The sequence below is a fragment of the Aegilops tauschii genome, chromosome 1 (genome assembly GCF_002575655.3).
Source record: "Aegilops tauschii subsp. strangulata cultivar AL8/78 chromosome 1, Aet v6.0, whole genome shotgun sequence".
In the NCBI taxonomy this organism is placed as follows: Eukaryota; Viridiplantae; Streptophyta; class Magnoliopsida; order Poales; family Poaceae; genus Aegilops; species Aegilops tauschii.
The window spans coordinates 113,632,802-113,704,890 of NC_053035.3; positions in this window are offsets into that span (position 1 = coordinate 113,632,802).

Sequence of the window (72,089 nt, forward strand, 5' to 3'; positions counted from 1 at the left end):
GCACCTAGGAGGAGGCGCCCAAACCCATGTAGGGTTTCCCCTTGGTGGCCGCCACCCCTAGACGGGATCTAGGGGGCCCCTCCCCCACCCTCCCCCCTATATATAGAGGAGGGGAGAGAGGGCAGCCACACCCATACGCATCTATACGTGCCACGGCGCTGCTCCTCCGCTTCCTCATAGCCATCTTCTTCTCCGTAGTGCTTAGCGAAGCTCTGCTAAGATTTCTTCACCACCACCGCCACCACGCCATCGTGCTGTCGGAGGACTCAAGCTACTACTTCACCATCGCCCGCTGGATCAAGGAGGTGAAGGCGTCATCAAGCCGTACGTGTGTTGAACGCGGAGGTGCCGTCCGTTCGGTACTAGGTTGGGAGTTCGCGGGACAGATCGTGATTGAATCGCGAAGACGTTCGACTACATCAATCGTGTTTCTTAACGCCTCCACTTAGCTATCTACAAGGGTATGTAGATCCAATCTCTCCTCTCGTAGATGGTCATCTTCTAGATTGGATCTTGGTGAGCGTACGGAATTTTTTGTTTCCCATACAACGTTCCCCAACAGTGGTATCAGAGCTAGGTCTATGTGTAGATGACATCACACTACTGCAGGATGGTCCAAACGCGACACTACGATCAGAGACCCTTCGACGAAACTGTGTGCGATGCCATAATCGCAAACGGTGGTGTAAAAAACAGTCAAAAAAGGTGCAAAACGTTTGCGATGATAGATGCATCAAACACGGTTCAGAATTTAGTTGCGTGTGCGATGCAGAGCATACGTTTCAGCTCAATTAACTGTTTGGGATGAGGAGGAACAAAAGAAACGGGCAGCCAAATGAAGGCGTGTGCGATATACAGCATACGGTTCACTGGGATGAACTGTGTGTGATTAGGCAACACAATGGAAACAGTTCAACTGAACAAGATGTGTGTGATACGCGGCAAACATGTCCGTAACCAGAAATGTGTGCGAAGACCAATAATAACACAGACGATTGCTGCTAATAAGCCGTGTGAATTGCTATGTCTACAGTAGAATAACATGTATATATATAACTGAAATAAACATCCAATTACATAAGTGACTATACAGCTCATTCGCACACACCTCAATAAACAGTTGCATGCATTCTAAAGTAGGAGAAACGATCGTCTAGTCGTCTACTTCTTGTGATGCTCCCGCCACTGCTATGTGGCTCGATCCCTCGTCTGAGTTAGGAAGAAGACAGTTCCTCATGTCAACTATCCGCCTGTACATCTCGTAGCTTGTGTACGCGTCCATGGCCGCGTACTTGAAATGTTGTTCATCCAGTCTCTCATGCCACACACTGTGCCAGGCGTTCTTGTCCTTATTCCTCTCTTCCTTCATCTTCGCGTAGTAGGGGTCGATGATGGCCGATGCGAGGTCAACCAGGGAGTTCAGTTTGTTTCGTCGCTGCCCCAGACCTTGTAGTGGTGTTGGATGTTGACAAGATTCGGGCATTTCAAGTCCGAAACCTTGAGCGCTTTTAGATCGTTGGTGGTGTCCACCATAGCAAAACTGTAGTCGGAGCTGTTGATAAACCTGGAGAAACGCTCGCAAGGCCTTGTGGCAAGGTGGTAGTGGTAGACGAGGACGTCATGTCGCACACACAACTGGCTGACGGCAACCTTCTGATCGTGCTCGGCACGATCGATGGTGTACTCGAGGTCGAAGCCGACCACTCGGTACTTGTCACCGGCAATGAACTACTCCATAGTTTGGATGGAGCTCTCCATCGAGACCGGATCGTTCGTGTACACAACTGAGAGGGCCTTTCCCCTCACGTGGGTGTCCACTATGTGATGCGTGGTGAACTGCCTGCCGTTGTCGTCGTCGGCCGCTTGGAGCGCCATTGGAACCGCTAGATGTCCTCTCTGTACGTGTCCTCGTGGGTGTGCTTATTGTGTCATGTGAGATGAGAGATGAAGGTAAGTGGCCGAAGGAATAAAAGGGGGCCGGGCGGCGTGGATTCTCGGCACGTCCGCATGGTAGTTTTTGCAGCGGGTAACTGCATCGTCGCGCCGCGTCCGGCGCAACCGCTTGCACACAAACGTGCGTGATCGTGCGCCGGCCCCAAACACTGGCAGCGCGGGTGGAGGGATGAGGGTAGAGCACCCGGAGGGATGCGAGAGAAGAGCGCGCGCGATGGGACGCGAGCAGAGCGCGCCGCGGCCGCCTGAACCGCAAGCAACCACACACATAGAACAGTGGAACACGCAGGAAATGGTCGCCTACAAGCCGGCCGACAGTTGCGTCGCTGCGTAGAGAGCGGCCGTGTGCTACCACCTCCGTCTAGTCTATAGTCTCCTTTATATTCTGTGCCATACTTTGCCCTCAAATTTAACCAACAAAATGTTAATGCATGTTTTAAAAATTATATAATTGGAAACTATGTTCAAATACAAATCCAACTATATAATCTTTGGCGACATGCATTCATATTTTATTAGTTAAATCATACTTATAAACCAGGACGGTGGTATAGTAGGTAATTAAATTGCAAACGTTTTTTTATTAACCGTATGTGTACATGGCCTTTCATCCTCCTCTCGCACGTCTTGTCACCCCGCTGCCGCACACGGCTTACAGCGCAAGCTTGCGCAGCGCGCAGGGGCGTTCTTTTGGCCAAACGGTGGTGCCAATGAATCGTCGGTGAGCCCGTTCCCGCGCAAGCTTCCCGCCCGACTCTGTGAAATCCCCCAAAATCCCAATGCTTACCGGCCTACTATAAAAACCCTCACGTTCGGCGAGTCCTGCGTCGCATTTCCCCTCCCTCCCTGTAGCTTATCTCGTCTGCTTCTCCCACAATCGCCAATGGCACTGGTCCGTCGTCATCGATCAGCCACTCCGCCGTCATCAGAGGACAGCTCCAGCTGGGAGGCTACATCGCGGCGGCGGCGCAGTCCCCGGCGTAGTGTAGTGTGCGTAGCGTCCCTGTTGGGTGTGTGCGGAACACCCACCACACGCTCTGCCGCCGGTGCCCGTCGGCAGCTGTTTCCAGCCGTCGTTGCTGCCACACCACCGTCGAAAGCCAGGGCCATCGCCCGCTCCACCGCCGCGGCCCGAAGGCGGGAGGTGGCCGTCGTGGCCGCCACCCCACTGCCGGCCACTGTGGCCATCACCCGCTCCGCCACCGCGGCCCGAAGGTGGGAGGTGGTGGTCATGGCCGCCACCCCGTCGTCGGCCGCCGTGGCTGCCAGCACACCGTCGACCGCCGGGGTCATCACGGGCTCTGCCACCGCCGCCCGAAGGCGGGAGGTGGAGGTGGATGCCCGCACGTGTGTCAGCGACCTTGTGTGCTACGCCGAGTTCCTGCGGGAGGAGGAGGAGCGCCTCGTCGAGCATGCAAAGAGCCTTACCGCCGCCGTGGCCGCGGCACACACCGCCTCAGAGGCGAGAAATCAAGAGATCTACGAGGAGAACCACCGCTTCGAGAGGGGTCGTCTGGAGCGGCAGAGGGCGTTCGAGGTGAGCGTCGCTAAAGCTGCAACAGTGGCAGGCACCGCATTGCGGTTGCCCAGCTCGTCGGTAGGCTCCTCCTCCTCCGCCTCTTACTGACCGTGCTCGGTAGAGGAGAGGCAGCCGGAAGTAGTACAAAGCCCCTCTGCAGCAGTAGTAGTATTTAGGGGCTATTTTGTTTAGTTCATCTGACTATAGATGTGGTGGAACTGTACAACGCACTTAAAATTAGCTAGTATATATAGTTGAACTAGCTATTTTAGTACGTGGTTGGCAACAATTGGGGAAAAGTTTGGTCGGTTCAGCTGTCGAGTTGAATTGTTTGTATAAATTAAGAATGACTGCTTAATCTATGAATGAAATCTATGCTTAATTACTGAATTTTAGTTACAAAAATTAGATACTGCTAGTGATTTTTAGCTTCATATTTTGACAAATTGCACTGTTACAAGGATTGACAAATCTTACCAAATTGTTTGTACGTGGTTGCACACGGGTCATCCAAAACAACCGTTTGCGTTGAAGGGACGCACAAATCCTGCGCTGCTCTCACTTTGCATACGGGTGTTCTATCTAAAACGTTTGCGATCAAGAGCTGCAGAAATGCTGCTCGGCACATTTTCTCTTGGCTTCCTGGGGAAGCTGTCAGTTTGCATACGGGTGTTCTAACTAAAATGTTTGCGATGTGTTTTATATTTAAAAAGTGAATTAAACTGCAGCTTGGGCGCCATTAATGGAGAGGATGCAAGCAAGGCGGGCAGCCATGGAAGTCAAAGGGCTCGCTTCCCAGAGAGCCTGCACAGCGTACAGCTCGCACGCTTCCCGGTGAGCCTACGCATTCGAGGACAGCTTGCACGCCTTTCGGTCAGCGTGCGCACCGGTCGGCGCTCGCACGCCTCCCGTTCAGTCAAGGTCAAGCAGCTGTCTGCACAACTCCTCCTACAACCATTAAAACCAAGACACATGGCGTCATGTGAATGGTAACAGAATACACACGGTTTTAATTCTACAAATGTTTGAGATATTAAAGTGGCAGCTATTTTTTAAAAATGCCTTTGTTGGCTGTCATTATTCGAGTGCGCCTTCTCTCAAAATGGACACAAAAATGCCACAGCATGTCGGGTGCCATTCCATGATAGCATAACAAGTTTCATGACTTTCAGACGAGTTTTGGATTTACTAGAATTTAAAAACCATGCATCTCAATGTTTTGCCAGCAATCAACGGTGCCCTGGTGTTTGAAATTCATTCCCATTTGTTGCATGGGACCTAAGAATGCACCCAAGGACACAGATTTCATTTTTCAACCAATTTATATGCACTGGAGCATGTGCATGTAGTTCAAATTTGAATTATGCACATAAATGCATTGAAAACTCAGTTAATGCATAAAAATGTCCAAGACCCCGAAAAATCACAAAAATTCACACAACACTCCTGTTGTTCTATGTTGACACGAGAAATTTTTTTGAAAGCAATAAAAGGCAATGGATATCGTTTCGTCCTCAAAGGTGGGCGTTCCCTACCGAAAACCATCATGCTTGTTGTGAGAAGCTTCGGTTTGTGAGAAGCAGAGACCCAAACCTGCCCCAAATGGGACAAATTTTTTGCCATGGTATGTTGATGCCGCTCCATGATAGCATGCCAAGTTTCATGAATTTCAGACGAGTTTTGGATTTACTAGAATTTGAAAACCAGGCATCTCAATGTTTTGTCGGCAATCAACGGTGCCCTGGTGTTTGAAATTCATTCCCATTTCTTGCATGGGACCTAAGCATGCACCCAAGGACATAGATTTCATTTTTCAACCAATTTATATGCACCGGAGCATGTGCATGTAGTTCAAATTTGAATTATGCACATAAATGCATTGAAAACTCAGTCAATGCATAAAAATGTCCAAACGAACCCCAAAAAATCACAAAAATCCAAACAACACTCCTGTTGTTCCATGTTGACACGAGAAAAAATTTGAAAGCAATGGATATCGTTACGTCCCCAAAGGTGGGACGTTCCCTACCGAAAACCATCATACATGTTGTGAGATGCTCCGGTTTGTGAGAAGCATATACCCAAACCTGCCCCAAATGGGACAAAAAATTTACCACGGCATGTTGATGCCGCTCCATGATAGCATGCCAAGTTTCATGAATTTCAGACGAGTTTTGGATTTACTAGAATTTAAAAACCAGGCATCTCAATGTTTCGCCGGCAATCAACGGTGCCCTGGTGTTTGAAATTCATTCCCATTTCTTGCATGGGACCTAAGCATGCACCCAAGGGCACAGATTTGATTTTTCAACCAATTTATATGCACCGGAGCATGTGCATGTAGTTCAAATTTGAATTATGCACATAAATGCATTGAAAACTCAGTTAATGCATAAAAATGTCCAAACGAACCCCGAAAAATCACAAAAATTCACACAACACTCCTGTTGTTCTATTTTGACATGAGAAAAAAAATTGAAAGCAATAAGAGGTAATGGATATCGTTTCGTCCCCAAAGGTGGGACGTTCCCTGCCGAAAACCATCATGCTTGTTGTGAGAAGCTCCGGTTTGTGAGAAGCATATACCCAAACCTACCCCAAACGGGACAAATTTTTTACCATGGCATGTTGATGCCGCTCCATGATAGCATGCCAAGTTTCATGAATTTCAGAGGAGTTTTGGATTTACTAGAATTTAAAAACCAGACATCTCAATGTTTTGCCGGCAATCAACGGTGCCCTGGTGTTTGAAATTCATTCCCATTTCTTGCATGGGACCTAAGCATGCACCCCAAGGGCACATATTTGATTTTTCAACCAATTTATATGCACTGGAGCATGTGCATGTAGTTCAAATTTGAATTATGCACATAAATACATTGAAAACTCAGTTAATGCATAAAAATGTCCAAACGAACCCCGAAAAATCACAAAAAATCATGCAACACTCCTGTTGTTCTATGTTGACACGAGAAAAAATTTGAAAGCAATAAGAGGCAATGCATATCGTTTCGTCCCCAATGGTGGGATATGCAGCTGTCTATATATCGTTTCGTCCCCAATAGTGTTCTATGTTAACCATCAACACTCAATATTCGCCTTCCGCTTCAGTAGTTTTCCAGAGGAGATGCAGCTGTCTATATACCGTCTATGATGCTAATTCTGAAAGGTTCTACATGTTGCATGTGAAACTTGCTGCTGGTGCAGTTGTGTAATGGGGTAGCTGAGTGCTGAAACTATATCATGTTGTACTCTGATGTATTTCAATTATGAAATTCTGCTTCCTTAATATGGAAATGAAATATATTGTGTGCTTAATATGAAATGTCAATTAGATAAATAAATGGATTATGAATAATCGGATAATTAGCCTGCTAATGGATAATTAGCCTGCTAATTGGGTTTTGCTATTGCAAACGGTTGTTGAAAAAATACCGTGGGCGATGACCTCAGGCAACATACACAGTTTCTAGGAATAAACTGTGTTGGATCAATGAACAATCACACACGAATTTCTCTTGAAAATTGTTTGCGTTAGGCCACTTTGCGCAAACGTTTACCACATAAAACATGTGTGTGATGGACAGCCTTTGCCACACAGTTTCTTCTACGGACCGTGTGTGATACATTCAATAACGCAAATGATTTGACGGGAAAAATTGTGTGTGATGTACTTGTGAATGGAAACATTTTCCTTGGAGCGACTGTGTGGGATGTACATACAAACGGAAACGTTTAGCGGGGACTGATTGTGTGGGATGTACTTGCGACCGGAAAAAATTTCTCTGTATAATTTTATTTTTTAGCTCTACTGTACGTATTTCCATATTTGAGTGCTCGCCGGTCGCACACGACCTCATTTTGCCGAATGTGTGTGCCAGGAGGGCATATCCCCGACGGTTTCTAGGTCATGTGGGAAGGAACCCCCTATCGCCCACACTCACTTGGCGACGGTTCCAAATGCAGTCGCGGAAAGGGGTTAAAAACCGTTTGTTTAGGACCGACGCGCATCAGTGTCACGAGTAGAACACAAAGGAGTTTGCGGGGGTTGATATTCAGATTGCTTCCTTCCTTGGTCTTTTCTTGATTCAGCGGTATTGTGGGATGAAGCGGCCCGGACCAACTTTACATGTCGACGTACATCAGACCGGTTCCATCGACTGACATGTGACTTTGTTGCATAAAGATGGCTGGCGGGTGTTTGTCTCTCCCACCTTAGTTGAATCGGATTCGACAAAGGCGGTCCTTGTAGAAGGTTAAATAGCAACTTGCATATCACCGTTGTGGCTTTGCGTAGGTAAGAATCTTTCTTGCTAGATACCCATAGCAGCCATGTAAAACATGCAACAACAAATTAGAGGACGTCTAACTTGTTTTTGCAGGGTATGTTGTGATATGATATGGCCAAGGACATGATGAAATATATTTGATGTATGAGATGATCGTGTTTGTAATAGTTTATATCGACTTGCATGTCGATGCATACGGCAACCGGCAGGAGCCATAGGGTTGTCTTTAATTATTGTATGACCCTCGTGTCAATCATTAAACGCTATGTAATGCTTTACTTTATCACTAAACGGTAGCAATAGTAGTAGAAGCATGGTTGACATGACAACCCCGATGGAAACACGATGATGGAGATCATGGTGTCATGCCGATGATGATGGAGATCATGCTGGTGCTTTGGAGATGGAGATCAAAAGCACAAGTTGATGGCCATATCATGTCACTTATGATTTGCATGTGATGTCAATCCTTTTATGCATCTTATTTTGCTTAGGACGGCGGTAGCATTACAAGGTGATCCCTCACTAAATTTCAAGATAAAATTGTGTTCTCCCCAAGTGTGCACCGTTGGGAATGTTCGTTGTTTCGAAGCACCACGTGACGATCGGGTGTGATAGACTCTACGTTCACGTACAACGGGTGCAAGCCAGTTTTGCACATGCAGAACACTTGGGTTAAACTTGATGAGCCTAGCATGTACAGACATGGCCTCGGAACACAAGAGACCGAAAGGTCAAACACGAGTCATATAGTAGATATGATCAACATGGAGATGTTCACCATTGAAACAACCTCATCTCACATGATGATCAGACTTGGGTTGGTGAATTTGGATCATGTTACACTCGAACGACCAGAGGGATGTCGATTTGAGTGGGAGTTCTTAAGTAATATGATTAGTTGAACTCATTGTCTTGAACATAGTATAAATTGTCTTTGCAAATTATGTTGTAGATCAATAGCTCGCGCTACAGCTCCCTATTTTAATACGTTCCTAGAGAAAGACTAAGTTGAAAGATATTGTAAGAATTTATGCAGACTAGGTCTGTAGTCTGAGGATTGTCCTCACTGCTACACAGAAGGTTTATGTCCTTGATGCACCGCTCGGTGTACCAACCCCTCTAGTGTCATCTATGGATGTTGTGAACATCTAGCAGGCATGTTCGGATGACTACTTTATAGTTTAGTGCGCCATGCTTTACGGCTCAGAATCGGGGCTTCAGAGACGTTTTGAACGCCATGGAACATATGAGATGTTCCAAGAGCTGAAATTGTAATTTCAGGCTCATGCCCATGTTGAGAGGTATGATACCTCTGACAAGTTCTTTGCCTACAAGATGGAGGGGAATAGCACATCTAGTGAGCATGTGCTCAGAATGTTTGGGTGCTACAATCGCTTGAATCAAGTGGGAGTTAATCTTCTAGATAAGATAGTGATTGACAGAGTTCTCCAGTCACTATCACCAAGCTACTAGAGCCTCGTGATGAACTATGACATGCAAGGGATGGATATGATCCCGGAGATGTTTGCGGGGCTTAAGGCCGCGAAGGTAGAAATCAAGAAAGAGCATCAAGTGTTGATGGTTAAAAAGACCACTAGTTTCAAGAAGGGCAAGGGAAATAAGGGAAACTTCATGAATGGCAAGCCAGTTGCCGCTCCAGTGAAGAAACCCAAGGTTGAACCTGAACCCGAGACTAAGTGCTTCTATTGTAAGGGAAACGGTCATTGGTAGCGGAACTACCCCAAATACTTGGTAGATGAGAAGGCTGTCAACTTCAACAAAAGTATATTTGATATACGTGTTATTGATGTGTACCTTACTAGTACTCCTAGTAGCACCTGGGTACTAGATACCGGTTCAGTTGCTAATATTGGTAACTCGAAACAAAAGCTACAGAATAAACGGAGACTGGCTAAGGGTGAGGTGACGATAAGTGTTGGAAGTGTTTCCAAGGTTGATGTGATCACCATCGCACGCTCCGTCTACCTTCGGGATTAGTGTTGAACCTAGATAAAGGTTATTTGGTGTTCGCGTTGAGCATGAACGTGATTAGATCATGCTTATTGCAATACAGTTATTCATTTAAATCAGAGAATAATGGTTATTCTGTTTACATGAATAATACCTTCTATGGGCATGCACCCAATGTGAATCATTTATTATATCTCGATCGTAGTGATACACATGTTCATAACATTGAGGCCAAAAGATGTAGAGTTGATAATGATAATACCACTTTATTGTGGCCCTGACGCTTAGGTCATATTGGTGTAAAGTGCATGAAGAAACTCCATGCGGATGGACTTTTGGAGTCACTTGATTTTGGATCACTTGACACATGCGAACCATGCCTTATGGGCAAGATGACTAAAACCCCGTTTTCCGGTACAATGGACCGGGCAAGTGACTTGTTGGAAATCATACATACTGATGTGTGTGGTCTGATGAGTGTTGATGCGCGCGGTGGATACCATTATTTACTCACCTTCCCCAACATTTTGAGTAGATATGAGTATATTTACTTAATAAAGCATAAGTCTGAAATGCTTGAATAGTTCAAGCAATTTCAGAGTGAAGTTGATAATCATTGTAACAAGAAGATTAAATTCCTATGATCCAATCGAGGGGGAGAATATCCGAGTTATGAGTTTGGCAATCACTTAAGACAATGTGGAATTATTTCACATTTGATGCCACCTGGAACACCACAGCGTAATGGTGCGTCCGAACGTCATAATCTTACCTTATTAGATATAGTGTGTTCTGTGATGTCACTTGCCGATCTACCACTATCGTTTTGGGGTTATGCATTAGAGACAACTACATTCACTTTAAATAGGGCACCATCTAAGTCCGTGGAGACGACACCATATGAACTGTGGTTTGGCCAGAAACCTAAGTTGTTGTTGTTTTAGGTTTGGGGCTGTGATGCTTATGTCAAAAGTCTTCAGCCCAAAAACCTCGAACCCAAAGCGGACAAATGCGTCTTCATAGGATACCCAAAATATACGGTTGGGTATACTTTCTACCTCAGATCTGAGGGCAAAGTGTTTGTCGCTAAGAACGGGTCCTTTCTCGAGAAATAGTTTCTCTCGAAAGAATTGAGTGGGAGGAAGATAGAACTCGATGAGGTTGTTGAACCTTTACTTCAACTAGAGATTAGTGCAGCACAGAAAGATGTTTCTGTGGCACCTACGTCAGTTGAAGAGGAAGCTAATGATGATGATCATGAAGCTTCGGATCAAGTTACTATCGAACCTCGTAGGTCGACAAGGGTACGTACAGCTCTTGAGTGGTATGGTAACCCTGTCTTTGAGGTCATGTTGTTGGACAACGGTGAACCTACGAGCTATGGAGAAGCGATGGTGGGCCCGAATTCCAACAAATGGTTAGAGGCCATGAAATTTGAGATGGGATCCATGTATGAAACCAAAGTATGGACTTTAGAAATATTACCTGAAGGGCAAAAGGTCATTCATAATAAATGGATCTTTAAGAAGACAGACATTGATGGTAATGTCACCATTTATGAAGCTCGACTTGTCGCAAAGAAGTTTCCGACAAGTTCAAGTAGTTGACTATGATGAGACTTTCTCACTCGTAGCGATGCTAAAGTCTGTTGGGATTATGTTAGCAGTTGCTGCATTTTTCGATAACAAAATCTGGCGGATGGATGTCAAAACAGAGTTTCCTTAACGATTTCTGTGCGGTAAGGTTGTGTGTGATACAACCAGAAGGTTTTGTCGATCTTAAGGATGCTAAAAGGCATGCAAGCTCCAGCAATCCTTCTATGGACTGGAGCAAGCATCTCAGAGTTGGAATATACGCTTTGATGAGATGGTCAAAGTGTTTGGGTTTATACAAAGTTTGCAAGAAACTTGTATTACAAGAAAGTGAGTGGGAGCACTACAACATTTCTGATAAGTATATGTGGATGACATATTGTTGATCGGAAATGATGTAGAATTTCTGGAAAGCATAACAGGTTATTTGAAAGGAGTTTTTCAAAGGAAGACCTGGGTAAAGCTGCTTACATATTGGGCAACAAGATCAATAGAGATAGATCAAGACGCCTGATAAGACTTTGATAGAGCACATACCTTGACATGATTTTGAAGGAGTTCAAAATGGACCAGTCAAAGAAGGAATTCTTGCCTGAGTTGTAAGGTGTGAAGTTGAGTGAGACTCAAAGCTCGACCACGGCAGAAGAAGAGAAAGGGCGAAGGTCATCCCCTATGCCTTAGCCATTGGCTCCTACGGTATGCCATGCTGTGTACCGCACCTGATGTGTGCCTTGCCACATGTCTGGCAAGGGGGTACAAGAGTGATCCATGAGTGGATCACTGGACAGCGGTCAAAATTATCCTTATTTCTCGGTTATGGAGGTGATAAAGAGTTCGGCGTAACGGGTTGCGTCGATGCAAGCTTTAACACCAATCTGGATGACCTCTGAGTAGCAAACTGGATACATATAGTGGAGCAGCCATTTGGAATAGCTCCAAGTGGAGTGTGCTAGCAGCATCTACAATATGACATAAAGATTGGCGAAGTACACACAGATCTGAATGTTGTAGACCCGTTGACTAAAACCTCTCTCACAAGCATAACATGATCAAACCCTAGAACTCATTGAGTGTTAATCACATGGTGATGTGAACTAGATTATTGAATCTAGTAAACTCTTTGGGTGTTAGTCACATGGCGATGTGAACTATGAGTGTTAATCACATGGCGATGTGAACTAGATTATTGACTCTAGTACAAGTGGGAGACTATTGGAAATATTCCCTAGAGGCAATAATAAATTGGTTATTATCATATTTCCTTGTTCATGATAATCATTTATTATCCATGCTAGAATTGTATTGATCGGAAACTCAAATACATGTGTGGATACATAGACAACAACATGTCCCTAGTGAGCCTCTACCGGACTAGCTCATTGACCAAAGATGGCTATGGTTTCCTAGTCATGAACATAAGTTGTTATTTGGTAATGGGATCACATCATTAGGAGAATGATGTGATGGACAAGACCCAAACTATGAACATAGCATATGATTTTGTCAAGTTTATTGCTATAATTTTCTACATGTCAAATATATGTTCCTATGACCATGAGATCATGCAATTCACTGACACCGAAGGAGTACCTTGTGTGTACCAGACATCACAACGTAACTGGGTGACTACAAAGGTGCTCTACAGGTATCTCCGAGGGTGTCTGTTGACTTGGCATGCATCAAGACTGGGATTTGTCACTCCGTATGATGGAGAGGTATCTCAGGGCCCACTCGGTAATACAATATCACAATGAGCTTGCAAGCAATATAACTAATGAGTTAGCCACTGGATCTTGAATTACGGAACGAGTAAAGAGACTTGCCGGTAATGAGATTGAACTAGGTATGGACATACGGACGATCGAATCTCGGACAAGTAACATGCTGATAGACAAAAGGAATTGCATACGGGATTAACAGAATCCTTGACATCGAGGTTCGACCGATAAGATCTTCATATAATATGTGGGAACCAATATGGAAATCTAGGTCCCGCTATTGGTTATTGACCACAGAGGTGTCTCGGTCATATCTGCATAGTTCTCGAACATGCAGGGTCTACACACTTAACGTTTGGTGACGATATAAGTATAGTTGAGTCATTATGGTGGTTACCGAAGGTTGTTCGGAGTTACGAATGAGATCTCAGACGTGACGAGGAACTCCGGAATGGTCCAGTGGTGAAGATTGATATATTGTACGAAGGGTATTGGAGTCTGGAAGTGTTCCGGGGGTACCGGGTGATGACCAGCATGACCAAAAGGTGTTTCGGGAGGCCCCGACAAGTGTTGGGGGCCTCATGGGCCTAGAGGAGGGGGCACACTAGCCCACTAAGCGGTTGTGCGCCCCAAGCCCCCTTCCCATGTTGCTAGAGGAGGCGGGGCGCCTCCCTAGGGTTTTTTCCAGTTGCCTTGGGGGCCAAGGCACCTAGGAGGAGGCGCCCAAACCCATCTAGGGTTTCCCCTTGGTGGCCGCTACCCTTAGATGGGATCTAGGGGGTCCCTCCCTCCACCCTTCCCTCTATATATAGAGGAGGAGAGAGAGGGTAGCCACACCCATACGCATCTATACGTGCCACGATACTGCTGATCCTCTCCCTCATAGCCATCTTCTTCTCCGTAGTGCCTAGGGAAGTTCTGCCGAGATTTCTCCACCACCGCCGCCACCACGTCGTCGTGCTGCCGGAGGACTCGAGCTACTACTTCACCATCGTTCGCTGGATCGAGGAGGTGAAGGCGTAATCAAGCCGTACGTGTGTTGAACGCGGAGGTGCCGTCCGTTCGGCACTAGATCGGGAGTTCGCGGGACGGATCGTGATTGGATCGCGAAGACATTCGACTACATCAACCGCGTTTCTTAACGCTTTTGCTTAGCGATCTACAAGGGTATTTAGATCCAATCTCTCCTCTCATAGATGGTCATCTCCTAGATTGGAGCTTGGAGCGTAGGAAATTTTTTGTTTCCCACACAACGTTCCCCAACAGTATGCGTGGTGGTCCTCGGCCGATGCCAGCGTGAGTTTTGGGTCGGCGTGAACCCAATCTAGTGCCACTTTGGATGTAGCGAATGCTGCCCAACACGCTTGCTAGGCTGCTACTTTATCAGTCACCATTATGGTGCACAAGGAGGAGGACCGCCACCACAACCGAGGTAGTGGAGGAGGCGGAGCGAGCGGTGGCTAGCACCCGATCGAGTGCCTCCTTCATTGTGCACCCCTGTCTCCCATACTGTCGATGGGGTAGTAATGGCGCCACCTCCTTGTCGCACCAGAATGATGTAGTGGGATCTCTAGCTGGACAAAGCGGCAGGTCTAGCTGCACGGTGGTGATGCTGGCTCCTCCTTGTCTTCCTCCTTCACGCGGCGTCCGATTTAGATGCCGTAATTTGCATGACGGCTCCTCCTTGACGCGGCGTAAGATTTGGAAGCAAAGTTTGTGTGGTAGCAGCGGGCTGCAGTCGCAGAGTGACCGCTCGAGGAGTAACTCTATGTGCTCCTGAAAATTGTCGTCTTCACGCACTACCTTGCGCGAGGAGGGCGGATGCTGCTGCTTTTCTCGTCATTTTTTTTTGAAAAGGGATTCTTTATTACTTATAAAAGTATTACACCCGGCCTGTGCATAACTAAGATGCACACAACCAAACAAGGTCCTCTCACACAAATCAAAAATAAAAAGGCGAAATACAAGGAACCATGTAGAGTTCGTAAAACGCCTAAAGTGGAGGGGGGCCAATCCTAAGATCATGATGTCACCCATGTTGGGTAAAAGTATCCCTCGTTGTCACCTCCAATCGTGTACACACCTTCGTAAACAGGTCTCGATTCTCCACGCGTTGTAGAGAGGACCATAAACAAAGAGTCCAGGTACATCTATAGATAACCTGTAACAGAGAAGTACTTTTATTGTTAAAAACCTTATCATCTACATAGGCAAAGCGACCAAATAATGGCAAGCGCTCTCACACTGAGAAGAGTCCTACGCCTGTGATCAGTCCCATGTAACCAGTTGCCAAATACATTAGCAACACTACATGATGGATACAAGCCAGAAGCTATTTGGAAAACTGGCCATATAGAACGAGCCAATTTGCATTGGAAGAATAAATGTTTTATTGTCTCATCATGGTGACAGAAGACACATTGTGATCTTCCATGCCAATTCCTCTTGATAAGGTTATCTTTAGTAAGAATGACTCCGCGATGAAGATACCATGCAAATATTTTTATTCTTAAGAGGTAGCTTCATCTTCCAGATCTTCTTATTATTATCAACTGACACATCATACTAGATTAACGCTCTATACATAGAATCCCACTGAGAATTGTCCATTCCCATGAAGTTTTCACCGAAATACATCAGACCCATGTGACAATTGCACCGTGGACAATTGCTATAGCAGGATGTTCCACAATTGGAGTCTGGGTCCAATTAAATCTCTTCTGAACGTCACATTTCACGGAAATGATTCCATTACCGTGGCGATAGTATCACCCTTGTGCTGCTTCTCGTTGATATCAGAGAGCACCACCTCCTCCTTGACCATAAGAGTGGTGAATGTCAACGGATCCAGAGACTGTGCGCGGTGGTGCCACGATCAAGAGCTCCCCTCGTTTCCACCTGCCGATGTCGAGAACCAACTGTCGGACTTACTCATCATTCCGGTGTGTGGATGAGAGGACGATAGGCGGTGACAATGTGTAGAGAAGAAGAGATAGGGTTTGCCGGCGAGCCCTACCTGCCTTAAATAGCTAGGGCAGCCGAACCAACTCCTTTTCAATGCAGGTGCAACGGCCGGAGTAGGCGTCATGGTCGTTGTGCCCACATTGAAGCGGTGCTGGTCATCCGCCCATTCATGTCGGTCTGACCGACATGAATGCGGCTGGTGGTCGCTGAGGGAGTCCTGGACTAAGGGGTCCTCGGGCGTCCGGCCTAATCGCCATGGGCCGGACTGATGGGCTGTGGAGATACAAAGACCGAAGACTCCACCCGTGTCCGGATGGGACTCTCCTTGGCGTGGAAGGCAAGCTCGGCGATCGAATATGAAGATTCCTTTCTCAGTAAACCGACCTTATGTAACCCTAGATCCCTCCGGTGTTTATATAAACCGGAGGGCTAGGTCTATAGAGGCCAATACTCATAGCCATAGTCATACAAGGCTAGACTTTTAGGGTTTTAGCCATTACGATCTCGTGGTAGATCAACTCTTGTAATGCTCATATTCATCAAGATCAATCAAGAAGGAAGTAGGGTATTACCTCCATAGAGAAGGCCCGAACCTGGAAAAACATTGTGTCCCCTGTCTCCTGTTACCATCGACCTTAGACGCACAGTTCGGGACTCCCTACCTGAGATCCGCCGGTTTTGACACCGACATTGGTGCTTTCATTGAGAGTTCCGCTGTGACGTCAAAGATAGGACCGATATTTCGCATCGTTCTCAGGGACAACATCACCTCTGGAGGAGCACCGTCCCCAGGCCAAACCCTTCGGCTGGGCTGCTTTACCATGACCGCTTGTTCGGCCTTTAAGCCGACGATGACCTCTCAGGTCATCAAAAATTCCCTTCGTATTGATTCCGAGCACTCCAAGCAGATGGACCTGGCGGAGCTTTCATCTCTAAACGAGATCCTAGATCGCATCGCCGCCCTAGGGGTCGCTACAGACTATGACCGAATTGGGCTTCAACCCGACCAGAGAGAAATCAAAACTCCACCGATCACCCACCAGATAGCGGTAGTCGAGGAGCGAGACGACAACTCTTCCTCTATACTGAGGACGGACTATATTCGGATCTCCAACCTCGAAGAGCCGGACACTCACCTGCGAAGAGATACATCCTGCCCTCCGAACATAAAATCGGACAACGGGCTTAAGAAATCAGTTGATATCCCGGAGCCCGAACTGTTAAGTTCGGAGAATCTTCAGACGCCGGACCCAAAATTGGGTCAGAGTGCGGATTTAAATCCACCCACCCCCAGATATAAGTGCTTTCATGAGCATACAATAGCAGTCTCAGGAAACGGTCCACCACTTCTGGGCCAGATTCCTCCTTGTCAAAGACAAGATTAAAGATTGCAGCGACGAAGACGCAATCTCAGCGTTCCGCAACAATTGCACGTGTTCGCACACGAACACGTCACTGTGTACCTCCAACACCGAGGATGATGTACCACAGCTCACGTCGAAGGAGACCCGACGGAAGCGCGGTACGCAAGACAATCCGGCGGACGCTTTTGTAGACCCGAAACCCCAAACGCCCGGGAGGGACCCCGTCAGGGCGCGCGGCGGCTATGGGCTGCCCTAGGTCGGCCTGACCGCCCCTAGGGCCTCGAGGTTCGCCGCCCTACAACAAGAAGAACGAACGAAGAACGAGAAAGAAGAAGAACAAGGGAGAGAGATAAAGGTAAAGGTAAAAAGTGGTAGATGATTTGATCGATTATGTGTTGTTCAATCGGCCATCACCCTTAGGTATATAAGAGGCGGCTGGACTTCCCGTGCAAGGAAAAGGCTTGGATTCACGTCCAAAACCCTAGTCAAATTCGGATTGGTTTTATCCGAACTTTCCAAAACTGTTCGATTTAAACTGGCTGCACCTTGCGGGTCTTTTTGGTGGTGGTAAACAATCTCGGATGGAAATGAGTCCAAAAGCAATCTTGACTGCTTCGACGAGGCGAACAACTTTCATGTTGAACGTTTTTTGATCAGGGGCCATCTTAAGGGTCAAATCGCTCGCGCAAAACAGGCTATTATCCGCGCTACCCATCAGACAGGGTGTTTGGTGGGGCGCGCCATTTTTTGCCTCCTGACAGAGCAGCATTCCGATGGCTCTAACTTTTGCATACGAACTTGGATTGGAACGATTTTTATATCTAAATCGATCGCTTCGACGAGACGAAGACAATCCGTGTAGATCATTTTTCCATACGAGACCGTCTTGGGGGCGTAATCAGCCAAATAGTATTCTGAATACAAAATCTGAGTACTTTAAACACAACTTTGGCCTTAGAGATGAGATCGGATGGCTATGGCCCAAATATCAAAGTTTCTCCTTTTGACGATGCAGAACTTTCTCGTTTTGAAAGCTTTTTTCATTTGACGCTATCTGAATTGTGTTTTTGACCATGCCAAAATCTGGTGTCAACACATGCCCCCCTGTTTTTCGGCAAAAACTGGATGCTGAAAAATAATTTGCCCAGAGTTTGTTCTAAGGACGATGTCAACACTCCATCGTCCATTTATATGTGCTTAGGGCGATAATTATATATCGGCCATGTCTTTGCTTAGGGCGATAGTTATATATCGGCCACTTTAATTAGCAACAAAATACAGCTAATCAAATGTATGGTGATGAGGTAAAACCCTTGCATGTTGTATGAAGTTATATTGCGTCCATGGAGGGTAACCAGTCATACCTGAGGATGAATTACATGTCATCGGCATCAATGGCATAGTTGGAGAATGTGGATAATGTGTGCACCGAAGACGTTGAAACCTTCGGCTTGGCCGTTCATAATTTTCACTCTTTTCCTTCTTTACCTTTGTCGCACTTCTTGCAATGGAACCTTGCACATCACGCTTGTTTTGATTATTTCCTTTGGGAACACATGCCATGTTTCTCTTTTCGAGCTCTTGTGCACTAAGTTTTTGTAATTTCTTGTTTTTTGCCAATACGATAAGCCGAGTGAGCGCCTCGGCTGCGATTTTGTTTGAACTAATGACAATTCTTGTTTTACCTTGTGCACTTTCAACTTTTTTTCTTCAGATTTGGCACTTTGATTCTCCACAATTGATTGCTTTATCTCATTGCCTTTAGTAGCCAATGTTAACACTTTAATTGGCTCTTTATCCTTTAAGATCAAATCTGAATTGGCACTCTTGCGACCATCTTTTTTAACTCAATATACTTGTTTGATCACCTCTTCCTTCTTTCTTGAGCTCCGGACCGATTCTTTCTTATTGAAACGGTCCTGAACGTATGACAGCTCACTGAACGTTGATCTTCTTGAAGCTGCATAATAATGGTGAGATGATCTAAAATATGATGGAGAATGTGCCATTGTATCATACCTGTCCCATGATGAATATCGATCTTTATGAGCATACGGAGGCATCCACGGCATCGGCATTGGTGACCAAAAATAAGGATATGAACACGTTGCATTAAAATTCTTTTCTGGCCAATACCGATCCTTGGATTTGCGCCTAGGGGGTGATCTTGATGCTTTTGCATTACTCGGTCGATAAGCACCATTCTCTTCACTTTTCTTTTGATATTTATCTAATAACTGTGCAAAAGTGACCTGTGATTTCTTCTGCTTGTGCTTATTGCGGCCTTTCTCTCCTTTGTTTTGTTTGTCGATCTTTGGATTGCTTTGTTGCCCCCCAGTCTTTGGCGTCTTCATTGTATCTTTGATAGAACTCATGCCTTCAAGAATACTTTCATTGTGCTCTTGAACAACTTCTTTACTTGAAAGCTTGATCCCATCACCTGTAGTTTTTACCTTCTCATCTTTAAAGGAATCGTCTTGAAGCAGCCGATTCAAAAACATTTTTCCACTAGGACCAATCAGAATAGACTGGTCATCCCTTCGAGTTTCAACAAATTTTAATCGTCCTTTATCAATGGTTGATTTAACTATTTGACGAAACATGTTGCAATCCTCAAAATTATGATTGGACGACTCATGCAACTTGCAATACATTCGTCCTTGGATTGATGGCTTCACATGGTCATCAAGAACTCTAATGTAATTATTTTTCAGCAACAAATCAAATATTTGATCACACATGCTTGAATTGAAGGTATACTTCTTGTTTTCTAGCCGATCTTGGTGTGCAAACAGCTTTGGAGTTAAGGAAACGAATGGTGCAAATTTGGAATATCCCCATTTGGCTATGCATTGTGTTTTGCACCCTATCTCCGATGTATTTGGATAAGATATTATATTAGCATCGGATTTCTCAAAAGAATTTGACCTTGGCTTTAAATTTTTGAAACGAAAATAGTTAGAATACACATGTCTCAGTTGAGACCAAGTGCAAGACAAGTATGAAACAAGCAAAGCTACCCAATTATATATGAAATTTTGATAAAGCAATGGGGAAAACTTTGTCTGCAATAATAGGTCATTATCGGTCTTCATAAATGGCACAATAGGTTGACCGATATGATCTATAACAGTTTTATTGCTAACAAGTAAATTTCCCTTCTTCATTGGTCTTTCAATTACCTATGAGAATTTTTCTTATAGAAGCATCAACAATAAAGTTGCAACCAAATCGAAAGATAGGTAAATCACTTGCTAGACGTACCTTTTCAAACACGTTGGGAGAGCATGATGGTTGTGTTACTTGAACGATATGTTGTTCCTCTTTCGAATAGCTCCCCAACACCTTGTCGTCCTGTTTTTCTAGAAAAGATTCGGCATACGTAATATTTGATTCGGTCTTTTCAATAGCCGAACTAACTTTGTTATCCGAATCACCACCTTTCTTGACAATTCTATCCACACCCAATGCTTCCTCTTTTTGGCATAATCTAGCTTGGATTGCAGTAGAATTAATAGGCCTTCCCTCTTTTTTTAATTCATGTAGAACAACATTACATTCGTCCCAAAAAGACGTAAGATTTTTCTTAATGACCCAATCTGGATAGAATTGCCCCTCGACACTTTTAGACTCTTTTGGTAACGATATGTCACCGAAATTCTGTAATTGTGTTGGGGGGACATGATATGCCACGGTAGTAGGTGAAGGCATTTGTGCTCCTGTAGAAGTTTCACTTATTTGGCCATGACCATGAAGGTGCGGATCCGAATTATGGACATCAACAGTTGCGTGTGGTGCCAGAAAATTAGTAGCATGAGGTGTAGCATATGATGTTCGAGGGTAATTGGCCGAATAACTAGTAGTAGCATGGCCAATTCCCCTATCCACCGACACGTTTGGATTAACAAACTGCAAGTTATTTGCCGATGAATAAAAGTTGAAATACTTTCTTGCATCCTATTGGAAGTTCCTACATGGGGTGTCTCAACTTGATTAACCGAACTCATGATGTTGTTCATCGGCATATAGATTTGTGGGGTTGCCGGTGCATGGGAGTAGGGATACATATGTTGCATGTTGCTGAAATTATATGAAGTTGAAGCATGAAGATTATTCTGAATCGGCTGTTGCACATAATTAGAGACATGATTGATAAAACTAGGGCTAGCCAATAAATTATGCTCATTAGACGATCTAGCAACAACATATGCATTATTTGCATCTATATAAGTGAATTGGGTATTCATATAACCTTCGTAGATGTCAGACCCTAGATGACGATCTCTTTGTAGCAAGAACGGGCCGGAGACCGTTCAAAGCTTCGTCCCCAGCGGAGTCGCCAAAAAGTGTGTTCGCACACGAGCACGTCACCATGTATCCCCAACGCCGAGGGTGATGCACCACAGCTCACGTCGAAGGAGACCCGCCGGAAGCGCGGTACGCAAGACAATCCGGCGGGCGCTTTTGTAGACCCAAAACCCCACACGCCGGGGAGGGACCCCGGCAGGGCACGCGGCGGCTATGGACTGCCCTAGGTCGGCCTGACCGCCCCTAGGGCCTCGAGGTTCGCCGCCCTGCAACAAGAAGAACGAACAAAGAACGAGAAAGAAGAAGAACAAGGGAGAGAGATAAAGGTAAAGGTAAAAAGTGGTAGATGATTTGATCGATTGTGTGTTGTTCAATCGGCCGTCACCCCTTAGGTATATAAGAGGCGGCTGGACTTCCCGTGCAAGGAAAAGGCTTGGACTCGCGTCCAAAATCCTAGTCAAATTCGGATTGGTTTTCTCCAAACTTTCCAAAACTGTTTGATTTAAACTGGCTGCACCTTGCGGGTCTTTTTTGTGGTGGTAAATAATCTCGGATTGAAACGAGTCCAAAAGCGATCTTGACCGTTTCGACGAGGCGAACAACTTTCATGTTGAAAGTTTTTTTAGCAGAGGCTATCTTGAGGGTCAAATCGCTCTTGCAAAACAGGCTATTATCCGCGCTACCCATCAGACAGGGTGCGTGGTGGGGCGCGCCATTTTTTGCCTCCTGATAGAGCTGCATTCCGATGGCTCTAACTTTTGCATACGAACTTGGATTGGAACGGTGTTTATATCAAAATCGATCGGTCTGATGAGACGAAGACAATCCGTGTAGATCATTTTTCCATACGAGGCCGTCTTGGGGGTGTAATCAGCCAAATAGTATTGTGAATACAAAATCTGAGTTCTTCAAACACAACTTTGGCCTTAGAGATGAGATCGGATGGCTATGGCCCAAATATCAAAGTTTCTCCTTTTGACGATGCAGAACTTTCTCGTTTTGAAAGATTTTTCATTTGACGCCATCTTAATTGTGTTCTTGACCATGCCAAAATCTGGTGTCCACAGCACGGACGAAGGAATCCTCAACTCCATCAACCGCCGTCGCATATTACACTTCGCTGACTTGGCAACTGTCGTACAGAAGTACAGCGCAATGGAAAGCGCCTGGAAAACTCAGGCGGCCCGTTGGGAATCATGGGTCCCCACTCAACCCCTCGTTCAGGCGAAAAGGGCGCACCCTCGAGGCACACCCGGTCCAATAACAAAGAAATATAAGCAAATTACGGGGCGCGGAACCGTTCTGGAAGGATGGCTCGATGGGCCATGCAAAATACACACAACACCGGATAACATACCAACCCACAGCCTTAGAGTATGTTGGATACTCCGGCAAGTGGCCAAGAGCGGCGAGGATATCCTCACCAAGAATACCCCAGAACAACACTCCCCAGAAGACGACGACCTCAAAGTATTGACGGTCTTCGAGACATTTGCTTCAAATAATAGGCGCAAAAGGGCACTTCGCGAACTCGCTGAAGTCTGCCAGATTGCAGCAATAAACCCTTGGAATGACACGGCTATAACTTTTAATGCCGGTGATGAAACCAAATATAGGACAGTCCGAGCACCGGCCGCCTTTGTCCTCAGTCCAATCGTGGACGGCTTTCGGCTCGCCAAGGTTCTCATGGACGGCGGCAGTGGACTAAACCTCACCTGTGAGGATACACTCCACAAAATGGAAATAGACAGGAGCCGCATCGAGCAAAGCAGCACAACCTTCCGAGGAATCATTCCCAGTCGGGAGGCGCGGTGTGCGGGAAAATCACACTTGACGTGGTATTCGGCACGCCTGAGAATTATCGGTCTGAAGAGATAACCTTCCAAGTGGCCCCTTTCAATAGTGGATATCACGCCCTCCTAGGGTGAGAGGCATTTACACGCTTCCAAGCTATACCTCATTACAGGTACATGAAGCTTAAGATGCCCGGGCCAAACGGTATAATCACTCTCGCTAGTGATCCGGACATAGCACTCCGTGCCGAAAACAAAACCGCATCCCTGGCCCTTGAGGCACTATCCGAAGCCCTCGCGCCGAAGAATTAACCGCACCACGCCCCACGGTGGACAGGGATGATGTAATCCTAGACAAACGACCCAAATCCACCTCATTCAAACCGGCAGAAGAAATAGTCAAATTCCAAGTCCATCCAACGGACCCCAAGAAGACATCATCTATTGGAGCACAATTAGACCCAATGGTTGACGCCGCGCTACGAGAGTTCCTGCGCGAGAACTGGGATATATTCGCCTGGCACCCTTCTGATATGCCAGGAATCCCATGCAAGTTGGCTGAACACAGCCTCAATATATTGAAGGGATATAAACCGGTCAAACAAACACTGCGGCGTTTTTTCGAACCCAAACGTCAAGCTATGGGGGAGGAGCTAGCCCAGCTAATCGAGACCGGATTCATTAGAGAACTAAAACACCCAGACTGGCTGGCAAACCTGGTAATGGTGCCAAAGAAGGACAAATCCTGGCGCCTGTGCGTCGATTTCAAAGACCTCAATAAGGCTTGCCCCAAGGATCCCTTCCCCCTTCCCCGCATCGACCAGATCATCGATGCTATCGCAGGACATGACTCACTGTGTTTCCTCGACACATATTCCGGATACCATCAAATTAAAATGAAGGAGTCCAATCAAGCTGCAACAGCATTCATTACCCCATATGGGCCATTCTGCTTCAACACCATGCCCTTCGGGCTCAAAAACGCCGGCGCCACCTACCAGCGCATGATCCAAACATGCCTGGAGAAACAGATCGGCAAGATAGTTGAAGCATATGTGGATGACGTCGTCATCAAAACTAGACACGTTGAAACACTCATAGACGATTTACATCTCACATTCGACAACCTCCGTGCATATGACATAGGCTCAATCCGGAAAAGTGTGTTTTCGGCGTCCCCGCTGGAAAACTGCTGGGCTTCATCGTTTCCAATAGAGGAATTGAAGCAAATCCAGCCAAAATCCGAGCTCTGTCACAATTGGCTATGCCAACGGACCTTAAACAGGTCCAAAAACTCGCTGGTTGCGTGGCAGCTCTAAGCCTCTTTATCTCCAGATTGGGAGAAAAGGCATTGCCACTCTATCGCCTTCTACGGCGCACCGATCACTTCGAGTGGACGGATGCGGCAACGGCCGGACCGGAAGAAATAAAAACCCTTCTGGCGAGCAACCCAATCCTGGCCGCGCCGAACGTCGGCAAACCCATGTTATTATACATATCGGCAACACACCAGGTGGTGAGCGCAGTGCTCGTCGTTGAACGAGAATAGGACGGACACAAATTCCCGCTTCAGAAGCCAGTATATTACGTATCCACTGTCCTCACACCATGCAAATCCCAGTACCCTCATTATCAAAAGATATCATACGCGGTCTTCATGGCATCCCGGAAGCTACGACACTACTTCCAGGAGTGTTCGATCACGGTGGCTTCCGAAGTACCGCTCAATGACATAATAAACAACCGCGATGCTGTGGGCCGGATCGCCAAATGGGCCATTGAGCTCCTTCCATTCGACATAACATACAAATCGAGTCGAGCCATTAAATCCCAAGTACTGGCTGACTTTGTCGCCGAATGGACAGAGGCCGAACTCCCCAAAGAGTATGGCACATATTCCAATTGGGTTATGTATTTTGATGGTTCCAAAATGCTGGCAGGACTAGGAGCGGGCGTCGTTTTAACGTCCCCCACTGGAGACGTCGTCTAGTACGTACTCCAAATATTATACACATACTCCAATAATGTAGCCGAATACGAGGCCTTGTTAAATGGCCTTTGGATGGCCTTCTCCATGGGCATACAACGCCTAGAAGTGCGCGGGGACTCTAACCTCGCAATATCTCAAATAAATGGAGACTTGGATGCCAAAGATCCAAAGATGGCGGCTTATCATAATGCCGTCCTAAAAATGTCGGCTCGGTTCGAGGGCTCGAGTTTCATCACGTGGCCCGGGAAAGTAATCAAGCGGCGGATGTCCTTACTCGCATCGGCGCCAAGCGCGACCCCGTCCCACCTAACATCTTTCTGGAAAGGCTTTTTAAGCCATCCGTGGTGTGACAAGGGGAGAGCGGCAACACTAGCCCGGATCCGAAAACAACCCCAGATTACAAACACACTGATATCATCGGGGGCTCAGCCACCGAAATAACACCGTCGACCCATCTCATTATGGCAATCATCGCCCCATGGACCGAACCCTTCTTGGCCTACCTCAATAGGAAGGACCTCCCTGAGGATTAGAGTGAGGCCCGCCGCATTGTCCGGCGTTCGAAGGCCTACAAGGTTCACGACGGAGAGCTCTACAAGAAAAGTGTTACCAGAGTCCTTCAAAGATGTATCTCTGAAGAGGAGGGGCGGCAGCTCCTGGCTGAGATTCATGCCGGTCTCGGCGGGCACCGCGCCGCAGCTCGGGCCCTTGTTAGCAAGGCCTTCCGTACAGGGTTTTATTGGCCGACGGCCCGAGCAGATGCATAGGACCTTGTCCAACGTTGCATCCGATGCCAACTCTTCGCCAACCAAAGCCATATGCCCCCCACCGCCCTACAAACAATCCCCATCACTTGGCCTTTCGCGGTCTGGGGACTGGATATGGTCGGACCCCTTAAAGGTGGAAGCCATAAGAAAACATATCTGCTGGTCATGGTGGATAAATTCACTAAGTGGATCGAGGCCAAACCAGTTAAAACAGCCAAGTCCGGGCCGGTGATAGAATTCATATCCGGCGTTGTGCACCGTTATGGTGTTCCACACAACATCATCACTGATAATGGCTCCAATTTCACAGCCGACAAAGTGAAAGCCTGGTGCGCTAATATGGGCATCAAGCTCGATTACGCCTCTGTCTATCATCCGCAAACAAACGGTCAAGTCGAACGAGCCAATGGTCTTATTATGAGCGGCATCAAGCCTAGACTAGTGCGGTCTTTGAAAGAATCAGGCAAGCACTGGGTTGAGGAGCTCGACTCTGTACTCTGGGGGCTGTGGACCACGCCCAATCGCACTACTGGATACACACCTTTTTCTTCATGGTGTACGGCGCAGAGGCAGTGTTACCCTGTGACATTATTCATGACTCACCTCGAGTGTGCATGTATGAAGAGAGTGACGCCGAGGTTGATCGATAGGATAGCTTAGATGCCCTGGAGGAGGAGCGCGACGTCGCAAAAGCCCGTTCCGCATTTTATCAACAACAGGCTCGCAGGTATCAAAGCAGAGAAGTGCGGGCCAAGACTTATAACGTTGGTGAACTCGTTCTACGCCTGCCGGAGAAGAAAAAGGACAAACTCAAGCCCAAGTGGGAGGGTCCCTTCATCATTCACGAAGTTCTCACCGAAGGAGCATACCGCCTGCGTGATGCATCAGACAATCGCCTAGAGCCGAACCCCTGGAACGCGGCCAGACTCCGAAGATTCTATGCCTAGCGCCGAACTCTTTGTTCGTCTCCTTCCCCCTGTCGTTTCCATCATTTTTTCTCTTTTTTCATTTTTCTCTTTAGCCTTAAAGCTTTCATGCGGTTAGATCATGCACCTCTGATGCATACATCTTCAAATATGTACGTCCATTATACCTGGGGGCTTCTTGGACAGAAGCTTGCTATTATTATTTTCCGAGCATCAAGCTCATCACATATGCGTTTTTTCCCATATGTACCTTTTCTTTGCCATTATATGCATCGATATGACTTAAGTTTTGGCCAAGCTGGGTTGCCTGGCTCCTGTGCTTATGCCCTATGTTCCCGTTAGTTCGGCTAGGGCATAAAGGGAGCACCTCTACGATTGTTACTGCCGGGTCATCCGGATGTGTACCTCAGACTAGGTGAAGCCGAAAGCTAGCGTTCTTAAGGGAATATTCGGTCGGTGGATTAAAGATGTTTTTCGCATTCACTCCATTGTGAACCCCCAGAAGTTACATATACTGTGATTTTTTAATCACAGTTCGGACATGCACATTAACGCATGCACACCCAGGGAAAGGAACCCTTAACAGAACTATTCTCTTTGGAAGATGTTTCTTACAATCTTAATGTAATATAACATAACTAGCCGGATACAACTTGTCTGTTCAAGCAACTATGACCCCTATGCCTGGTTTCCATGCATACCCCGGTCCATTCGGCCGCTCTGGTATTTGGAACACTCCGCACCTTCGGGTCCAGAGGTTGAAGTGAAAAGGTCTGCCATGACAATCGTTTTACAATTCAGCTAGAGTTACATATATCAAGGAAAGTACATGGTAACTTGGACTCATAAATTTCCTCCTCTATACCGTCCAACAGGCTGTCTAACTTACAATCCTGTTGGGAATATTTGGCAGCTACTGCTACTTGGTCATATACCAAATTAACGGGAACTTCTTTTCCATCTAACCCTAGTGGTCCGACCCAGGCCATGCGATTCGGATCAAGCTTGGTATATCGTGTTTTCACCATGGCCTAGGCCTCTCGCGCACCCTCCCGGCAGGCCGATATTTTCCATAATCGGATACGCCTCCGCACTCCCTTGAATAGCTCTACAAGCTCCTCCATACTTCCTGGAGGGGAGGTGGATGGCCATAGGGCCTTGGCAACACTCCGCATTGCCTACCGAGCTTGCTCATGCATTTGCCACAACCCTTGTAGCAGATCGGCCCTATTATGAGATAAGCAACAACATTAGCATAAGCTGGTATATAATTATTGTTTCTCAATGGAGGGAAATATTACCAGAGGACGCCTTCTTGGACTTTTCCAGTTCGGCGGTAACAGCAGTTAGCTACGTCCGACACTTTTCCAGCTTGTGGGCTAGCAGGCCGTTCTTCTCCGTAAGAACCTGGTTATACAAGGATCCTTAAATCATTTGTACCAACTGCTTCAAGTCTCGGGGGCTACTGGCACATGGCTATCATATTCGGACAAAGTAAACTTACATGCACATCTTTTAAATGCTGCTATGTGGCTCTGTTAAGCCCACCTCGAGCAGCCCGGATGTATGCATCAGCCGAGCTGAAGGCACTGAACGCCTCTTTTGAGAAGCAGGGATCTCGTAAAACGGCCCTCCGGCGCCGATGATTCATGGCGCTCTCCACTTACGAGTTGGTGACGGACATATCTTCCGAGCCCTCAACCGAAGGACAGTCCGGCGCCACTCCCATATCGGGCCCCATCTCCTCGGCTGGGACCGAATCCTGGCTGTTGCGAGTACAACTGGCCAGGTCCCCGGACATAGTCCGGCGAACTCTTTTCCTGATGCAGGATGAACATAAGAGTCACAGTTGGATGCGACTGCTAAAGAACATAGTTGCGAATCCATACCTCTTCGATGAAGGCTCGGCCGTATCTTTGTTTGCCTTCCTCTTCGAAGGCTTGCCCGGCGTGGGGGCCGTTCTCTTTGGAGATCCCCCTGGGGCAGCATGATGCGCCGAACGCCTCCCCTTTTGAGCACAGGATGGTGCGGTGGGTGAGGCAGAATGAGAGAACTCTTTCGGATATGATGTCTCCTGATTACTTACGTGCGAAGCAGGGAGAAGACCGGGATAATCAGCGATGATGGCCACTTCTGTGCCGTCATAGCTCGCCTGGTAAAACACCCCGTCCTCGAGCACCACGAATATATCCGGATCCTCTTCGAATTCGGGGTCAAGGTCCCGATTGTGGCCCTCGGGCTGCAGGGTGGGGTTGTGAAGCCCTTCAGAAATCTTTCGCCAGTTTTGTTATAAATGGTCGGGTTAATATTCATTGAAAGAAGCTCAGGGAGTGGAATGAGTAGAGTAGAGGAGTTGGGGCTTACCCAGCTAGGAGGATTGTACATGGAAAATCCTTCTCTGCGCTTGATACGCAGGAATTCCTCTTCCTCCCCTTTGAACAGTTCGGCCAATATTTTGGCCAGAGCGGCGGGGGTGTCCGGACCCTTTCAGCCGCAGCGGGAGGCGTCATCCTCCCCATTGTAGTGCCACATGGGAAGCCCCCTGTATTGGAGTGGCTGAATCCCCCGCACTATGGAGGTCGCCATTACTTCGACTATCGAGAATCCGGACTAAGCAAGCGTCCTTATCTTGCTCAAGAGTTGACGAACTTCCGTGCTATCTTCCTCCTCGAGGCTCCGAGGGCGCCAGCTGTGGCGTTTCTTTAAAGGAACGCTTGTGAACTCGGGAAGACCCCTCCGAACTGGGTCTGGAAGTGCGACGTCCTCAATATAGAACCATTCGGAAGGCCACTCTTCGGATGCCTTCTTTGGTGTGTCGGATAGGTATCCGGTCTCGGCGATGCGCCATATTTCGGCTCCGCCCACTTCAAGTATTGATCCCTCGTGATTACGCGGGACGAGGCAGAATAGTCTTCTCCACAATTCAAGGTGGGCCTCACAACCCAGGAATAGCTTGCAAAGAGCGACGTAACCCGCGATGTGCAGAATGGAAGCCGGAGTGAAGTTGTGCAATTGGAGGCCATAGTACTCCAGAAGCCCTCTGAGGAACGGATGAATTGGAAACCCGACGCCTCTTAGCAGGTAGGGGATGAAGCACACTCGTTCCCCCTCAGATGGATTAGGGAAATTCTCCGCCTGGGCCTCACCATTGAAGGAAGTCAACCCTGCTCGAATAGGAACCAGATCCGCAGGAGGGAGAAATCACTGTGTTTGCAGCTTCTCTAGTTGACCATGGGATACGGAGCACGTCTCCCACTCGCCTTTTTCTGGGCCGTGGGAACAGGAGGAGGAGCTGGGAGCGTTAGCCATGTTGGAGTGGTCTTTCCTAGCAATCTCTGAGGATTTTTTTCGCATGGTGCCGAATGGATCTGAGATCCAATCTCTTTAAATAGACACTCTTTCTCGCGCGGCCGGGGTGCTATGTGCAAAAATACCCTGACCTCTCACATTCACTTGACATGCGGAAGCTGAAGTTGTTGATACACAGAAGCCGAGGGGTACAACATTAAATGGAAGGCCGAATACATCACTTTGAAGTCATTAGAGGAAGAACCCGCCTTGCAATGCCGAAGACAATCTGCGCGCCGGACACCTCGTCATTGAAGTCTGGTTCGGGGGCTACTGAGGGAGTCCTGGACTAAGGGGTCCTCGGGCGTCCGGCCTAATCGCCATGGGCCATACTGATGGGCTGTAGAGATACAAAGACCAAAGACTCCACCCGTGTCTGCATGGGACTCTCCTTGGCGTGGAAGGCAAGCTCGACGATCGAATATGAAGATTCCTTTCTTTGTAAACCGACCTTATGTAACCCTAGATCCCTCTGGTGTTTATATAAACCGGAGGGCTAGGTATGTAGAGGCCAATATTCATAGCCATAGTCATACAAGGCTAGACTTCTAGGGTTTTAGCCATTACGATCTCGTGGTAGATCAACTCTTGTAATACTCATATTCATCAAGATCAATCAAGCAGGAAGTAGGGTATTACCTCCATAGAGAGGGCCCGAACCTGGGTAAACATTGTGTTCCCTGTATCATGTTACCATCGACCTTAGACGCATAGTTCGGGACCCCCGATCCGAGATCCGCCGGTTTTGACACCGACAGTCGCCCAACCAACTCGGCTTGGAGCGGCATGAATGCACAGTGAGGATTGTAGAGCAGAACATGTGGGGAGGGCTTTCCCTGGGACCGTACATTTGGACACCAACGTGGATCACACTTGGAGGCCCGCAAACTCACCCGGTTTGTTTTCAATCTGTGGAAAGCCAGACGTTCAGACCGGTCCGCGGATGTTTGATCGATGCATGGAGTTGGATGGCAAAAAAAATCCAAACCGCGTTGTTCGAATGTTTAGGGGTGTTTTGATGCACGGCGCTAGAATTGCCCTATGGAGAATTGCTAGTTGTGTCTTTATCTCTACTCCTAATGGAGGACTCGGTAGCCTGGTACGGTCTTTTTTCGTCCGATTTTATTTCGTCCCACCTCTCACCACCCCTTCCGCTGGTTTTTCTCCCTCCCAATAAAAAACCAAAGCCCATGAAGGGGATCTTGTTTCGTGCTTGCCTTGGCAGTTGCTGATTCAATTCAATTACATAACTAAAAGGTAATTAAGAATTCAGAAATCGCATCATATATGTGAGATCACCTCCTAAAGATAGACATAAGATATTTCTTGATAACCTTCCAAAACACAATTAGATATTCCCGCATAACAAATCACTACTCTGGCGCACTATGCCATTTATTATTATCTCTACTATTAATTGGCAATAACCAGTTTCCTAATACAACAAAAGTAACATATCTTTTTTCTTATGTGTGTACGATCAACAGGCTCTCAGCGACATAGCCTAGCACCGCTTGCCAACATGGACAACGATCACGATGAGCTCGCGACATGGGCGATCTAGCATTCACCATGATGGATACGACTATGTTGTACATGATGTACACACGCCAACTGTTGTCGAAACGTTCGCGAGTGAGGACAATATGACACAACATTGGTTAGGTGGTTCATGCTATTGTAGAAAAGAGGGGTGTTCCAAGAATAAGAAGGAAAAAGAACTAAAGCCACCAAGTGGTCTACGGTGTTGGAGAAAGAAAGGGTGAGAAAACAATTAGGAATGAGAACTAAAGCTGGAAAGGAATGAGAAACAAGATAATGAGGCGTTGATGACGAACACACTAATGTTGACATGCTACTGGTTGGCGAAGAGGTTAGAATTAGAAGATGCAGGGAAGGACGAGAAAGAGAAGAACGACAATTATCCCTTGTAGCAATGAATGGTACGTGGGTTGGAGGTGGAGCATATTGATGACTAGGAATATGTTCACATTTCCACTTGCCTCCGACGTTAGTGTGCATTTGCAAAGTTGAATGGACCTTTGAGAATGATTTCTATAGTTACTCGTTGTTTTGTGTCAATAGTATGTGTTAGGTTAACCCACTCTATTATATTATAAACATGAAAAATTCAATCCATGTTGCAATGCACGACGAAGATGAGGTGGGCGCCATCTGATTTTAAAGGAAGTGGCTCCAGCAAGAAATGTCCCGCTACAACAGGAAACCGAGCGGGAAGTGGAGGTTCCGATAGAAAAGGGGAAGATGCATCGTGGGATGGGGTTTTTTTTGTGTTGGACCCTGATGTTGAAGATAACATGGCGGATAGCCCGTAGCAACGCACGGGCATTATGCTAGTAAGTAGTAGATATAGAGATAAAGACGACCGCGGTGTATGCGATAACAATGTCAAATTCATTTTTTTAGCTTTGACACTAGCTCCCTACGATTGTAAAGGCATTGCCAAATTAAAAAGAGAACCAGCTGCGTGTGTTGATGCCAAATGCAAATAAATATCTATTATTGAAGGAAAGTTGGGATTATACGTTCATACGTCCACCCCCCCCCTCTGTTTTAATTGCTCGACCGCCCTTAGTCTTTTAATTTGTGATTTACATTTGCCAAAAACACGTATGTCCATACATGCAAAATCTATTGAATCAATTGCTAAAATAACACGCACAACCATACATAGCATATTTGTACCTATCAAATCTACCAAATCAGTAGCCAAAATATTTGGTAATCAATTCATAACAAGTCTTTATGCCCAGATTGTTAATACCAAATCTACTAACATACAATGCATAGGTTACTACCAAATCAATTCATGGAAATCTACTAAATCTACCCTACACCGCATAGTAACCAAATCTACAAAATCTACCATACACAATACACGAGTTACTATACCCATGGTTGGAAATATATATACATAAATATTTGGTAATCGATTCATGAAAAGGAATCAATCAGAAGACAGCAATAAACTATACAGACAGAATTACACAGATCATGCACAATGACAAAACATATTCCACCCAGGATTAGCTTCCTAGCACTGCAGACACCGGACTTTCCAAGAACACTAATTGATCTTCTTCCAAACCATAAATTGGCGACCCATTCCTTCATTTTTTTCTTCTAAAAACAGTGCAATCACAGATGCTCACAAATATGCACATACACCCATCCCTATGAACATATGGATGCATACCCTACCCTTATGAGCATCTTCAAGATACTGAGCCGGCACCTTGAGATTGACAAAGTCACCACAGGTGTGACGTAGTCGACAATAACGTCTCCTCCCGTTGAACGAACATCGCCAAAGAGTGTAAAATAAATCCAGAAAAATGTAAGCACCAATGCCAAGTTTATGACTTGACCCTAGTGGGTTGGTTGCACCACAAGAAACCTAACCATATGAGCTATGCTCAGTTCATGGCCCACTCCATCCTAACACTCCATCCCTCCCTCCCTAAAAAACATGTCATCCTTCCCCTTCTTCACTACAGGCACACATCGCCATAGGAGGGTGTTTGAGGAGTTCACGGACATTCATACCAAATTTCGTCCTGGTAAGACGAAACTGTGCATATACAGTAAAATAAATAAAAAAATATAGGTTGTTGTTTGGAGAGTCCGCACATTGTTAGTTTGGCAAACATTGCTAATTGAGCCTGTGGCAAGGAAGTATCATAATGGTAGTAAACAAATGATCGGTTTGCATGCAACATTCTCTCATATGACTAAAAACTGTTGGGCTTACCTATGAAGAGAGAGAAGTTTTCTTTTATGGGTTCAATAGAAGTTTTATTTCATAGCGACATGGTTACAGTCCAGAGGCAAGATATCCTCTATACATGGTGGACCTCTGTAACGCCCACGATGCGGCTATATCTCCCACGTGTCGAGGCACAACTTAGAGGCATAACCGCATTGTGGTTTTGTCGCAAGAAGGGTCATCTTCACACAATCCCATGTAATGAACAAGAATGGGATAACGAGAGTTGGCTTACAATCGCCAATTCACACAATACATAAATATGATTCATACATCATCCAAAATACACACATAGACCATCTACGGTCGAAATCCAAATGAAAATAAGATAACCCTAAATGCTAGATCCCCGATCGTCCGAACTGGGCTCCACTACTGATCATCAGGAAAAGAAACATAGTAACGACCACGTTCCTTGTCGAACTCCCACTTGAGGTCGATTTCGTCATCTGCACTGGCATCGTCGGCACCTGCAACTGTTTTGGTAGAATCTGTGAGTCACGAGGACTCAGCAATCTCACACCCGCGAGATCAAGACTATTTAAGCTTATAGGAAAGGATGGTGTAAAGAGGTGAAGCTGCAGCAGGCACTAAGCATATATGGTGGCTAACATACGCAAAAGAGAGCGAGAAGAGAAGCAACGGAACGGTCGTCATCTAGTAATGACCAAGAAGTGATCCTGAACTCCTACTTACGTCATTCATAACTCAAACCGTGTTCACTTCCCGGACTCCACCGAGAAGAGACCATCACGGCTACACACACGGTTGATGTATTTTAATTAAGTCAAGTGACAAGTTCTCTACAACCGGACATTAACAAATTCCCATCTGCCTCATAACCGCGGACACGGCTTTCGAAAGATAATACCCTGCAGGGGTGTCCCAACTTAGCCCATCATAAACTCTCACGGTCAACGAAGGATAAACCTTCTCCCAGGAAGACCCGATCAGTCTCGGAATCCCGGTTTACAAGACATTTCGACAATGGTAAAACAAGACCAGCAAAGCCACCCAAATGTGCCGAAAAATCCCGATAGGAGTTGCACAAATCTCGTTCTCAGGGCACACCAGACAAGTGAAGCGTACAGGTACCAACATAACCCAAGTTGCCAAGGGACGGTCCCGCACGGTGCTCTAGTTTGGACCAGCACTCAGAGGAACACTGGCCCGGGGGTTAAAATAAAGATGACCCTCGGGCTCGCGAAAACCCAAGGGAAAAGGCTTAGGTGGCAAATGGTAAACCAAGGTTGGGCCTTGCTGGAGGAGTTTTATTCAAGGCGAACTGTCAAGGGGGTCCCATAAATCACCCAACCGCGTAAGGAACGCAAATTCAAGGAACATAATACCGGTATGACAGAAACTAGGGCGGCAAGAGTGGAACAAAACACCAGGCATAAGGCCGAGCCTTCCACCCTTTACCATAATATATAGATGCATTAATATAATAAGAGATATTGTGATATCCCAAAATATCCATGTTCCAACATGGAACAAACTTCAACTTCACGTGCAACTAGCAACGTTATAAGAAGGGCTGAGCAAAAGCGGTAACTTAGCCAAACAACGGTTTGCTAGGAGAAGGATGGTTAGAGGCTTGACAAGGCAAATCTGGGAGGCATGATATAAGAAGTGGTAGCTAGCGCAGCATGGCAATAGAACGAACAACTAGCAAAGCAAAGATAGAAGTGATTTCAAGGGTATGGTCATCTTGCCTGCAAGGTTCTCAGAGTTGTCGAAAGGTTGATCCTCGTAAGCGTACTCAACAGGTTCCTCGTTCACAAAATCGTCTCCCGGCTCTACCCAAGACAAGAACACAAGCAATGGAACCACGATCAATCACGGGAAATGCACAAGCAACATGATGCAAAACATGTATGATATGCGAGATATGATATGCGATGCATATGCGTGCTCCGGAAGGAAAATGATGAACAAGGCAGTAACTTGGCAAACCAAGCATGCCACTGGAAAGATGAGATGATTTAGGTCGAAATCGATATAAAGATCACCGGAAACGGACGCACGGTTTGCAAATGGCAAGCAAAACAAGAATGACACGAATCTGTGATTAACAGCATGATAGCACTTAGAATGCAACAAGTAACAATGCTACAGCACTCCAACATAGCAACAAATTATATGACAGTAATATACAGGAGATTCTTGACAAAAGATGAACACTGAGCTACGGCTAGATCACAACATAACAAGCTCAAACAAGCATGGCAAAAGTTCAAAAGATAACAGGTTCACAGACTTGGTGAAATTACTGGACATGCCTGAAACAGCTTCAGGTAGCAATGTTCAGAGCACGAAATCAAAATGCTACATGAACTTAACATAGCAAAACAAGGCATGGAAGTATTCTACTAAATGCATATGACAAAAGTCCATTACTGACCATAAGCCAAAAAGGAACAGAAGATATGATGGCAACCATGTAAACATAGCAAGTTTCGTTAACAGGTTTCAGACTGCAGAAAACAGAGCATGACAGAAACAATAATATGAAGGCATCTTGGTGAGCTTGATGCACTCACCAAAAAGCAATGCATGACAAAACAAGCATACCTACAGCAAGATGGCGTATTTATGATGCTATCCATGGCAAGATCAATTACAAAGCATGTATGAAACAACTACAACAAGCTTGGCAAAATTGAATATCATGTTAACAATCTGCCAGAAATATTTTATAGCAAAAGAAGAGCAAGATTGAGTCATGCTATGGCACTCCATAATTACAAACAAAGGCATGAATGGATCAATTACAACAATATCTACAAAACATTCTTACTGAACATCACCAAAATAAGCATGGATCTCTCTGTAGCATCAAGTTTATATGGCAACAAAATAACAGCAGTCACAGACGGTAAAATCACTGTCCCTGAAATCAGAAACATCACGAAGCCTAGTTTGCATGCTTGTGCTAGTCACCACAGAGATCCCAAAAATACATGGCATACACCTCTGTAAGGATGGCATGGCATACATCAAAAGACATGTAGAGCTCATGCCCATAAGATGCACAGATTAAATGGAAACAAAATAACAAATCCTCAAGTTCTAATAAGTAACAGCAGACAACAGCAACTAGCACTCTTGCACCAGAGATTTGGGCATCAAGATGGACTCAAATGAACATGGTGCAATGGAACAAAATGAAGAGCATCACGAGGCGAACATTTCGATATATTACATGCGTGAAACGGAGCTATATGCAGAGAGTTATGATGCGATGAACATGAGCATGTACTGTGAAAATAAAAGAGAAATCGGGACAGGGGAGAGTCAACCTTCGGTGTTTGACTGGATCGGGATCGGGCTAGGGTTCCTGTCGTGGAATTGTCACGGCAGATATCCTCAAGCTAGGACTTAGTCGTGGAGCCATCGCCGCTAGGAAGCTTGAAGGGGTTAAACGGGACAAGGAACACGAGGGTTTATACTGGTTCGGCCCCTTACGGTGAAGGTAAAAGCCTACGTCCAGTTGAGGTGGTATTGATTAGGGTTTCAATGACCAGGGAGCTTAACTGCTATGCCTGGCTCTCGACGAGATCTTTTTTCTTCTGAACCGCTGCCGGGTCGTCCCCTTATATAGAGAGGTTGACGTCCAGCAGCTCTCAGAGTCCCCGCCGGCTCATAAGAGTGTCCGGCTCGGACTCTTAACTATTCTTGCCTTACACTACAAGTTCTACCATAATGACGGTTGTAACTACGGGCCCTAAGCCATCTCTGGGTCTTAAGCCCATCTTTGGCCCACCGTCTTCAAGCTTGGCGCCGGGCTTCAGGTGATGACCCTTATGAGTAACCCGGCCCCACCGGGCGGGTGACTCTAAGGTTTATATCCTCAACATTAGGCCCCAGTGATTTGAGCCGGCTCATGTCATTTGAGCCGGCTCATGTCATTTGAGCCGGCTCATGTCAATCTTCAATCCTTTCGACAGAAAATCTCCGGCTTACAATTGTGTGAAGGCCATAACCCGGCGTGACGTCATCCTTTGGATTCCGGGTAATCCACCGTGACGTCATCTTCCATTAAGTCCATTTTTTTACTCCACCATATCCGCAACGGATCTTATCTTTACTGCCATCCCGAAAATCGAGGCGTTTTTATGGTGAGATAACCGCGTCGTGGCCTCCTCATTTCTCGTGCCCACTTATGAGCCTTGCCTTATAAATAGCCCGGCCCGTTGAACCTCCAGCCACTCGTCTTCCTCCTCTCGCCACTGTTCTCCCGCTCGAGCTCCATCGCCGCTGCCGCCGCGGGTCTCCTCCTCCTCACCAACTCCGGCCGCTGCATCAACCTGTTGTGTCCAGAGAAAACGGTGGCGACCTCCGCGACTCACCAGCACCTGTAAGTCTTTGCTGCCCCGTAGAACAGATCTGCAGTAGGGTTTCTTCCTGTTCTTCCCGTGTTCTTCACCGTTCTTCGCGGGTTCTCGGTAGATTTGATTTTTACCACCCTTCTTGATCTTAGACTTGTATAGAACTGCCGCGGTAGCTGTTTCACTTCCATTCCCAATGTACATAGATCCCTTTTTACTGCATAGAGGCTCCGTTCGAACCCGCGAACTTCTCCTGTGTCTGTTTTAGGTCTAGAAACTTTCCATTTTAGCCGACCGTTTTGATCCAAACTAGTTACTGCGATGTGTGAAACCTGTTTTCACCACACTTAGTGTTGAGGATATAGACCTTAGAGTCACCCGCCAGGAGGGGCCGGGTTACTCATACGGTCGTTGCCAGAAGCCCGGAGCCAAGTTTCAAGACGATGGGCCAGAGATGGGCTGAGACCTGGATATGGCTTAAGGCCCGTAGTTACAATCATTGTTATAGTAAACTTGTAGCGTAAGGCGTGTATAGTTTAGAGTCCGAGCCGGACACTCTTATGAGCCGGCCGGGACTCTAAGGGCTGCTGGGCGTCAGCCTCCCTATATAAAGGGACGGCCCGGCAGCGGTTTAGAGGCGAGAACAATCTCATCGAGAGCCGGGGATAGTTGATTAACTCCTGGCGATCGTAACCCTAATCAAGATCACCCCAAACTGGACGCAGGTTTTACCTTCACCGTAAGGGGCCGAACCAGTATAAACCCTCGTGTTCCTTGTCCCGCATAACCTCTTCAAGCTTCCTAGTTGCGATGGCTCCACGACTAAGTCCTAGCTCAAGGACATCTGCCGTGACAATTCCACGACAGTTGGCGCCCACCGTGGGGCTCGCGCACGGTGGATTTGAGTTCTTGAAGGGCAGCTTCGAAGGGCTCAAGGGATACGCTGTGGGCCGGATGACCAAGAGTCGTCGCGGCAAGCTCTACATCGACGATGCGGACTGGGGCCCCGACGCCGGCTCAATTGAGTACGGGTACCGGGTCCCCTTTGGCGGAATTCATGTCTTTATTGGCAAGATTGGTGAGCCGGGCCCCAAGCCGGATCTCCGCGCCGATCTCATCGAAACAGCTCAGCGCGCACGACCCGCCCGGGCCCGGCCTGCCTTAAGGCGCGCTTTTGTGGGATGCATCCATGGAGGGCCCTCTGATCCGTCTGGGTCCGGTGATGAGGCGGCCGCCGGCTCTGACGGCGAGTCGGCCACCGATGAGTCAAATTCGTTGTACCAGCTTCAAGATGGCAGGCTCATGGGTTGTTCCGATGGCGACAGTATTCCGGACCCTTTTGAGCCGCCAAGTCAGGTTGGAGTTTTTATGGCTGGTGCGCAGCCTGTTCAGAACCCCGCTGCTGGATCGGGAAACCCGGTGCCTTCTCCGGCTCAGGTGCTGATGGATCTCACGGACAAGATGACGGCCCTGTTAACTGCCACGGTTGACCCAGCGAATCAAGCTCAGCATGATGCGGAGGTGGCACAGTTAAAATTGGATTTGATAAAAGCTAAAGAGGATCTTGCGGCGGAAGGGATCAGGCTGGCTGCGGAGCGGGCGGCTCTCGACGCCCGGACTCAGCTGATTCGGGCGCAGTCTTTCCAACTCACAATGGTTCAGAACGCGGCCAACGAGGTCATGAGAAGGAGGCATCAGAAGGCCCAGTCTCGACTCCCACCGGTTTACGATCCACGCAACCTCTTCAACACGCCGGGTGCAGGCTCTAGTAACCCGCCCGGGGTCATTGCGCCCGGGTCTGGACCCCTTATTCAGCCACGAGTGATGGGGCCTCCCCAGGTGCCCCCTGCCCCGCCTCAGTATGTGCCAATACCCCCGGGTCATTATGATAACCCGCTGGAGAACATGGTAGCTGCGGCAGCACGACTGGCGGCTCTCCCCGTTGACGGCGACTCTCCGGCGGCCGTCGAAACCCGCCGGGTCAGGGAACTCCTGCAGACGGCACTAGCACAGCAAGAGGCGTACTCCTACAGCCGGGACAGGATCCACTCGACCCCTCGTCCAGGCCAGAGCCCGAGTTATAGCCGGCACATGGTCTCAGCGACCGGCTCAAGTAATGTCCGACGCCATGACCCGCCCCCTGGCCATGGCCCGGCTCATAATGGAGCCTTCTACGCAGCAGACCAAGCGCGGCAAGAGGCGGAGCAGGTGCCTCAATTGACGGCTTACCAGACCCCCCCGGCTTATCCGACGACGTCCGTTGATGTGGGTATTTCTACCAGGACCGGGGGTGTCCCTTGTTTGGTGCCAGCCATCCGTAATGAACGTCTACCTAAGGACTTCAAGGGCCCCAGGAAGGTGCCTAACTATACAGCGGACTTACAGCCTGCAGCCTGGATTGAGAGTTATGAGATGGCTATGGAACTGCTGGAGGTCAGTGAGGCGGCCATGGCCAAATATTTCACCATGATGTTAGATGGGACTGCCCGCACGTGGTTGAAAGGGCTACCACCGAACTCCATTGGGTCTTGGGCTGAGCTGAAAGCCCGGTTCATTCAAAACTTCAAAGATACCTGCAGGCAGTCTATGTCAATTGTGGATCTGACTAACTGTAATCAGCAGGAGGGTGAATCCACGACCCATTGGGTTCGCCGGGTCAAGGAGATCATACATTCATCAGATAAGATGGATGCCGGCTCTGCAGTCTTAATGTTGGAACAGAACTGTCGCTTTGTGCCCCTTAAGATGAAACTCGGGCGGCTTAAACGCGACTGCACCGATATGGGTACCCTAATGGCGGCTCTTGTCAAGTACGCCGATTCTGATGGTACCAAGGATCCCCCTTCAGATGATGAAAGGACAGGGAAGGGAAAGAAGAACGGCCATGTCAAGGGTCCTCAGTTTAACCCGGGGAACCAAGGAGGAGGCAAGCGTAAGGCCGATGGCAGCCTAGAGTTTGTAGCCAACGCCAACTCCCAAGGTAGTAACCAGCGACGCAAGGGGAGGCCCCCTCCCCGAGGCGGCGGGTCAGGTCCAACGCTGGAGCAGCTGTTGAATGAACCTTGTCCAAGGCACGGCTCCAGAGAGAAGCCAGCGACTCATCTGTGGAAGGATTGCGCGATCATGAAGGCCTTTAAGAGCTACAATGGCCCGGGCGGCGGCTCGGGCGCAGGCGGCTTTCATGGCCCGGGCGGCGGTTCAAATCCCGGTCCTCAGAACGGTCAAGGGGGCTTCAATCAACAGTCTGGTCAGGGTCATCAACAGCAACAGGGGGGTTATCAGACCAACCCGAATCAGCTTAGCGATGGACAGTATCATGTGTTCACCACTAGTTTGTGCAAACGAGATCAAAAGCTTCACAAGAGGGCTGTGAATGCTGTTGAGCCGGTGATTCCGCGATACTTGCGGTGGTCTGAGCAGCCTATAGTGTGGAGTAGGGAGGATCACCCTCCACGGGTGGATAACCCGGGCCACTTGGCCTTAGTGGTGGCTCCTCAGGTGGGAGGTTATAAGTTCACAAAGGTACTCATGGATGGAGGCAGCAGCATCAACATCCTCTATTATGAGACTTTTCGCCGTATGGGGCTGGTTGATAAGAACCTCAGCCAGTCAAACACTATCTTCCACGGTGTGGTACCTGGTAAGTCGGCTTATCCAGTTGGCAAGATTGAGTTGGAAGTGGCTTTTGGTGATGAGAACAATTACAGGGTGAAGAAATTGACCTTTGAGGTGGTCAAGATAAGAAGTCCATACCATGCTATATTTGGACGGCCGGCTTACGCCAAGTTCATGGCACGGCCGTGTTATGTGTACTTACAGCTCAAGATGCCGGGTCACAATGGGACCATCACGGTTCACGGCAGCCGGAAAGTGGCTCTCGAGTGTGAGGAAGGTGATGCAGCTTACGCAGAGTCTGTTTGTGCAACAGAGGAGTTGAAGTTTTACAAAGACAATGTTGACCCAACAGACATGACCTCTCTAAAGAAGCCGACTACGGAGACTGAGCCGGCGATGAAATTTAAGTCGACAGATGAAACTAAGCTTGTTGACTTCATTCCAGGAGATTCATCTCAGCAGTTTAGCGTCAGTGCCAATCTGGATCCAAAATAGGAAAGCGCGCTCATCGAGTTCATCCGTGAGAATAGGGACATCTTTGCATGGAAGCCTTCTGACATGTCAGGTGTACCTAGAGAACTCGCTGAGCATACTCTCAATGTTGATCCAAAATTTAAGCCGGTCAGACAGTTCCTTCGACGGTTTAACGAGGAGAGGCGGAAAGCCATTGGTGAAGAAGTGGCCCGGCTCTTGGCGGCCGGGTTTATTGTTGAAGTTTTTCACCCAGAATGGTTGGCTAACCCAGTGCTCGTACTCAAGAAGAACGGCACCTGGCGGATGTGTGTGGACTACACGGACTTGAACAAGGCGTGCCCGGCTGATCCTTTTGCTCTCCCCCGTATTGATCAAATCATTGATGCTACGGCAGGTTGTGCACGCTTAAGTTTCTTGGATGCTTATTCCGGGTATCATCAGATTAAGATGGCAGTTAAGGACCAGGAGAAGACGGCGTTCATCACTCCCTTTGGAGCCTTCTGCTATGTGTCTATGCCCTTTGGACTCAAGTGTGCACAGGCGACTTACCAGCGTTGTGTACAGAATTCTCTTCATAAACAGATCGGGCGCAATGTTCACGCTTACGTGGGCGATATTGTGGTTAAATCCATCAAGGAAGAAACCCTGATAGATGACTTAAGGGAAACCTTTGATAATCTCCGGGTCTACAAGATGATGCTTAACCCGGCCAAGTGTGTTTTTGGTGTTCCTGCAGGTAAACTATTGGGCTTCTTGGTTCCAGACAGAGGCATTGAGGCTAACCCGGAGAAGATCAAGGCCATCACTTCCCTAGATAAGCCGGCGTGTATAAATGACGTTCAGCGTTTGGCGAGTCGCATCGCTGCTTTAAGCCGGTTTATAAGCCGTTTGGGTGAGAAGGCTATGCCCTTATATCAGTTGATGAAGAAAACTGATAACTTTGTCTGGAATGATGCCGTTGATACCGCTTTTGAGGATTTGAAAAAGCAACTGGCAGAGCCCCCCGTCCTTGCTGCTCCGGTTGATAAGGAGCCCTTGCTACTGTATGTGGCGGCAAACGCACGAGCCGTCAGCGTGGCTATTGTGGTGGAGCGCAAGGAGGCGGGTAAGGAGCATCCGGTTCAGCGGCCGGTTTATTATGTCAGCGAGGTGCTCATTGAGTCCAAGCAGCGGTACCCGCATTGGCAGAAGCTCGTGTATGGTGTGTTCATGGCGAGCCGGAAGCTCAAGCATTATTTTCAGGGTCATCCCATCACTGTGGTCAGTTCTGCCCCTCTTGGTGATATTATCCAGAACAGAGAGGCTACAGGGAGAATTGCCAAGTGGGCTATAGAACTTGGACCTCATGGCCTCAAATATGTGCCACGCACTGCTGTTAAATCTCAGGCTTTGGTGGATTTCATCAATGATTGGACGGAGTCACAAGTGCCTGAGCAAAAGCCGGATAACACTTATTGGACTATTCACTTTGACGGGTCCAGACAGCTGGAGGGCTCGGGGGCTGGTGTTGTATTGGCTTCCTCTAAGGGTGACAAGTTCCATTATGTGCTGCAGTTGATGTTTCCTTGCACTAATAATGCGGCTGAATATGAAGCTTTGCTTCACGGTCTTCGGGTGGCTAAGGAGATGAGCTTAAGCCGGGTAAGGTGTTTTGGTGACTCAGACTTGGTGGCTCAACAAGTATCAGGCACCTGGGATTCTAAGGATCCTCTCATGGCGGCTTATCGCCGCGAGGTTGATGCCATTGCTGGGCATTTTCAGGGATACCAAGTGGAGCACATTGATCGCAGGAAGAACGAGGCGGCTGATGCTTTAAGCCGGCTAGGCTCTCAGCAAAAGCCGGTGCCGCCTAACACTTTCCTGGATGTCCTGTATAACCCCTCGGTTAAATTGCCTACAGAGGAGGACTTGGTTGTCCCTGACCCGGAGGCACGACTGGTGGCGGCTCTTCATGTCATACCAGACTGGACAATGCCATACCTGGCTTATATAACCCGGGGAGAGTTGCCGGAGGATGAAACTTTGGCCAGGCAAATAACCCGGCGGGCTAAGTCAATGATCGTCATCGATGGTGATTTACATCATCGCAGTGTTTCAGGGGCATTTCAACATTGTATCTCCCCTGAGGAAGGCCAAGAGATCTTGCGGGAGATCCATGAAGGGGATTGTGGTCATCATGCCGGCTCAAAATCTCTTGTAGCCAAGGCTTTCCGTCATGGTTTTTATTGGCTGACGGCTCACGCAGATGCAGAGGACTTGGTCAGTAAATGTGATGGTTGCCAAAGGTTCTCACGACGGGCTCATGTGCCGGCTCAGGAGTTGAGGATGATCCCAATCACTTGGCCCTTTGCGGTCTGGGGGCTTGATATGGTTGGGCCTTTTAAACGGTCCAAGGATAAGAAGACCCACCTCTTGGTGGCAGTTGACAAATTCACGAAGTGGGTGGAGGCTGAGCCGGTTAGCAAGTGCGATGCAGCCACGGCGGTTCAATTTATGAAAAAGGTGATTTTCCGCTTTGGTTTTCCGCATAGCATCATAACTGACAATGGCACCAATCTATCCAAAGGCGCTATGGAAGAGTTTTGTCAACGAGAGCATATCTGACTTGATGTTTCCTGAGTAGCTCATCCCCAATCCAATGGTCAAGCTGAGAGAGCTAACCAGGAGATTCTGAAGGGCATCAAGCCCCGGCTTTTGGTCCCTTTGCAACGGACGCCGGGTTGTTGGGTGGAGGAGTTGCCCTCCGTCTTATGGAGCATCAACACTACTCCTAACAGGTCTACAGGCTTCACGCCTTTCTTCATGGTTTATGGAGCAGAAGCAGTCCTCCCCAGCGACATCCGTCACGATTCACCTCGCGTGGCGGCTTATGTTGAGATGGATAATGAACAGGCGCGCCAAGATGCTCTGGACTTGTTGGACGAACAACGTGATGTGGCAGCAGCCCGTTCAGCGATTTACCAACAAGACCTGCGCCGTTATCATAGCCGCCGGGTCAAATCCCGGGTCTTCCAGGAAGGCGACCTTGTGCTCCGGCTCATCCAGGATCAAACAGATACACACAAGTTATCCCCACCTTGGGAAGGGCCCTTTGTGGTCAGCAAGAACTTGCACAACGGGTCATATTACCTCATTGATATTCGGGAGCATAAAGATTCGCGTAAATCTGAGGAGGAGACCCGTCGGCCGTGGAACATAGCTCAGCTTCGGCCTTACTACACTTGAGCTACCGGCTCTCGTGGTGTACATATTTGTCTCAGACATGTATATTTTATGATAAGCAATAAAGCAGGACCTCTGTCCTTTTTTCTCCTCCAAATATGCGTGTGTTGTTTTTTACATGCTGACTTAAAGGAGGATCCGGCTTATGATCGTATTCGAGTCTAGCCGTAATCAGTAAGGTCACTTGGGGGCTTCCTGTTCAAACATGGGTCGTATTCGAACCAAAGAGAACATAGCTGTCGATACCCACTTGATTGGCAAAGTGCCGAGCTCATTGGGAAGTTGCCTTTGGTCATATTTGAATCACAGTTTAACCCCTCTGAGAACCGACGTGGATCGTATTCGAATCAGCGTCGTTAAACAATTTTTAAGAATCATTTGGGGGCTTCCTGTTCAAACATGGGTCGTATTCGAACCAAAGAGAACACAGCTGTCGGTACCCTTTTGATTGGCATCGCCACACCCACTGGGGCTATATGATCGTATCCGAATCTTAGCTTAACCCCTTGGGGCCGGGTCTTTGGTCGTATTCAAACCGGAAGCCCCTAAGTTCTTCTGCTTTTTCACAAGTTTATTCTGAGGTATGCATGGCCGGGTCTCACTTGCCGGCTTAACTTTGGTTTACAGTGTTAGTTGCACGTCATGGGTGTCATTAAAGCAAGTAAATCAGAGTTAAGGTGTCAGCCTTACTGCCCGGGTTATTTAAACCGGAAGATGTTTACAGGCTGTTAAGTGTGTTATTTTGGCTATATTCAGAGTATAATTAAGGACCAGCCTTTTTTGATTCATATTCCGGGTTATTTATCTCAAACACCTGATTCTCAGGGCGGTAAGCCGCCTCGAGACTTGTGATTTGCCTTTTCTATGCAGATACTTAAAGGCGTCTTTTGAGGTTGAGAAAAACAAAGGGATGATTATGACCCGGAGAAACATCAAAGAGACAAATTCAAAGGGCTTTTGCATTCAAAATGTGCACGATGACACGGCAGAGATAAATTGTTGCATTTCCTCCATTACAATAATTTTTCAAGTCTAAAAGATGGAACAATGTTTGATAAGCCGCCAGCTAACTTATGATGCCCGCTGAGTTGAAGTCCCCGGCTCATTCCTGTCTTCTCCTCCGGTTGTTCCCAAGACCTCGAAGGTTGATGATTTCCAGTTGATGCCACTGAGAGCTTCGAACTGGGCTTCTTCGTCAATTAACCCGGCCGGGTCAATCTCCGGGGCGAAGGTGTGCTGACGAGCCGGAGGGATCAGATTGAGGGCTTCATAGCGAGGGGTTGGAATCGTCTGATTCTCCGCATCATAACCCGGCTGGTACTTGGTTAAGTCGGTGTCGTTCCCGATGAGGGTGGCCACCGGGCGAACAGCCTTCACACATGCTGCGAAGTCCTTCCGGTCGAAGGCTGAGCCGTCTTCCTTCAGGCTTGGGTAACCCAGGGCGATGTCTGCCGGGTCTAGCTCCGGCAGGAATGCTTTGGCCCGGCTCAGCGCGGCAATTGCTCCGGCTGTCGCGGAGGCCCGTCGTAGCTCCTGGATCCGCTGCGGCAGAACAGCGAGCCGGCGCAGGACTTCGGCCAGATGAGTTGGCACCTCGTTGGATAGGGCCACCACAGCTAAGGCACGCTGTGACCCGGTGTAGAGTTGTTCCACCAGGGTGTACACGGCCTTTAACTTGGTGACCACGCTCTGGTTGAGGTTGGCACTCCTGGGGCCTGTTTGACAAGATCAGATAAGCCGGTGACAAGGATGAATCATGACATATACAGACTTGATGTAAGCCAGTGAGGCGACTTACCGAAGATAGCAGCCACCATTTGGGAAACCTGGCGCTTTAGGCCGGAGAGCTCAGCGGTCTTCTCAGTGAGGGCCTTCTCTGCTTGTTCCGCCCGGGTTACCAGTGCGGCCTTCTCTTCGACCCAGGCTTTCCTCTCAGCATCAAACTCGGTCTTCAACTTTTCTTGAGTGGCAATGCTGGATACAAACTTGGCGTTTGCCTTCCGGGTCTCCGTCTCCTGCATCTTGAGCCGGCTCTTGAGATCCGCAAGATCCGCCTCTAGTTTCTTGCCAACAGCCTGCATGTATTTCCGGGTTAATTAACAGTTGTTATATAAGTCCCAAGCGCTTTCCAAGCAAAGGCACTTGGCACTTGGGGGCTAATGCATATTGAACGTCTCTATCTACGTACTGCCGGCTCAGTTGAGTAAGCCGGAACCTAAGTCTACAACATATTCAAGTATAAGTCATCGACTTGGGGGCTAGCATGGCAAAGGTAACTATGCAGTAAAGTAAGAAGATGTCAGAAGGGTACCTCGGATTTTTGTTGGATCTGGTTGACCATAGCAACCTCGGCGTCCCGGCTCTTGTGGACTTGGCTGATGTAGCCAGAGACGAGCTCTCCAATGCTCAAGTCGGTGTAGCCGGAGAGGTCCAGGTTCACCCGGTGGGGCTGCAGTAACTCCCCCTTCGCGGAGCACTTGGCCAACGCGGTCGGTCTCCCCGGCTCAACGAATTCCGTCCGGGTGATTACCACGTCCGGGTCGTCTGCTGGTGGGGCTGAACCGGAGGCCTCCGGGTTAACCGCCGCTTCGGTCGTTGTCTTGGTAGTCGGGGCAGGGGCCTCAGGCGCCGTGTCCATTGGAATGGTGGCTTCGGGGGCGGAGGCAGCTGGCGGCTCTTGAGCCGTCGCCTCCGGGTCAGGCAAGTCTGGCACTCCGGCTGATCTGGTTTTCTTTGCTCTTTTGGTGAGCTTTGCTTGGGCACTGAAAAGACAGAAGTGTTAGGCACACAAAGAGTAAGTACAGACAGATAATGTAAGGAGATTGTTATTACCCGGGTGCAGTCTTGAAGGCCGGCAGACTTGACTGCATGGAGTCACCCGAAGAGGGGGAGGTCTCCTGATAATTGGAGTCAGACGAGTTGAGTGGCTGACAGATAACACCCGCCAACGGATGAAAAGGGTACAGGTGAGAAAAAACCTCAGTGCGACGCTTCCTTGTTGCGTCGGGTAACCCGGCGGAGAGATCGGTGTCCTTGCGGGCCCGGGTGTGACGCCGGCTTTCGTGAACCTGCTGCTTCAAAAGAAATTGAGGGTCTTGATGAGCTAATGGATGGGAAAAGCTTACTTTCCGGGTTACTCTTCGGACTTTCAGCTGTGGCAAAGGCTCCGAGTCGGAGGAAAGTGACATTACCTCTTCAACCACCGGGTTACTGGCGCCGGTGTCATCCTGTCAATGAGCAAATTTTGATAAGGCGGATAGCAACAAACAACAAATATGGCAAGAATTTAAAGGTCTAAGGATTACCTCTGACTCGGAGCTGTCACTTAATTGCAGTAGCTCCGAAGCAGTGGGTCTGCTTCCCTTTTTGCGAGGGGCGGCTTTCTTGGCGGCTTTCTTCGCCTTCCTGGCCTTCTTGGCCGCTTCATGGTCATATTTGACCCGCCAGAACTTATCATCAGCCTGAAAGATACAATGATTGATTCTTAAAATGGTTCAGTTGAAGGTTATATGCAGACGAGGATAAAAGTTAAAGTCAGCGGTTTACCGCTGGGGCTGGATTGGTCTTGCAGAAGGGGGCTAGCCCGGTTCTTCCGCAGTCTACCAGGCTCTCGTTCAGAAGAGCCTTGGTCTCTTCTTCTGCAACGTCTTCTGGAAGATCATTGCGACTGTGCCTCTGCGGGTCATCCTTTCGCCCGGTGTACTCACACATTAAGCCGGGGCGGCGGCTCAATGGGATCACCCGCCATGAGATCCAGACCCGGACCAGATCAATTCCGTTCAGACCGTTGCCTAGCAGGGCTTTGATCTTATTGATCGTTGGAAGCAGAGGCTGGCGTTCCGCGGCAGTCAGTTTGTCGGATAGTGGATGAGTCGGCTCTAGACGGGTTGGGCGAAAGCCGGGCAGCGGGTTCTCGTCAGCCGGGGACGTATCTTGGCAGTAGAACCAAGTCATATTCCAGTCCTTGGGGTGGCTTGGCGGCTCTGCGTAAGGGAACAGACAGTCCCTACGCCGCTGGATGGAGATGCCGCCTAATTCCAGACTTGGCCCGTTGGCACACTCGTTTTGGCGGTTTAAGTAGAACAGTTCTCTGAAAAGCAGCAAACTGGGCTCTTCTCCAATGTACACTTCGCAAAAGACTTGGAAGTTGCAGATGTTGGATACGGAGTTGGGTCCTATATCCTGAGGCCGTAGGTCAAAGAAGTTTAGCACGTCCCTGAAAAACTTTGAGCCGGGCGGTGCGAAGCCCCGGCTCATATGGTCTGCAAAGATCACTACCTCCCCGTCCCTTGGCTGTGGTCTCTCTTCCGACGGGTCAGGAGCACGGTAGGACATGTTTTCCTTCTTAGGCAAGTATCCGGACTTAACGAAATTGGCCAGGGTTTCGTCGGTGACGTTGGACCTCATCTAGTTGCAAGTGATAGGAGCCTTGGGAGGCATGGTGAAGGTTGGTGGTCTATGATAAAGAGAAAAGTGTCCGGGTTAATTGTAAGCCGGAATCTATCGTTCAAATTAAGATGGCGGCTTATGAAGGGGACTAATGATATATAATCAGATACAGTGGGTTATTTAAACCGCAGGGGGATTCAGAGTAAGTTGGTTATCTACGGTTTTTACTACAGTTAAGCCGGAGGATTCTACAGAGCATAGTTCTCTTTAAACTGGAAAGTTCTATGGCGCATGTTTTCTTTAACCCGGAGATGTAAGCCGCCAAGTTTCAATGGTTGCAGTTTTTACTAAGTGTGGTAAAACAGGTTTCGCATACTACCGTAACTTTTTTGGATCAAAATAGTCGGAGCAAAGAAAATTTTCTAGACCTAAAATGCGGACGCAGGGGAGTTCTTGAGCTCGAAGGGGATCTTATGCAGTGGAAAGAAGTGCGTTTTTCAGGAGAAATGAGTAATAAACAACTACTGCAGTAAGTCTACACATATCCAAGATTAAACAAGGGTAGCAACTATAAGAACTACTGAAGCCTGCGAACCATGGAGAAGAACATGGATGAACAGTTTGAGCTCTACCACAGATCTGTTCTAGCAAGGCAGAGGAGACTCACCGGAGTTGGGGAAGAGCGGAAGTCGCCGCCGTTATCTGGTCCGAGTCAGGGTGATGCAGCGGCCGGGTTGATGAAGACCAGGGGCGCGACGGCGGCGGCAGTGGCAGAGCTCTGGCAGAGGAGCGACAGCGCGAGGAGGAAGAAGAGGGCGTGAGAAGAACCCGTTGGGCCGGCCTATTTATAAGGCGAGGTCATAAGTGGGCGCGAGATTCAAGGAGACCGTGGCGTGATTATCTCCCCCCCACGACGCCTCGATTTTCGGAATGACAGTAAAGCAAAGATCCGTTGCGGATCTGGCAGAGTAAAAAATGGACTTAATGGAGAATGACGTCACGGCAGATTATCCGGAGTCCAGAGGATGACGTCACTCCGGGTTATGGCCTTCACATGAATGATAAGCCGGAGATTTTTTCTGTCAGAAGAGTTGAAGATTGACATGAGCCGGCTCAAATCAATCTGGGGCCTAATGTTGAGGATATAGACCTTAGAGTCACCCGCCAGGAGGGGCCGGGTTACTCATACGGTCGTTGCCAGAAGCCCGGAGCCAAGTTTCAAGACGATGGGCCAGAGATGGGCTGAGACCCGGATATGGCTTAAGGCCCGTAGTTACAATCATTGTTATAGTAAACTTGTAGCGTAAGGCGTGTATAGTTTAGAGTCCGAGCCGGACACTCTTATGAGCCGGCCGGGACTCTAAGGGCTGCTGGGCGTCAGCCTCCCTACATAAAGGGACGACCCGGCAGCGGTTTAGAGGCGAGAACAATCTCATCGAGAGCCGGGGATAGTTGATTAACTCCTGGCGATCGTAACCCTAATCAAGATCACCCCAAACTGGACGTAGGCTTTTACCTTCACCGTAAGGGGCCGAACCAGTATAAACCCTCGTGTTCCTTGTCCCGCATAACCCCTTCAAGCTTCCTAGTTGTGATGGCTCCACGACTAAGTCCTAGCTCAAGGACATCCGCCGTGACAATTCCACGACACTTAGTAAAAAACTGCACCTGCTGAGTCATGGGAGTTTACATTTCCGGCTTAAAGAAGCCACGCATCGTAAAACCTTCCCGCTCATTTACGACAAGGTTGTAGACAATTGAATTACTCTCAATACCTCCAGCGGCTTAGATAACCCGATGCACTTAGATGTATGTCATTAGGCCCCTCCATAAGCCGCCACTTTAAACATTGAACTGTAAATTTCCTCCGGCTTATAATTAAACCATACATTTCCTTTTATCATAGGCTTCTGACTTTCACCATGCCTCCCAAAGCTCCCAAAGCACCCATCACATGCAATTGGATGAGGTCCAACGTCACCGACGAGACCTTAGCAGATTTCATGAAGTCGGGTTACCTGCCCAAGAAGGACGTCATGTCCTACCATGCCCCCGACCCATCAGAGGAGAGACCACAGCCAAGGGACGGGGAGGTGGTAATTTTTCCTGATCACATGAGTCGGGGCTTCGCACCGCCTGGCTCAAAGTTCTTTAGAGATGTGCTGAATTTCTTTGATCTGCGGCCACAAGACATAGGACCCAACTCGGTGTCGAATATATGCAATTTCCAAGTATTCTGCGAGGTATACCTGGGAGAAGAGCCCAGCCTGCTGCTCTTCAGAGAACTCTTTTATCTGAACCGCCAGAACGAGTGCGCCAACGGGCCGAGCTTGGAACTTGGTGGAATCTCCATTTAGCGACGGAGAGACTGCCTTTTTCCTTACGCCGAGCCGCCAAGCCAGCCAAAGGACTGGAACCAGACGTGGTTCTACTGCCAAGACATGTCGCCGGCTGACGAGAGCCCGCTACCCGCCTTTCGTCCTTCGCGTCTGGAACCAACTCACCCTCTGTCAGACAAGTTATCTCAGGCGGAGCGCCAACCTCTGATCCCCACCATCAAGAAAATCCAGGCTCTCCTGGGAAATGGCCTTAATGGCATTGATCTGGTCCGAGTCTGGATCTCGTGGCGGGTGATCCTCTTAAGCCGCCGCCTCGGCTTAATGTGTGAGTACACAGGCCGGAAAGATGACCCCCTGCGACACAGCCACAAAAATCTTCCTGAAGACGTTGCTGAAGACATGACCAAGGCCCTCTTGAACGAGAGCTTGGCAGACTGCGGGAGGACCGGCTTAAGCCCCTTCTGCAAGACCAACCCGGCCCCAGCGGTAAGCCGCTGATCTGAACATCTTATTTTCTTCTGTAAATAGCTTTCATCTGAACCTTAAGAAATCGTCATTGTATTTTTCAGGCTGATGACAAATTCTGGAAGGTCAAATATGACCATGAGGCGGCCAAGAAGGCCAGGAAGGCTAAGAAAGCCGCCAAGAGAGCCGCTCCCTGCAAGAAGGGAAGCAGGCCCACTGCCTCAGAGCTGCTTCAACTGAGTGACAGCTCCGAGTCAAAGGTAACCCCTGAACCTGTGAGCCCTTGTTGTATTTCTTGTTTATTTCTGTCCACCTTATCAATACTGTTCATCAACAGGATGACACCGGAGCAAGTAACCCGGTGGTTGAAGAGGTAATGACACTTTCCTCCGACTCGGAGCCCTTGCCAAGGCTGAATGTCCGAAGGGTAACCCGGAAAGTAAGATTTTCACATCCTTTAGCTTATCAAGATCCTCAATTTCTTTTGAAGCAACAGATTCATGAGAGCCGGCGGCACACCCGGACCAACAAGGATGCTGACCTCTCCTCCGGCTTACCTGAGGCATCAAGGAAGCGCCGGTCCGAGGTTATCTCCAACTTATATCCTTTTCATCCTCTGGCGGGTGTTATACATCAACCTCTCAATTCTTCTGATTCAAATTATCAGGAAACGTCTCCTTCCTCTGGTGACTCAATGCAGTCGAATCTGCCGGCTTTCAAGACCGTAGCCAGGTAACGATGATCATCTCTTGCCGTGCTTTATCTTTAGTCATACTTTTGTACTAACCTCTTGTCCTTTCAGTGCTCAAGCAAAGCTTAGTAAAAGAGCAAAGAAAAATAAGCCGGCGGAGGAGTCGGTCGTGACGGAACCGGAAGTTTCCGCTCAAGAGCCGCCAGCCGCCTCTGCTCCTGAAGCCACCGCTCCCATCGACGAGCCAGCCATGGAGACTTCCACCAACCCGGATATCTCCAGCCCGGCTCAGCCGGCCGATGACCCGGACGTGGTAATCACCCGGACGGAGTTTGTTGAGCCGGGGAGACCCACTGTGCTGGCCAAGTGCTCCGCCAAGGAAGAGATGCTAGAGCGCAGCCGGGCCAATCTGGACCTCACCAACTATACGAACTTGATCATCGGAGAGATCGTCTCCGGCTATGTGAGTCAGGTGCACAAGAGCCGGGATTTGGAGATCAACATGGTGAATCAGATACAGCAGAAGTCTGAGGTACCACTCTACTGCTTACTGCATAGTTACCTTTACCATACTAGCCCCCAAGTCGATGACTTATGATTGAATATGTTGTAGACTTAAGTTCCGGCTTACTTCCATGAACCGGTAATTTGTAGATAGAGACTTTCAACATGCATTAGCCCCCAAGTGCCAAGTGTCTTTGCTTGGAAAGCGCTTGGGACTTTAAACTTGCATAGTAACTGTTTATATTATAACCCGGAAATTGTGCAGGCTGCTTGCAAGAAGCTTGAGGCTGACATCTCTGATCTGAAGACCCGCCTGAGGACGCAGGAAACTGAGACCCGGAAGGCCAACGCCAAATTTGTGTCCAGTATTGCTTCTCAAGAGAAGCTGAAGAAGAACTTTGAAGCTGAACAGAAAACTTAGGCCGAAGAGAGGGCTACTCTGGTGAGCCGGGCCGAACAGGCGGAGAAGGCTCTGACGGAGAGAACCGCCGAACTCTCCGGCTTAAAGCTCCACGTGTCATAGATGGTCGCCGCAATCTTCGGTAAGTTATTCCACCGGCTTTCATCAAGTTTCCAATCTTTATGTCTCGTAACTCCCATCATTGCCAGCGGCTTATCTTACTCTGTTAAACAGGTCCAAGAAGCGCCAACCTCAACCAAAGTGTGCTGACCAAGTTGAAGGCCGTGTACACTCTGGTGGAACAACTCTACACCGGGTCACAGCACGCTTTGGCCTTGGTGGCCCTATCCAATGAGGTGCCGACTCACCTGCCAGAAGTACTTCGCCGGCTGGCCGTTCTCCCTCAGCGTGTTCAAGAGCTGCGACGGGCGTCTGCAAGAGCCGGAGCCATAGCTTCTCTGAGCCGGGCCAAGGCTTTCCTTCCAGAGCTAGACCCGGCGGACATTGCACTTGGTTATCCCAGCTTGAAGGAAGACGGCACCCCTTTCGACCAAAAGGACTTTGCTGCCCGTGTGAAGATCGTGCGTCCGGTGGCCACCCTGATTGGGAATGACACTGATCTGACCAAGTACCAGCCGGGCTACGATGCAGAGAATCGGAGGATCCCCACTCCGCGTTATGAAGCCATCAGCCTAGTCCCGCCGACTCGTAAGCACACCTTTGCCCCGGAAATTGACCCGACCGAGTTAATTGACGAGGAAGCTCAATTTGAAGCTTTGAGCGGCATTGACTGGAAATCGTCAACCTTCCAGGTCTTGGGAACAGCCGGAGGAGCGGAGAGGGATGAGCCGGAAGCTTCGACCCAGCAAGCGTCTTAACTCTGTAGGCGACTTATTTCAAACAATGCTTCACCCTTTTGGACTCGGGGAGTCTTGTAATAGAATAGGACCAACACTTTAACTTTGTTGTGCCATCGTGCACGTGTTGAATGCTGAATCCCATTGAAGTTGCTTCCTTATATTTCTCCGGGTCATAACTGATCATTCATTTTCCTTAAGCTCAAATAGTTGTCTTTAACTATCCTGCATAGAAAAACAAATCACAAGTCTCTAGGCGGCTTACCGCACTAGGAATCGTATTCTCGTACATATAACCCGGAATAAAGATCTAAGTCACGAAAGACTGATCCTCAATCATATCCTTGATATAGCCGTAATAACACACTTACCGGCCTTCAAGTACACTTCCGGTTTATATAACCCGGAATAGCAAGGTTGGTACCTCAATTCCGGTTTACCAGTCTTGATAACACCGATTGTGTCTGACGAGCACTGTGAATCAAAGTTAAGTCGGTGTTATAAGAACCGCCATGTGCACTGTTGATACAGAAGAACTCGTTGTAAATCAGAAAATCAAAACTCAGGGGCTTCCGGTTCGAATACGACCGGAAACCCGTCCCAAAGGGGTTAAGCTAAGATTCGAATGCGATCACATAGCCCCCAATGGGTTTGGCGATGCCAATCAAGAGGGTACCGACATCTATGTTCTCTTTGGTTCGAATACGACCCATGTTTGAATAGGAAGCCCCCAAATGACCTTAAGAGTTGTTTAACGACGCTGATTCGAATACGATTCACGTCGGTTCCCGAAGGGGGTTGAACTATGATTCAAATATGATCAAAGAAAAACACCCCAATGAGCTCGGCACTTTGCCAATCAAATGGGTATCGACAGCTATGTTCTCTTTGGTTCGAATACGACCTATGTTTGAACAGGAAGCCCCCAAGTGATCATATCGCGTACGGCTAGATTCGAATACGATCATAAGCCGGATCCTCCTTCAAGTTATCATGTGATCTTGCAATGGAAACAACACGTTCACCTTTGGTAGGAGAAAAAAGGACAGAGGTTCTGCTTTATTGCTTATCATAATATATACATGGCTATAGAAATATATACATTATGAGAGTCGGTGGCTCAAGTGTAATAGGGTCGAAGCTGAGCTATGTTCCACGGTCGACGGGTCTCCTCCTCTGACTTGCGTGAATCTTTGTGCTCCCGAATGTCAATGAGGTAATATGACCCGTTATGCAAGTTCTTGCTGACCACAAAGGGTCCTTCCCAAGGCGGGGATAACTTGTGCGCATCTGTTTGATCCTGGATGAGCCGGAGCACCAGATCACCTTCATGGAAGACCCGGGACTTAACCCGGCGACTGTGATAACGGCGCAGGTCTTGTTGGTAAATCGCGGATCGAGCCGCTGCCACATCACGCTGCTCGTCCAACAAGTCAAGAGCATCTTGGCGCGCCTGTTCATTATCCGCCTCAACATAAGCTGCTACTCGAGGCGGGTCATGACGGATGTCACTGGGGAGGACTGCATCCGCTCCATAAACCATGAAGAAAGGCATGTAACCCGTAGACCTGTTAGGAGTAGTATTGATGCTCCATAACACGGAGGGCAACTCCTCCACCCAACAACCCGGCGTCCGTTGCAAAGGGACCAAAAGCCGGGGCTTGATGCCCTTCAGAATCTCCTGATTAGCTCTCTCAGCTTGACCATTGGATTGAGGATGAGCCACTGATGAAACATCGAGTCGAATATGCTCTCGTTGACAAAACTCCTCCATGGCGCCTTTGGATAGACTTATGGAGGGGCCTAATGACATATCTAAGTGCATCGGGTTATCTAAGCCACTGGAGGTATTGAGAGTAATTCAATTGTCTACAGCCTTGTCGTAAATGAGCCGGAAGGACTGCGCCTGAATCAACTGAGTTTGGGCGTCGAGAGCCGCCCTCTCCGCAGCCATCCTGATCCCTTCCGCTACCAGATCCTCTTTGGCTTTCACTACATCTAACTTTAACTGTGCCACCTCTGCGTCATGCTGAGCTTGATCCGCCGGGTCAACCGCGGCGGTCAACAGGGCCGCCATCTTGTCCGTGAGATCCATCAGCACCTGAGCCGGCGAGGGCACCGGGGTTCCCGCCCCAGCAGCAGGCTGCGCGCCGGCCATGAAGATTCCAACCCGGCTCGGCGGCTCAAACGGGTCCGGAATACTGTCACCATCGGAACAACCCATGAGCTTGCCATCTTGAAGTTGATACAACGAGTTTGACTCATCTGTGGATGACTCGCCGTCAGAGCCGGCGGCCGTCTCATCACCAGATCCAGATCCATCAGAGAGCCCTCCATGGATACATCCCACAAAAGCATGCTTCAAGGCAGGCAGGGCCTGGGCGGGTCGTGCGCACTGAGCCGTCTCGATGAGATCGGCGCAGAGATCCGGCTCAGGGCCCGGCTCACCAATCTTGCCAATGAAAACATGAATTCCGCCGAAGGGGACCCGGTATCCGTACTCAATTGAGCCGGCGTCGGGGCCCCAGTTTGCATCGTCGATGTAGAGCTTGCCGTGACAACTCTTGGTCATCCGGCCCACAGCGTATCCCTTGAGCCCTTCGAGGCTGCCCTTCAAGAACTCAAATCCACCGTGCGCTGGCCCCACGGTGGGCGCCAACTGTTGTGGAATTGTCACGGCAGATGTCCTCAAGCTAGGACTTAGTCGTGGAGCCATCGCCGCTAGGAAGCTTGAAGGGGTTAAACGGGACAAGGAACACGAGGGTTTATACTGGTTCGGCCCCTTACGGTGAAGGTAAAAGCCTACGTCCAGTTGAGGTGGTATTGATTAGGGTTTCAATGACCAGGGAGCTTAACTGCTATGCCTGGCTCTCGACGAGATCTTTTTTCTTCTGAACCGCTGCCGGGTCGTCCCCTTATATAGAGAGGTTGACGCCCAGCAGCTCTTAGAGTCCCCGCCGGCTCATAAGAGTGTCCGGCTCGGACTCTCAACTATTCTTGCCTTACACTACAAGTTCTACCATAATGACGGTTGTAACTACGGGCCCTAAGCCATCTCCGGGTCTTAAGCCCATCTTTGGCCCACCGTCTTCAAGCTTGGCGCCGGGCTTCAGGTGATGACCCTTATGAGTAACCCGGCCCCACCGAGCGGGTGACTCTAAGGTTTATATCCTCAACAGTTCCCGAGGCGGCGGCGCGACTCGCCGGAGAGGAGGCCGGAGGAGAGGGCCAGCGGCCGATGGGGGAGAAGGGGAGGACGGCGAGGAGGGCGGCCGGAGTGGGAGGAGAGGGGCGCCGGCTCGGGCACGGGCGCGGCGTCGGCGGTTGCAGACGGTGGCGGCGTCCGGCGTCGGTGGCGGTCGGAGGCGATGGCGACGTGGCGGCGGCGACCAGCGGTGACGGGCGGCGCGCGGGAGGCGGCTCGAACGCGGTCGGGCGACGAGGAGGAGACGGGCCGCGGGGGCCTGCGGTGGGCTTCGCGGGCCGGCGGCGGGCGCCGGTGTACGGGCGACACGTGTCGCGCTGTGAGTGGACGGGGCGGCGGCGGCTTTCGTCCGGCGCCGGGCGGACACGTCCGGCGCGCGGAGGGAGAGGCTAGGGTTTCGGGGATCCGAAAATTTCGAGGAGGCTCACATATTTATAGGTATAGGGAGCTAGGAGGCTCCAAACGGAGTGCGGTTTTCGCCCACACGATCGTGATCGAACGACCTAGAGCATGGAGGTGAGTTTGCTGGGTTTTGGGCTGGTTAGAGAGGGGTTTTGCTGCAACACACAAACGTACTTTGCGGTTGCCCGGTTAACCGTTGGAGTACCAAACGACCTCCAAATGGAACGAAACTTGACCGGTGGTCTACCGGTGGTATACCAAGGCCACTTGACAAGCCTCGGTCCATTCCAAGAACGTTCAACACCCGCTCACGAAAAGAAACAAGAGGGGTGCGCCGGAGGAGGTGGGAGTGCCGGATTGCAAAACGGACAACGGGGAAAATGCTCGGATGCAAGAGACGAACACGTATGCAAATGCAATGCACATGATGACATGATATGAAATGCATGACATGAACAAAATGCAAAACTAAAGACAAAACCCGACCATGAAGGAAATATCATAACACATAGCCGGAAATGGCAAGAGTTGGAGTTACAAATATGGAAAGTTACATCCGAGATCTAGGACTGAAAGAACTCCGGATATTCGGAACGGAGATGGTCCTCGCGTTCCCAGGTGGCTTCTCGGTCGGAATGGTGCGACCACTTCACTTTTAGGAATTTGATTGACTTGTTGCGAGTCTTGCGCTCAGTTTCTTCAAGAATAGCAACGGGGTGCTCATGATAAGACATATCTTCTTGGAGGTCAATCTCTTCGAAGTTGATGGTGCGCTCAGGCGTCTTGAAGCACTTGCGAAGCTGTGACACGTGGAACACATCGTGCACGTTCGCGAAGTTGGAAGGAAGCTCAAGTTGATAGGCGAGGTCGCCTCTTTTGCCAGTGATCTTGAAAGGACCCACGTATCTAGGGGCAAGCTTCCCTTTGATACCGAAGCGACGAGTGCCTTTCATTGGAGAGACGCGGAGGTAGACATGGTCTCCGATCTCGAAAGCCAAATCATGGTGCTTACTATCATAGTAACTCTTCTGGCGCGATTGCGCGGCTTTGAGATTTTCTCGGATGACTTTACACATTTCTTCAGCCTCTGTGATTAAGCCATTGCCAAGAAGTTGGCGTTCACCAGTCTCTGACCAATTGAGAGGAGTACGGCACTTTCTGCCATAGAGAATCTCGAATGGGGCCTTGCCCGAACTCGCTTGGAAGCTGTTGTTGTAGGAGAATTTGGCATATGGAAGACAATCTTCCCATTTCATGCCAAAAGAAATGACACAAGACATGAGCATATCTTCAAGAATTTGATTTACTCGCTCGACTTGGCCACTAGTTTGAGGATGGAAAGCTGTGCTGAAGCGAATGTTGGTGCCCATGGCCTTCTGGAAGGAGTCCCAGAACTTAGAGGTGAAGATCCTTCCACGATCTGAAGAAATCAATTGTGGAATGCCGTGCAAGGAGACAATCCTGGAGGTGTATAGCTCTGCCAACTGAGCTGCTATGATAGATTCTTTAATTGGAAGGAAATGCGCCACTTTAGAAAGCTTGTCGATGACAACGAAGATAGCATCATTTCCGCGCTTGGACATTGGAAAACCAGTCACGAAGTCCATTTCAATATGATCAAACTTCCACTCTGGGATAGCAAGAGGTTGCAGGAGACCACCTAGTCGTTGGTGTTCTGCTTTCACTCTTCGACAGACATCACATTCATTCACGAATTGAGCAATTTCTCGCTTCATTCGAGTCCACCAATACGACTGCTTAAGGTCATGCTACATCTTCGTACTTCCAGGATGAATGGAAAGAAGAGAATTGTGCGTCTCGTTCATAATGACTTTCCTTAGATCACCTTTAGGAACCAAAATCCGGTCCTCGAAGAATAAAGTATCTCTGTCATCAATGCGATAGCACTTGTATTTGGAAAGACCCTTGTCGATACCATGTTTCACCTCCTTCACCATGGTATTCAGGAGTTGTGCCTCACGAATTTGATCTTCCAAAGTAGGAGAGACTATGAGGTTGGCAAGAAAGCCTTGAGGAACAACTTGGAGATTCAGCTTGCGGAAAGCTTCACAAAGATCCGGTTGAAAAGGCTTGAGAATTAAGCTGTTGCAATAAGCCTTCCTGCTTAAAGCATCTGCAATGACATTGGCCTTGCCTGGAGTATTCAATACTCGGATTGTACTCTTGAATCATTTTGACCCATCGAGTCTGCCTGAGGTTGAGGTTGGGCTGAGTGAAGATGTACTTGAGACTCTTGTGATCGGTGAAAATGTCCACTTTTCTTCCCAACAAGAGATGTCTCCACGTTACTAATGCATGGACAACTGCCGCCAACTCGAGATCGTGAGTGGGGTAGTTCTTTTCGTTGGGCTTGAACTGATGAGAGGTATAGGCCACAACTTTCTTCTCTTGCATTAACACAGCACCGAGACCTTGAAGAGAAGCATCACAGAAAACTTCAAATGGCTTGGATTCGTCAGGAGGAGTCAAGACAGGAGCTGTGACGAGTTTCTCTTTGAGAGTGTTGAAAGCAACGTCACACTCAGGAGACCAGACATACTTCACATGCTTCTGGAGGAGGTTGGAAAGAGGCTTTGCAATCTTATAGAAATTCTCAACGAATCTTCGGCAATAGCTTGCAAGGCCAAGAAAACTACGGAGCTGCTTGACATTCTGAGGAGGTTCCCAATTCACAATTGCGGACACCTTCTCGGGATTAACAGCGATGCCCTTGGCAGAGATGATGTGACCAAGGTAAAGAACTTCATCGAGCCAAAACTCACATTTTGAAAACTTCGCATAGAATTGATACTCTCTAAGCTTGTCGAGCACCAATCGCAAATGTTTGGCATGATCCTTCTTATTCTTGGAGAAGACCAAGATATCATCAAGATACACCAGGACGAATTCATTGGTATAGGGGTTGAAGATGAAATTCAACATCCGAGAGAATGTTGGAGGAGCATTGACAAGGCCGAAAGACATGACAATATATTTATAAGAACCAAAGCTTGTTCTGAATGCTGTCTTGGGAATAACTTCTTCACGAACGCGAATCTGATGATAACCCATACGAAGGTCAAGCTTGGAGAATACTTTGGCACCTTTGAGTTGCTTGAATAGCTCATTGATGTTGGGAAGTGGATACTTGTTCTTGATTGTCTTCTTGTTCAATGGACGGTAGTCGACACAAAGTCGTTCTGTGCCATCCTTCTTCTAGACAAAAAGAACACCACAACCCCATGGAGAAGAACTCGGTCTGATCAAACCCAGACGCTCTTGTTCATCGAGCTGTTTCTTCAATTCCTTCAGCTCCTTGGGTCCAAGCTTGTATGGACGCTTGCAAACGGGTTCCGTGCCTGGCTCAAGATCGATAACGAACTCAACTGGCCGGTGAGGAGGCATACCCGGAAGCTCTTCTGGAAAGACATCTTGGTACTCACAAACGACTGGAATCTGAGAGATGGCATTCAATTCGCCCTTCTCATTGAGAGAAAACAACCGAATGGTTTCATCACGAGCGGCATAGATAATCACATCCTCAGAAGAGTGTGTCAAATGAATTTCCCTGGCAGCACAATCAAGTTGAGCCTTGTGCTTAGAAAGCCAGTCCATCCCGAGAATTAGATCAATATCTAAGTCACCAAGAACAACTGGAGAAGACAAAAATTTATAGTTTCCCATCTTGATAGAAACATCCGGAACTATCGAGTTGGCTCTCATTGACTTCCCCGGAGAAACAACACCCAATGGTTTATCCAGATAAGACCAAGAAAAATCATTCTTTGCAAAGAACGATCTCGACATGAAACAAAGCGATGCACCAGTATCAAAAAGAACTTTTGCAGGAATATCATTAACTGAGAGATTACCCATTATCACATCAGTAGACTCCTCTGCTTGAGCTGCATTCATCATGTTCACCTTTGCATACTTTGGATTATGCTTGACCACTGCATTGCTGGAAGATCTGACAGGAGGAGGAGGCGGAAGGCGCCTTTGATTGAAGCACTTGTTAGCATAGTGACCTTTCTGCTGACACTTGTTGCAAGTCACCTCTGAGAGTGGACGATGATAAGGAGCATTGGACTTTGGAGCTTGATTCTGAGACTTGTTCTGATAGCCAGAGCTGGAAGAGTGGGAAGATCCATGGCCACCTTTGTTCTTCTGTTGGTAAGGCTGACGAAACGGAGGAGGAGGAGGCAACCAGAACTTCTGTTGCTTAGCAGCCACTAGTGAGGAAGAAGAAGACTGAACTGCGTCCCTGACTCTCTTCTTACATGCCTCACACTTGAGCTGAGTAGCCTCTTGCTTCAGTGCCATGTTATAGAATTGATCAAACTGAGTAGGCTCAACAAGAACGAGAGCTAACTGCAGATCCTCTCTAAGGCCACATCTGAAGTCATAGATCATGCTCTTTTCATCAGGAACGTCTTGTTTAGCGAAGCGAGCAAGTTTCTGAAACTGGATGTTGAATTGATACATAGACATGTTGCCTTGCTTGAGATTGCGGAACTCCTCACGCTTGCTCTCAACAACACTTTGTGGAATGTGGTGCGCTTTGAAGTCCCGACAGAAGTCAGTCCAAGTGATCACATGACCTCCTCTGGAATCTTTGTATTATTGATACCAATCAGCAGCTTGGTCCTTGAGCTGAAAAGAAGCGAACTTGACATAGTCCTCAGGCCTGACATTGCTACATTCAAAATGCTTGTTGATGTCCACGAGCCAATCATCGGCATCCGTGGCCTCGGCACAATAGCTGAAAGACTTGGGCTGATTTGCGAGAAACTGGTTGAGAGTAGCGAAGTGAGGCTGATTGTTGCCTTGGCCTTGATTTCCTTGATTGCCTTGCCCTTGGGTGCGTTCTTGCAAGAGTTGCAGAATCATTTGAGCACTGGCGTTGGTGGCTGCCATGATAGCTTGCCATGCCTCCGGAGGCGGAGGTGGTGGCAGAGGGTTCGCCTGACTCCCTTCATTGCGTTCCGGATTCTGACGCATTGGCGGAGCCATCCTGAAGAGGGTGACATCCGTTAGCATCTTGATAGACAAAAAGATAAGTAGAATCAACGGATAGAAATTGCAACATATAGTCTTCACAATAAACATTCGAACAAGGATGAACGAATGAATTCCATAGTAAATCCTCACACTTCCATATGTTGAGAAGCCACTTAGAAAAAGGTATGGAATCAACATTTAACTTTGAAGCAACTCGAATACCACAATTCAAAACAAAACAAAGTATTGGCTTGCAGAATAAGCCGGAACAAACATATGATAGATATTTCGTCCGAAGTTTTCATGGTGGGGCCCACACGGGCTCGATCGTACAGCACCATCAGGTACAAGGCAGTGCACAAGACATACGAAGCGTCCCCGAGTCGGCATAGCCAAGGACTCTTTAAGACACTACGAGACCACTGTAAAACTAACCGTGGAAAGGCGGACCACTAGACGTCGAACCCCAATCTCATATCATGCGTCTGTCGGAAAGATATCCTAGGAGCTACTTGAATTCCCACTTATAAACTCCCGAAACTTTCTGGTTATGCAATCTGGTGTTGGGGATATAGGGGACACAAAAATATATCACCCAAACTAGCAATCCCTAGATCCAGCTGTATCCATCCGTCAACACATAACCAAGAAACCTTCGGAAATCGTTTACCTCAACCTTCGAAAAGCATCCGTTATACAAGTTATGGCAATACTCCCGAACTCCCGCCCCAGTACTGGGTGGCATTGAGGTGATCTCACCAACAACTGCATAAAAGAGATTTCGATGTCGGCGAAACTCAGGTATTCCAGAACTGCAACGATAAAATTGTGACGACAACACCTCGGAGCTCAACTCCCCGGGACACTGCCACAACCCCTAAATGCCAGGAGGCACCAAGAACAATGTTCTCGTCACAAAACCATCGAAACGATTCTAAGATACCCGCGTGATCCTAAAATATTTTTTTAGTGAAATTTGAGGAGAGAAGAGTCAAAACTTCTACGTCAGGAGACCTCACCAGAGCGACGAAGGGAGTGAGGAGTAAAAAGAATCCTACTCTCCGATATATATAATCCTAAGACTCAAAACATTTTGTTCTAGACTCAACAACGCCAGCGATTCGATCAAGCAGGGGGCTCCTAAGTCGGGGATGGCTCTGATTACCAACTTGTAACGCCCACGATGCGGCTATATCTCCCACATGTTGAGGCACGACTTAGAGGCATAACCGCATTGTGGTTTTGTCGCAAGAAGGGTCATCTTCACACAATCCCATGTAATGAACAAGAATGGGATAACGAGAGTTGGCTTACAATCGCCACTTCACACAATACATAAATATGATTCATACATCATCCAAAATACACACATAGACCATCTACGGTCAAAATCCAAATGAAAATAAGATAACCCTAAATGCTAGATCCCCAATCGTCCCAACTGGGGTCCACTACTGATCATCAGGAAAAGAAACATAGTAACGACCACGTTCCTCGTCGAACTCCCACTTGAGGTCGATTTCGTCATCTGCACTGGCATCGTCGGCACCTGCAACTGTTTTGGTAGAATCTGTGAGTCACGAGGACTCAGCAATCTCACACCCGCGAGATCAAGACTATTTAAGCTTATAGGAAAGGATGGTGTAAAGAGGTGGAGCTGCAGCAGGCACTAAGCATATATGGTGGCTAACATACGCAAAAGAGAGCGAGAAGAGAAGCAACGGAACGGTCGTCATCTAGTAATGACCAAGAAGTGATCTTGAACTCCTACTTACGCCATTCATAACTCAAACCGTGTTCACTTCCCGGACTCCGCCGAGAAGAGACCATCACGGCTACACACACGATTGATGTATTTTAATTAATTCAAGTGACAAGTTCTCTACAACCGGACATTAACAAATTCCCATCTGGCTCATAACCGCGGGCACGGCTTTCGAAAGATAATACCCTGCAGGGGTGTCCCAACCTAGCCCATCATAAGCTCTCACGGTCAATGAAGGATAAACCTTCTCCCAGGAAGACCCGATCAGTCTCGGAATCCCGGTTTACAAGACATTTTGACAATGGTAAAACAAGACCAGCAAAGCCACCCGAATGTGCCGACAAATCCCGATAGGAGCTGCACATATCTCGTTCTCAGGGCACACCTGATAAGCAAAGCGTACAAGTACCAACATAACCCAAGTTGCCAAGGGACGGTCCCGCACGGTGCTCTAGTTTGGACCAGCACTCAGAGGAACACTGGCCCGGGGGTTAAAATAAAGATGACCCTCGGGCTCGCGAAAACCCAAGGGAAAAGGCTTAGGTGGCAAATGGTAAAACCAAGGTTGGGCCTTGCTGGAGGAGTTTTATTCAAGGCGAACTGTCAAGGGGGTCCCATAAATCACCCAACCGCGTAAGGAACACAAATTCAAGGAACATAATACCGGTATGACAGAAACTAGGGCGGCAAGAGTGGAACAAAACACCAGGCATAAGGCCAAGCCTTCCACCCTTTACCATAATATATAGATGCATTAATATAATAAGAGATATTGTGATATCCCAAAATATCCATGTTCCAACATGGAACCAACTTCAACTTCACCTGCAACTAGCAACGCTATAAGAAGGGCTGAGCAAAAGCGGTAACTTAGCCAAACAACGGTTTGCTAGGAGAAGGATGGTTAGAGGCTTGACATGGAAAATCTGGGAGGCACGATATAGCAAGTGGTAGGTAGCGCAGCATGGCAATAGAACGAACAACTAGCAAAGCAAAGATAGAAGTGATTTCGAGGGTATGGTCATCTTGCCTGCAAGGTTCTCAGAGTTGTCGAAAGCTTGATCCTCGTAAGCGTACTCAACAGGTTCCTCGTTCATGAACTCGTCTCCCGGCTCTACCCAAGACAAGAACACAAGCAATGGAACCACAATCAATCACGGGAAATGCACAAGCAACATGATGCAAAGCATGTATGATATGCGAGATATGATATGCGATGCATATGCGTGCTCCGGAAGGAAAATGATGAACAAGGCAGTAACTTGGCAAACCAAGCATGCCACTAGAAAGATGAGATGATTTCGGTCGAAATCGATATAAAGATCACCGGAAACGGATGCACGGTTTGCAAATGGCAAGCAAAACAAGAATGACACGAATCTGTGATTAACAGCATGATAGCACTTAGAATGCAACAAGTAACAATGCTACAGCACTCCAACATAGCAACAAAGCATATAAAAGTAATATACAGGAGATGCTTGACAAAAGAGGAACACTGAGCTACGGCTAGATCACAACATAACAAGCTCAAACAAGCATGGCAATCGTGCAAAAGATAACAGGTTCACAGACTTATTATTGAAATTATTGGACATGCCTGAAACAGCATCAGGTAGCAATGCTCAGAGCATTAAATCAACATGCTACAAGAACTTAACATAGCAAAACAAGGCATGTAAGTATTCTACTAAATGCATATGACAAATGTCCCTTACTGACCATGAGCCAAAAAGGAACAGAATATATGATGGCAACCATGTAAACATAGCAAGTTTCGTTAACAGGTTTCAGACTTTGCAGAAAACAGAGCATGGCAGAAACAATAATATGAAGGCATCTTGGTGAGCTTGATGCACTCACCACAAAGCAATGCATGAAAAAACAAGCATACCTACAGAAGGATGGAATGTTTATGAAGCTATCCATGGCAAGAGAAATTACAAACCATGTATGAAACAACTACAACAAGCTTGGAAAAATTGAATATCATGTTAACAATCTCCAGAAATATTTTATAGCAAACGTAGAGCAAGATTGAGTCATGCTATGGCACTCCATAATTTCAAACAAAGGCATTAATGGATAGATTACAACAATATCTACAAAACATCCTTAGTGAACATCACCAAAATAAGCATAGATCTCTCTGTAGGATCAAGTTTATATGGCAACAAAATAACAGCAGTCACAGACAGTAAAATCACTAAGTCCCTGAAATCAGAAACGTCACGAAGCCTAGTTTGCATGCTTGTGCTAGTCACCACAGAGATCCCCAAAATACATGGCATACACCTATGTAAGGATGGCATGGCATACATCAAAACACATGTAGATCTCATGCCCATAAGATGCACATATTAAATGCAACAAAAATAAAAAATCCTCAAGTTCTGATAAGTAACAGCAGACAACAGCAACTAGCACTCTTGCACCAGATATTTTGGCATCAAGATGATATTAAATGAACATGGTGCAATGGAACAAAATGAAGAGCATCACTAGGCGAACATTTCGATATATTACACGCGCGAAACGGAGCTATATGCAGAGAGTTATGATGCGATGAACATGAGCATGTACTGTGAAAATAAAAGACTTGGAGAAATCGGGAGAGGGGAGAGTCAACCTTCGGCGTTTGACTGGATCGGGATCGGGCTAGGGTTCCCGAGGCGGCGGCGCGACTCGCCGGAGAGGAGGCCGGAGGAGAGGGCCGGCGGCCGACGGGGGAGAAGGGGAGGACGGCGAGGAGGGCGGCCGGAGTGGGAGGAGAGGGGCGCCGGCTCGGGCACGGGCGCGGCGCGGCGGCGCGGCGTCGGCGGTTGCAGACGGTGGCGGCGTCCGGCGTCGGCGGCGGTCGGAGGCGATGGCGACGTGGCGGCGGCGACCGGCGGTGACGGGCGGCGCGCGGGAGGCGGCTCGGACGCGGTCGGGCGACGGGGAGGAGACGGGCCGCGGGGGCCTGCGGCGGGCTTCGCGGGCCGGCGGCGGGCGCCGGTGTACGGGCGACACGTGTCGCGCTGTGAGTGGACGGGGCGGCGGCGGCTTTCGTCCGGCGCTGGGCCGACACGTCCGGCGCGCGGAGGGAGAGGCTAGGGTTTCGGGGATCCGGAAAATTTCGAGGAGGCTCACATATTTATAGGTATAGGGAGCTAGGAGGCTCCAAACGGAGTGCGGTTTTCGCCCACACGATCGTGATCGAACGACCTAGAGCATGGAGGTCAGTTTGGTGGGCTTTGGGCTGGTTAGAGAGGGGTTTTGCTGCAACACACAAATGGACTTTGCGGTTGCCCGGTTAACCGTTGGAGTACCAAACGACCTCCAAATGGAACGAAACTTGACCGGTGGTCTACCGGTGGTATACCAAGGCCACTTGACAAGCCTCGGTCCATTCCGAGAACGTTCAACACCCGCTCATGAAAAGAAACAAGAGGGGTGCGCCGGAGCAGGTGGGAATGCCGGATTGCAAAACGGACAACGGGGAAAATGCTCGGATGCAAGAGACGAACACGTATGCAAATGCAATGCACATGATGACATGGTATGAAATGCATGACATGAACTAAATGCAAAACGAAAGACAAAATCCGACCACGAAGGAAATATCATAACACATAGCCGGAAATGGCAAGAGTTGGAGTTACAAATATGGAAAGTTACATCCGGGGTATTACAACCTCGATGCAACCACAAAGTGGTGCATTCAGTTCGACTATACCTTGCTAGGCAATCTGCAACCCTATTTTGATCTCTACTAATTTTCTAAGGAATAAAAACCCTACCAACCATAAAACTTAATCTCCAAAACTAGTTGGTGATCAATAGAGCGGTCCAAGCTATCACCAAAAAGGATAGAAATAGCCACCACCGAGACTGACTGCACAAGAATTGGCTCTTCAAAATGCCGCACAGCCAGTGCCATGCCCATCATTATCACATGTATCTCTGCTTCAAGCGCTTCATTACAACTAAATATGTAACGCTCTATAGCAATAACCACCAAGTCATCCTGTCTTCTCAAAATCATTCCGAGAGCTGCCAATCCATCATATTTTGCATACGCCCCATCAACCCAGAGTGCCAACATGTTCGCTAGTGGTGCATGCCACCGGAGAGCAACTTTGGTCTTCCTCTATTTTTCTACAACCCATGTCTCTTGCATTTGCATCTTCCTTTTAATTATTTCTTCAGTAGAATATCTCATGCAAGCACATATGGCGTTAAAGTAACTCTGAACAAAGACAGGGGAGGCCTCAACAGGCACACCCTCCCTCGCATGAGACATATCTATGCGCACTTGCCAAATCCTATACACCAACATCATTACCATATCTTGGCAACTTTCAACCACCGAGCAAGAAACTGAAGCAACCAGTCTATACCAGTATCCCATAAAACATCTCGTGCAAAAGTGGCCAAACATAACTCATCTTCTCCCTTAACTTCCAAGCATGATTACATGTAACCGAGGCATGGAAAGAACCCTCATCTTCTATCCCACAAATTGGACGCGTCGCCCATGATGATAGGTGGCGCACCACCTTCCCTTACATCGTTGTTAGGGCACCATTTGCCGCCTTCCACGCAATTATTTCCATTTCTTGTGGGACTTCAGTCTGCCAAATCAACTTCCACATTGGACGTTCACCTTCAGGATTACTACTAGTTGCATTGCATGCAAAAGCTTCTTCATGATCATTCATAGAAAGCCCAGAGGCGCTCTTAACAGAGAACATCCCATTCCGTTTCGACTGCCAGGCAGTGAAATACCGACGATGTCGCGGGAAGGTTCGAATCCTCAAGATTTCCACCATGTCCATCAGCCAAAAACATTATGTAGAAGGTGCAAGTTCCATGCACGTTACTGTCCAAGAAATATGAAATTTGGTTCAGTCGGCAATTTCCCTTAGGGGTAATGGGGCGAAAAGATGGCCCTCGAGGGATCCAAGGATCTCTCCATGTCTTGATGTCTACACCGCCCCAACCTTCTAGATAACTCATTCTTCAAAAGCTCTAAACCATATACCACACATTTCCAAACTTCGAAAGAATTGCCAATGAAAACAGTGTCGAACAAACTACCATTAGGGTAGTATTTCGCATTCAACAAATGAGCACATAAACTATTAGGTGTATCAATAAGATTCCATACTTTTTTTGCCAGGAGGGCTAATACGTCCATTTTTCATCATGCTTTTATATCGATATTTATTACATTATGGGCTGTTATTACATATTATGTCACAATACTTATGCCTATTCTCTCTTATTTTACAAGGTTTACACGAAGAGGGAGAATGCCGGCAGCTGGAATTCTGGGCTGGAAAAGGAGCAAATATTAGAGACCTATTCTGCACAACTCCAAAAGTCCGGCGGAGCTGTTCTGCCAGGGAAACATCCCTCCGGGAGGGGGAAATCATCACCATCACCATCACCATCGATCCTCTCATCGGGAGGGGGTCAATCTCCATCAATATCTTCACCAGCACCATCTCATCTCAAACCCTAGTTCATCTCTTGTATCCAATCTTTGTCTCAAAACCTCAGATTGGTACCTGTGGGTTGCTAGTAGTGTTGATTACTCCTTGTAGTTCATGCTAGTTGGTTTATCTGGTGGAAGATCATATGTTCAGATCCTTTATGCATATTAATACCCCTCTGACTATGAACATGAATATGATTTGTGAGTAGTTACGTTTGTTCCTGAGGACATGGGAGAAGTCTTGCTATAAGTAGTCATGTTAATTTGGTATTCGTTCGATATTTTGATGAGATGTATGTTGTCTTTCCTCTAGTGGTGTTATGTGAACGTCGACTACATGACACTTCACCATTGTTTGGGCCTAGGGGAAGGCATTGGGAAGTAATAAATAGATGATGGATTGCTAGAGTGACAGAAGCTTAAACCCTAGTTTATGCGTTTCTTCGTAAGGGGCTGATTTGGATCCATATGTCTCATGCCATGGTTAGGTTTACCTTAATACTTCTTTTGTAGTTGCGGATGCTTGCAAGAGGGGTTCGTCATAAGTGGGATGCTTGTCCAAGGAAGGGCAGTACCCAAGCACCGGTCCACCCACATATCAAATTATCAAAGTAACGAACGCGAATCATATGAGCGTGATGAAAACTAGCTTGAC